Here is a 72089-nt window from a genome sequence, read left to right as displayed (position 1 = left end):
CGGGAATAGTTTGAAAATCTGAGCTTTGCATAAAAAGCGTTTTCCCATTTTCATTTTTATTTGATTTCTGGCTGAAAACCTTTCCTAATGCTATCTCGGGTTCTGTTTCTTTGGAAAGTATTTCTTTTCTTTAGGCAATTTGTACTTCAGGAGCACCTCGGCTGAACGCGCGAAAGTTGTGCGCTATCACCTTGAGTGGGGTATGGCTCAAGGTGTTCTCTTTCGGGGCCTTCGCTATATCACAGGTCGTGGAGTTTTTTTTTTTTTTTTATCTCCGCACCGTCGAGGGGTCTATTTCCCGTCTGCTGCCACAAAAAAGTAGGTATCGCTGCGTAGTCACAAGCGCGTGCTCAGTCTGGTAGGGTGTTTTCACAGTAATGAACGTTTGTTGTAGAGTGATCTCGTTGAACGGGGATATGTAGTCGGTCACACTCTTTGCGCACTAGAAACACAACAGAATCCCTAAAACTCTACGTACAGGTTCACTCTTACAAGAGGTTGGTACACAGCGCCGACGAAGAGGAAATGCAAGAAATAAGCCGCGAAGTTGGCCAGCGACAGCAAATGGGACAGCCATGGCCGTATTGACGTTGTTTAGGCCATGCCAGGGGTGCATAATGAGCAAAATTGAAGAGAGTGCGGGAAGTTTTTCCACGTCTTTCACAGTGATTTGCGCGCCCGCCGCTTCAAGTGCACGTGTAATATTTGGCTCAGGTATTCCTGGCCGTGTAATGTAAACGCCGTGCAGGTTTACTTTCACTGCTCCAAGAGTGTTTAGGGTCCCTTTAAAGCAAGATACATTGCACATTAGCAGTGTAAATATCTATAGGTACCTTGAACTGCCTTTCTTAGTTTGCTGACTGTGTGAGCTGTGCAGAGTTGTAACTTGTCCTTTTTTTCTTTTTGTTTTGTGCTGCAGGTGCTCCTGAGCATGGCAGCTGTGGTTTCCATCGGAACTCTGTCCATGATCACAGTAGCGGTTGCATCAAATGGAAGCAGCATCACTGTAGGAGTAGCAATTGAGAAAATAAACCTGCACCACATTTTGTGATCAACAGTCTTTGTCAGTAGCTGAATTTAATTGTTTACCTAAAAGCAGGAATGATTGCTGTTACGAGGGTATAAATTCTGCACTTGGCTGTAGAAACAGCTCGACTATACCAATTCTAGGGCTGGATAAAAGCTGCAGCACCACAATTATAATCCTCCTGCAGTGGAACGGCCGGACGAGTATGTTGCATGGCTAAAGTTCAACCATGGCTGAGCGTCTCTTGTTCAACAGCTGGCCCCCAAGCAAGAATGAATAGCCGTCGTCTGTAAAAGTTGAACGGCCGTGGGTTGTTAAAGGTTGAACGGCCGCCGGCCAATAAAAGGACGCCAAGACGACGGCAAAGTCGGACGGCCGAAGGGCGGTTGTAGGCCCCTTGGCGATGCTTTGGTCAAAGGTGAGCAGCTGTTCAGCTTACACCAGGGACTTTCAGCGCACGGCCAAGGCCCACTTTTGAGTACGGGCTTTGCACTCTGATGGAGCAACGGCCGAGCAGAAATTACCCGGCCAGAGATAGACAGCTCATGCTTAGCCGTACATGCTTGTGCTGATTGGGTAGGTCTTTCGATCTAATTATGCCTTCAATGAGTGCTCGACAGAGCTTGTGAGGGGGACTCCAAAATAAGCACAGGCCATCACGAAGAGACAAGCAAACGACATAACCTTCCCGTGGTGTCACGTCGAACATAAAGTGTTCAGCCCGCGACTTACTGGTTTGCTTTGCCTCCTAAAACAGGGTGCTAGAAGAACTGAGCCACTGCCGAGCGACATTCGTAGGGTACCTAGCCCTTCTTACGTAATATTGAAGTAGAAAGCCTAGTAATATCGAAGAGTTCGTTTGCTCTAAATTGTTGTTGCACATCTATTCGTGCTCTCATCTTTGTTTTTTCGCGCGAAATATTTCACGGAAACCGAATGGGCGTGGTCCAAGCCAGAGCTCATCCAGAATAACAGCCATGTGTCACGAGCGTAGTCTTCTCTATGTGCAGTCCCGTTACCATATCACTTGGAATGCCGTTTAATACTCCCGTTCCAACAGTCGCTGTAGTCCGTGGGAAAGTACTGCGGTACCCGGCTGGAGACTCGCGTTTTGTAACCGCAGGAAGACAGACTTGTTATTATGTTCTCTTTGCACACTGGTAAATTCGGCTACGGGCATGAATTATTCCTGCGAGGGTAGTCAAATGCCGCTCTACTGTAAAAAAAGACAGCACCGCAACATTTAATGCTTTCAGTGCTTTTGATTATATTGTAATGCATTCGCAGGTAGGGATCAATATCGCGCAGGTTCCTTATTATATCTGTCCACTATGAGCGATTGCAGACAGCAGAGCAAGGCTTGCGAGCTACCAAAGAAGAAGCGAGGAAGACAATTCGGAACAACAAGATAGTGGAGGAAGTGTGTTAGCGCCATGTAAGTCGCTCTCCACATCTGCAGAGCACCTACCGGTTGCCTGGAAACACAGACGAGCCCTTCTCTATCTTGCTTGCTGCACATCCCGTTACTGCAGAAGCTAATGGGTAGACGGTTTTGTCATCGCTTGGTTTTTAGACACCACACTTTGTGCTCGCCCACTGAGTAGAAGCCATTCCCCTCAAACACTGACGAAGAGACTTGCCAGGATTTACGGATCACTCTCATTGGAACAAAGGTGAAACAGAAAAACAAGATTTTTATTTGGCTCTTGCAAGAGTAGGTTACGCATATACACCGCTCCTCGGTTTTCACGGACGTCGCCGGTGCGGTGGACGCGCTAGAGATATTGAATGTTTGTACCCTACACATCGCATGGCGTTATGCCTAATGGCCATATCAATGTTAATAGCGGTAGTGTAGCCTTTGTTCATTGCCGTTAAGACGTAAGTTTCTCTGCTTATGATAGGTGAGCCTTCAGCGGCGCTTTAGTATTCTACTAATACCACAAATCAAGCCTTGCTGTCCTTCATTTAAACTTGGTGTGATAGAATTGATGTAGCCACAAAGGGCGACAAAAAAATCCTGGAAAAGAATTCCTAGATCTACATTAAATTTGAGTATGAAATAAACTCTAAGCCGTTTAGATGGCAAATAACCCCTCGAGTATCTAAGATGTCGTGATCTGTACATATGCAACAGCTAGTTTTATGGACGAAGCTATTTTTAGGTAGGCTATTTGTCACTGCCTCAACCGAAGAAACGCAATTTTCTATAGCGGTGTATAGACGTATTGTGAAAATTTGAGCCTTAAAGACACAATTTCCTACAAATCTAACCTTTATAAAAATAGACTGCAAGTAAAGCGCCCTTAGGATGAGGCTTGACCACTGCCTGAATTCTTTATCGTACCTGACCTCCTAGGCCGATTTGCTCAGTAACTACGCTTAATTTTTTTGTCATCACACGTGTTGGTGCAAAATCAATATATGCGAGCCTTACAATTTAGCAAAACTTCCCAAAAAAGAATCCTCAAAAGAGGATTTTGTGCTCCTGTTTTTTTGAAGCAGAAATTGAACCTCTGAACGTACTGCTTATATTATATTATAAGGCAAAGCATCAAATCTCTTAGAACCGAGTAATCTTGCAACCGCGAAATTGGAGTCAAAAACGCACTGGACATGCCCCGCGAAATTGGAGTCAAAAAACGCACTGGGCACGTCTCTCGTTATGCGGTACAGCCAAGCAAAAAACCTGATTTTAATAATTATTGCCATGATAAGAGAAAACTGTCGCTTTACACCCTCAAAGCGCAAGCCACATTTCAAAGCGTCATCGGCGGAAAGCTCAGCCAACAAATAACATACGAAAGACCTAACAGGCAATTTCTCACCTGCGCTTACTCCTTCAGACTTGGTAATCAGGAAGGTGTCATTCCCTTAGGAAAAAAGAAAAACAAAGCTCAAATTTGCAATCCCGTCCGCTTTTCAAACACGTTTGGACTGTCAAAGGCATTCTTTAATGCACAAGCCACAGCGAAGAACACAACCTTGCAGCAGAAACTTGTGTGTTGGGATCCGCCGTTGTCAATAAATTGATTCCAAGGTTATTTACCGCAAGCCATATCTCTGGAGGCACAAATCAAGCCACTCAAACGTTTCCAGTTTATTGTTGTTTTGCCCGTATGTACAGTGTCATACGTTCTAAATGGTGGTTTTAAGCCTACTTCAGCTAGTTAAACTTGTATTTTTCTACAGCGTTTTGCTTATGTGCAAAGTAGCCTGTGTGGTTATTTCTACATCCTAGGACCTCCTGAACACCACCCCCTTCAGGCCATATATACATGGCTTTAAGGCTTCGTATATTTCAATCATGGTGGAAATGTGCAATAAGTAGGATATATACTTGCGAAAGGTGCCTATGAGACGGTTTCTGATGGAGCTACCCACGCATGTGTTCTCCTAATTCTGTGCTCACTTTTATTTACGTGCTCCGGGAATATCTTTCACGGTGAAATGACAGTACTTTTGATAAAAAAGCGTACATCACCTAAAATACGATGTAAATGTATCGAACGTCGATTACGCTGTGATTACAATACTTCCAAGTAAGACCTTGATTCACCTATATCTTCGGACCTAATTCGACGATGAATGAATGCAAAACAGAGTTTCTGAGAGGGACTACAAAATAAGCACAGGCCATCATGAGGAGTGAAGCAAAGGACAACTTTCCAGACACGTCACGTCGAACATCAAGGTGTCAGCCAATCACTTAATTGTATGCGTTGCCTCTTAAAAGACGGTGGTGGAAGAACGGAGCAACTGCCGTGCGACATTCCTCGGGTACCTAGCCCTTCTTACGTAATTTTGAAGTAGAAAGGCTGGTGATATTTACCAGAAACTTACGTTGCAGCAAATCGTTGTTGCACCTGTGTTCATGTTCTCTTGTTTGTTTTTCGTGTGAAATATTTCAGCAAGCCGCTCGGGCATGGTCTAAGCCAGGGCTTATTCTAAATAACAGCTCTTTGCCGCTTTCGTGCCCTTGTTCAGTATGCGCTGTCACTTTAAGCTATCACTTGGAATGCCATTGAGTAACTCCCGTTCCAACTCTCGCAGTATATCCGTGGTAACGTACTGGGGTACCAGACTGTAAACTGAGTTTCTGTGACCACACAAAGACAGATTTGTTTTTATGTTCTTTTTCCGCACTGTCAGTGTTTAGCTAGGGGCGTAAATAATTTTGGGAGGGTAGCCTAATACCACTTCGCTGTAACAAAAACAAGAGCAGCTCAACTGCTAAGCACTTGCTGGTAAGAGCAATATCGCGCCGGCTCCATACAGCATCTGTCCAATACTAGCGATCGCAGACAGCAGTGCAAAGCGAAAGAGCTGCCGAAGAAGTGGGGAAGACAATAAGAAACAGCAAAATAGTGGAGGAAGTGTGTCAGCGCTGTGTGAGTCACTCCCCGCGTGAGTAGCGCGCCCACCAGTTGCCTGCGAACACCAACGAGCCCATCTGTTGGTTGCTTCCACCATTTTCTTTCACTCCAGATGCTAAGCGGGGGCGGTTTTATTAGCACCTGGTTTTCAAACAGGATACTTTGCACTTTCGCACTGAGTATCTGCTGTTCCCATCAAATACCGATGGCCAGAACCTTAAAAATTTATGGATCACTTAGTAGAACAAAACTTACAAAAAGAAATATTTTTTAGCACCTGCCAGGTTTCGTTTCAGATATACACCACTGTATGCTTATTACGGATGTGGTCCTTGCAGCAGACGCACTATAAATAATTGAAAGTTTGTGCCGTGCACATGGTTTGCCATTATGTCTAACGGTCATATTGTTCTTGATAGTGGTGGGTTTGTTGTTAATAGTGGTAGGCTAGCTTTTGGTCATTACGTTTATTGCGTAACCGTCCGTGCTTATTATTAGCGACCCTTAAGTTGCTGTTTAGTAATCTACTAATACCAAACTTAGCGTGATAGATTTATTATAGCCACAAAGGTCGACCGAAAGATTTCCTGGCAAGGAATTTCAATCTCTAGCAAAAATTTGTGTATGAAATAAAGCATAAGTAGTTAAGACGGTACATATCCCGTAGTGTGTACAGGATGTCCTGATGAGTACAATTGTATCAGCTAATTTTATCAACTTGAAAAATGGTTGAAGGTAGTCCGTATATCATTGCCTCCCCTGGAGCAATATACAGAAGCTCAAGTTTTTACAGTCGTTTATATAAGTACGATGAAAATCTAAGCCTTAAACCCACCCCTTCCTGCAAACGTAATGCTTACAAAATTTGCACTGACAATAAAGCACCCTTAGGATGAGGCTTGATTACTGGCTAAATTCTTCTTTCGGTCCAGCTTTTTACCTCTCCGGCTAGGCCAATTTGCTCAGTAACAACGCTTACTTTTTTATTGTCAGCACACGTGTTCGTGCAAAATGAATGTATGCGAGCTCTACGATTTAAAAAACACTTCAAGAAAAAGAATTCCTAAAACAGGATATTAAGCTCCACTTTTTTGATGCACAAAATAACATCAGAACTTAGTGCTGAAAAACTTCGGTAAGGCCAACCAGCAAATCTCTGAGAACCGATACATGCAGCCGTGAAATCGTAGTAAAAAACGCCACTTGGCATGTCTTTCGATAAACGGTACAAGCAAGAAAAAATCCTGCTGTTATTAATTATTCCCCTGGTGAAAGATAACTAGCGCTTTACAGCCACAAAGCGAAAACACATTTCGAACTGCCATAGATGGAAAACTCAGCAACAAATTCCATGCGAAATCCGTAACAGGCACTTTCTCACCTGTGCTTTCTTCTTCATACGGGATAAACATAGTCACGTAGTCTTCGCCGTACCCTTTGGGGAAGACAGGGGGGAAGACAATAAGGAACAGCAAAATAGTGGAGGAAGTGTTCCAGCGCCGTGTAAGTTGTTCTTTGCATGAGTATCGCGCCTACCCGTTGCATGGGAAAACCGACGAGCCCTTCGCTTTGTTGCTTGCTCCACCTTCTTTAAACGTGGAAGCTTAGAGGTGATGTTTTTTTCATCACTTGGTTTTTAGCCAGGACACTTTGTACTCTTCCACTGAATAGCGGCCATTCCCCACAAACACTGACGAAGAGAACTCCCCGGATTTATGGATCAGTGTTCTTACAAAAAGCTGTATAAGAAAAAAGGTGTTTATTTCGCTACTGTAAGATTATATTTCTGGTTTACACCACTCTTTGCTTATTACGGACGTGGTCGTTGGGGTGGACTTACTATGGATAATTGAAAGTTTGTACCATGCACATAGTTTGCCGTTAGGCCTAATGGTCATATCGTTTTTAATAGTGGTAGGGTAGCTTTCGTTCCATGCCTTAACCCACAAGCTTCCGTGATTATTTTAAACAAGCCTTCAGCGGCTGTGTAGTTACTTACTAATTCTAGACACCAATGCTTGCTATCCTTCATTTAAACTTCGTACGATATTGTTTAATGTAGCCACAAAGGGCGACTGAAAAATTTCATGGGAAAAATTCTGAGCTCTTGGTAAAATTGGAGTATGAAACTAAACATAACATACTGAAATCAGGTAACGCTGCATTTCTTTCTAATAACCGGCCTATTTCTATCACAAGTACTCGCAGCAAAATTCTCAAACATATCGTGTTGAAAATTTTTCATAGGTTTTATTGAGTCGAACAATATTCTGCACATGTATCAGCATAGCTTCAGATCAGGACTATCTACAGTTAGACAACTTGTCGAAACACTGCATGACCTGGCCTTTTGCATAAACGAGCGCATTCACACCGATGTCATTTTCCTCGAATTTTAAAGGCATTCGACCGGTTTTCCCATACTAAACTACTGCTAAACAGAAATACATATTAGTCTATTGCCTAATTTACCAATGGAATAACAATTACTTAACTGACCACTTCCAATTCGTGCAGTGCGGCTGTCACTCTTCCGACCTTGCCCCAGTGCTCTCAGGCGCTCCCCAGGGATCCGTATTAGCTCCAGTTTTGTTTGTAATCTTCATAAATGACATAAGTAACTATGCTGGCGTGTCACTTAGCCTCTTTCATGATCATTGCCTTCTTTATAATGAAGTACGGCACCGCTATGACCAGGTGAAATAAAGAATGCCTTAAATTTGCGCAGATTCGCAAATGATGATAAACATTGACAAAACCGTATTCATGTCATTTAATAATAAAGAGCCTAATCTAGATTTTCTATAGCGTTTTGTATTGCTTCGAAGTGCCAACCATTATAAATACTTAGGCCTCATAATATCTTCTGACCTCAGCTCGACAGAGCAGGTGCGTAATGTGTCAAATAAAGAAATGAACCAACTATTCTTTATTGAAAGGGCCTTGTCATATTCTGCGCATGAAAAGAAGCTTCTCGCATACGTCACTTTTGTCCGCCCAATTTTAGAATACGCCAATATTGTCTGGCTCCCGAACACCGCCAACAATATCACAATATTCATAATCATCATCATAATCATCATCATAATCTTTTTTTCTACGTGCCCGCCAACAGCCAATGGCCTTAAGCGGTGGTGCACTGGATGAAACACAAAACTTGATGCAAAAACAAACAACTAAATATGTAGCTTGAAACGAGGAAAAATAAATAGGAGAAAGAAAACAAAATACGATCAGTGCACTTCAGTCAAAGCAAGCTTAAACAAATGCAAATTGTTGTTAAAAATATCAAGGTGACCTGCCTTTTCATTGTACAGTCTAAGCAATCTTTGCATTGGAGAACAAGTAGAACTGATTCGAAATAAAAGAAATTCACGAAAAGATTTACAGGGAACTCTAATCTCAATTGATGACGTAAGGTCTTCACAATCAATGATGCTGTGTAAAGACTTATTGGAATGGGTACAGCGCCAAGCCGTCCACTTTATCTTTAATAGATAGGGACGCACTGACTCTCCTACCGCTCTTCTGCAGCGTGCTGGTCTAGCCACCCTCGAAAGACGCGCAAATCTTTTTCGGCTCACATTCTTATGCCAACTACTGCACAGATCGTTGCTCATAAACCCTCGCCATTAATTGACATATCGTGATACCAGATTGACTAGAAGAACGCATGCATGGGAACTTGTTGAATATGCATTTATTAATAATACTTCTCGCTATTCTTTTTTAGGGCGTAATTCCTGAATGGAATACACTGGATGCAGTCGTTACACAGCAACCAACACTAGTAACATTTATAGAATTTATTGAATATGATACATTAGCCTAGAATGACATATCATTATAAGTACATAACTTCTTTTCGCAATGCAATCCATGCGGTTCTGTTTGACCCCGGAAAGCATTCGCCTACACTTTTTCCGTGTGTTTTGAATCCAACTTGGTGCTGTCTACACCGCGTGTTTTTTTTTTAATTTATCGACGGAAATTGGTGTTGTGGAATGTATTATGTGCGAGTATACTACTGCTATGCTTTTATTGTTTACATTATGGGCTTTTTTCGTGAAGATTTTTAATATCGAATGTTGATGAGCTCCGACATGCGTCCTGCTCCTATAGTAATCCTAATGGGGTATTGACCGTATTCAGTAAATAAAACAAAAAAAGCACTTAAGATGGCAAATAACCCATAGACTGTCCAGGATGTCCTGATGTGTAAAAATGTACAGTTAGCTTTATGAACTTGAAGAATACTTGCAGGTAGTCTCTATATAACTGCCTCCCCGGGAGCAATATACAGAAGAGCAAGTTTCTACAGCATTTTTTTAAGTACTTTGCAAATTTAAGTCTTGAAGCCGCTACCTCCTACCAACCTTGTGCTTCTAAAAATTGAACTGACAATGAAGTGCCCTAAGCCCTAAGGAGGAGCCCTGTTCAGTGCCTGAATTGATTATTCGGTGAGCTTCGTACCTGACTTGCTAGGCCTATTTGCTCATTGACACTTACTTTTTTCGTTGTCAGCACACGTGTGGGTGCAGAATGAATCTATACGAGCTCTAACTGTTAACCAATACTTCCCAAAATAGAAACCTCAAAAAAGGATTTTGTGCTGGTCTATCTTGAATGCACAAATTTAACCCCAGAATGTACTGCTGATATTGTTAGGCAAGGCTAAGACGAAAATATCATCTGAGAACAGATACATGTTGCAGCAACAAAATGGTAGTCAAGAACGCCACTTGGCACGCCTTTTGGTACGCCTTTCGGTGAGGTGAGGTGACTGTGAGAGGGAAAGAGGTTCCCAGCCGTTCGGTATAGAAAAAATACCTTTCGCTATAAGAGAAATACCTGCCGTTTTAATCAATTATTTCCGTTATGAAAGAAACCTGGCGGTTTACAGCCGCAAAACAGAACGCACATTAGACACAGCCATAGATGGAAAACCAGACCAAAAGACGTGTGATACCCAAACAGGAAATTTCTTACGTGTGCCTATTTCTTCAGACTTGATAACCGGGAATGTCGCTGTCCCTTATGAGAAAATAAAACAACACTCAAATTCGCAATCCCGTCCGCTTTTTAAACACTTTCGCCTTCTCTATGGTGCTCTTTACTTTTTCCCTGTTATTTTTGTTTTGAACATATGTACAGCTGCATGCGTTCCAAATTACGACTTTAACCCAAATTCTGCTTCCGCAGCTTTTGTTTTTCTACAGCGTTCGGCTTTCCTGCAGGTAGCCTCTCCTGTTATTTCTCAAGGCACATCATCGGAATTCCTGAATATCAGGAATTCCGATCCGATCCTCTTCATCCCGTATTTACATTGGCTTTGATTTTCGTATTGTTAAGCCGTGATGTGAAATAAGTACTATGTAGGATGTTTTCTTTCAAATGTTGCCTACGAAACGTATTCCGAGGGACTTTCATACGCATGTGTTCTGTTAAGTCTCTACTCCCTTTTATTCCCCCAATCCAACAATATCTCGAACTATGAAACAGCCGTATTTGGGATAAATATATCAATCGTTTAGTGTACGCGAAAATATTTTGAACGTCGCTTATATTTATTTTTCTCTACCTTCGCGGGAACGTTAAGTATGACCTTGAATAAACTAGGTCTTCGGATATAATAATACCTTGAATGAGTGCTCGACAGAGCTTCTGAGGGGGACTCCAGAATGAGCAGAGCCCATCATGAAGAGACAAGCAAACGACATAACCTTTCTGTGGTGTCACATCGAACATGAAGTTGTCAGCCCGTAACTTACTGGTTTGCTTTGCCTCCTAAGACAGGGTGCTAGAATAAAGGAGCCACTGCGGCGCGAAATTCGCCGGGTAACTAGCCCTTCTTACGCAATTTTGAAGTAGAAAGCCTGCTGATATCAAAGACATCATATGCTGTAAATCATTGTTGCGCCTTGATTCGTGCTCTCATTATTCTTTTTTTCTTGCAAAAAAATTCTGGAACACGAAGGGGCATGGTCCCAGCCAGAGCTTATCCAGAATAACAGCTCCCTGTCGCTAGCGTCACCTTGTTCTATATATGCTGTCACGTTAAGGTATCACTTGAAATTCCAGTTAATATTCCCGTCCCAACTGTCGCAGTCGTCCGTGGTAACGTACTCGGGTAGTCGTCCGGAGACTCGCGTTTTGTGACCGCAGGAATACAGACTTCTTTTATGTTCTTTTTGCGCACTGTGATATTCGGCTAAGGGCATAAATCATTCCTGCAAGGGTAGCCAAATACCGCTCCTGTGTAAAAACAAGAGAGCAGCGCAACATATCATGCATTTGTTGGTAGGGAGCAGTATCGCGCAGTTTCCTTAGTACACCTGTCCTATGACAGCGATCGTGGACAGCAGAGCAAGGCGAAGGAGCTACTAAAGAAGAAGTGGGGAAGAAAATAAGGAACAGCAAGATAGGGGGGGAAGTTTGTCAGCGCCGTGTTTGTCGCTTCACACATGAGTATCGTGCCTACCAGTTGCCTGGGAACACCGACGAACCCCTTCGATTTGTTGCTGATTCCACATTCTTTAAATTTGGAAGCTTAGCGGTAATGGTTTTGTCTTCACTTGGCTTTTAGACAGGATACTTTGTACTCTCCCACTATGTAGCGGCCATTTCCCACAAACAGTGACGAAGAGAACTGCGGGATTTATGGATCAGTCTTCTTACACAAAAGCTGTATAAGAGAAGAGATTTTTATTCCGCTCCTGCAAGGTTAAGTTTCGGATTTACACCGCTCTTTGGTTATTACAGACGTGGTTGTTGGGGTAGACGCTAAATACATAATTGAAAGTAATATTCTCGCACACGTTTGCCGTTATGCCGAAGGGTCATATCGTTGTTAATAGCGGTAGGGTAGCTTTCGTTCCTTACCGTTAACCCGTAAGCTTCTGTGCTTATTTTAAACAAGCCTTCAGCGACTGTGTAGTTACGTACTAATTCCACACATCAATGCTTGCTATCCTTCATTAAAACTTCGTACGATATTCGTATTGTGCCACAAAAGTCGAGCGAACCATTTTATGGCAAGAATTCTAAGCTCTTGGTAAAAGTGGAGTATGAAACTAAACGTAAGCACTTAAGATGGCAAAGAACCCAGTGGAGAGTCCAGGATGTCCTGATGTGTAGAAATGATGAGATCACTTCATGGACTTGAAATTATTTGCGAGTAGACCAGATATCATTGCCTCTCCTGGAGCAATATAGAGAAGCACAAGGTTCTTTAGTGTTTTTTGAAGTACTGTGGAAATCCAAGTCTCTAAGCCGCTGCCTCCTACCAACCTATTGGTTATAAATATTGTACTGACACTTAATTGCCCTTAGGAGGAGGCTTGATCACTCCCTGAATTCTTTATTCGGTATAGCTTCGTTGCTAGGCCCGTTTGCTCAGTAACTCTTACTTTTTTCGTTGTCAGCACACGTGTTGGTGCAGAATGAATCTTTGCGAGCTCTATCATTTAAGCAATACTTCACAAAATTGAATCCTCAAAAAAGGATTCCGTGCTTCTCTATTTTGAATGCACAAATTTTACCCCAGAACGTACTAATGACGTTATTAGTAAAGGCCTATACGAAAATCTTTGTGAACAGATACACCTTGCAGCAACAAAATTGTTGTAAAGAACGTCTTTAACACGCTTTTCGGTATACGGTACGACCAACAAAAATACCTGCCGTTGTTCGTAATTAGCCTGTTATGAAAAAAGCCTACCGGTTCAAACCAGGAAAGCACGACACACATTACACACAGCCATTGACGGGAAACCCGGCCAACAAATACCAGGCGAGAGCCCTAACAGGCAATTTCTCACCTGTGCTTACTTCTTCAGACTTGAAAATCGGAAATCTGTGTGTCCCTTTATGAAAAAAAGAAAAACGAAGCTCAAATTCGCAATCCCGTCCGCTTTTCAAACAGATTCGGCTTGTCTACGGTGTTGTTTAGTTTTTTATTATTTGTTATTTGAAAGTACATCAGGCCAAAAATTTGGCCCAAGCAGGAGAGGGTACAACGCTGAATGCACGACACTATTCACATGAAGGTTACACAATGACAATTATGCAAATGTTTGTCAAAAAGTTTTTAAAGACAAATGTTTTTCTGCTGCGGTGATGAAATCAGACCAAAGAAATAATTGTTCAGGGAGTGAATTCTAATCTTCAATTGTTTGCGGGAAAAAACTGTACTTGTAGCTATTTGTTTTTGCGAAGATGGGAGCCAACGAATGTTGGTGATTGTGACGAGTCCTCCTTGTTGATAGAGGCTTTACATAAACGGGTAGGTTTAGTTTAATTTTTTCTGATAGATAGTTGTGCAAGAATACAATGTGACTGATCTTTCGGCGAGTTTGCGAGGTCTGAAATTGATTATCATTCATTAACTGGATAGCGGAGTCCTCCCTTTTGTAGTTCCCAAATATAAATCGCAAGGCTTTGCGGTTGAATCTTTCTGGTTGAATTGTATCTTTTTTCGTATGTGGCTCCCATATTACCGCTGCATATTCTAATTTACTCCTTAGAAAAGAGTTACAAGCTGAAATCTTAGTACCGGCCGGGGCGCTTCTGAGTTTTCTTTGAGTTTTCGTCTTCTTAGTTTTCCTCTTCCCTTTCATTATTCTTTTGCACCTGTGTACAGCTTCATGAGTTCTAACTTCTGATTTTAACCCAACTTCAGCTTGTGCAGCTTGTATTTTTCTAGAGCGTTCTGCTTTGCTGCAGGTAGCCTGTCCTGCTATTTCAGAACGCACATGCTCTGACCTCCTTAATATCAGGCCCTTCATGCCATATTTATATTACTTTGGATTTCGTATTGGTCAACCTTGATGAAAATATGCACTATGTTGGATGTTTTATTTTGCTGCCTGCAAACGTTGCCTACGAAACGTATTCTGAGGGACCTACATACGCATGTGTTCCGTTAGTTAAGTCTTCTCTCCCTTTCATTCACCCAATCCTACCATATCTCCAAATATGAAACAGCCGTATTTCGGATAAATATATAAACCGTGTAGTGTACGCGTTATATATTTCGAACATCACTTCAATTGTGTTTTGAATACCTTCGCGGCAACGTTAAGTAAGATCTCGAATCAACTGGGTCGTCGTGTCTATTATGCCTTGAATGAGTACTCGACAGAGCTATTAATGGGGACTCCAAAATAAGCAGAGGCCATCATGAAGAGACAAGCAAACGACATAACCTTCCCTCGGTGGTTTGATTTGCCACCTAAAACAGGGTGCTAGAAGAACGGAGCCACTGCCGTGCGACACTCATCGCGTACCTAGCCTTCGTACGTGATTTTGCAGTAGAATGACTGGCGATATCAAATACCTCATTCCCTGTAAATTATTGTAGCGCCTCGATTCGTGCTCTCATGTGTTATTTCGTGAGAAATATTTCACAGAATCCGAAGTGACATAGTCCAAGCCAGAGCTTATCCAGAATAACCGCTCTATGCTGCTAGCGTCGTCTTGTCCTCTATGTGCAGCCACACTAATCAATCACTTGGAATGCCATATAATACTCCCGTCCAAACTGTCGCAGTCATCCGTGTTAACGTACTCGGGTGCCCGGCTGGAGACTCGCGTTTTGTTACCGCAGGAAGACCGATTTCTTTTATGTTCTTATTGCGCGCTTGTAAAAATGGCTGCGGGCATAAATCATTCATGCGAGGGTAGCCAAATACCATTCCAATATAAAAACAAGAAAGCAGCGCAACATTTAATGCATTTGCCGGTAGTTAGCAATATCGCGGTGGTTTCTTAAAGCATGTGTCCATAATCAGCGACCACAGACCGCAGAGCAAGGCGAAAGAGCCACTAAAGAAGAAGTAGGGAAGACAATACGGAACAGCAAGATAGTGGAAGAAATGTTTCAGTGCCGTGTAAGTTGCTCTCCCCATGAATAGCCAGTGTACCGGTTACCTGGGTACACACACAAACCCTTCACTTTGTTGCTTGCTTCATATTTTTTAAATGTGGAAGCTTAGCGGTGATGGTTTTGTCATCACTAGGTTTTTAGACAGGACACTTTGTACTCTCCAACTAAGTACCATTCACGGCCCACAAACACCGACGAAGAGAACTGCCCGGACATATGGATCAGTCTTCTTAAAAAAAAGCTGTATAAAAAAGAGATTTTTTTCGCTCCTGCAAGATTGCGTTTCGGATTTACACCACTCTACGCTCATTACAGACGGGATCATTGCGGTGGACACTCTATACGTAATTGGAAGTTTGTACCCTCTACATCGTTTGCCGTAATGACGAATGGTCACATCGTTGTTTATTATGGTAGGGTAGCTTTCGTTCCTTACCTTTAACACATAAGCTTCCGTGCTTATTTTAAACAAGCCTTCAGCGGTTGTGTAGGTAGCTACTAGTTCTACACATCAATGCTTGCTATCCTTCATTTAAACTTCGCACGATATTTTTATTGTAGCCACAAAGGTCGACCGAAAACTTTCTTGCCAAGAATTCCAAGCTCTTGGCTAAAGTGGAGTATGAAACTAAAAATAAGCTACTGAAATCAGTAACGCGGCGTTTCCTTCTAATTACCGGCCTGTTTCTATCACCTGTACTTGCAGCGAAATTCTCGAACATATCATGTTAAAATTTTTAATAGGTTTTATTGAGTCGAACAATATTGTGCCCATTTATCAGCATAGCTTAATATCAGGACTATCTACAGTTACATAACTTGTCGGAACACTGCATGACCTGGCCCTCGGCGTAAATGAGCGAATTCAAACCGATGTCATTTTCCTCGATTTTTCGAAGGCATTCGACCGCGTTCCGCATACTAAAATACTGCTAAAACTGAAATACATATGAGGTGATGTTCCAATTTAAGAATGGATTAACTATTACTTAACTGACCGCTTGCAATAATGCAGTACGGCTGTCACTCTTCCGCCCTTTCCTAGTGCTCTCTGGCGCACCGCAGGAATTCATACTAACTCCATCTTTGTTCGTTATATTCATGAACGACATAAGTAACTATGCTGAAGTGAAACTTAGCCTCTTTGCTGATCATTGCATTCTTTATAATGAAGTACGGAACCGCTATGACTAGGTGAAATTAATAACGCCTTAAATAAAACGCCTCAATGGTGCGCAGATTGGAAATGACAATAAACATTGACAAATCCGTATTCATGTCCGTTAGAAATAAAGCGCCTAATCTAGATTTCCCATATCATTTCGTGTCGCTTCGAAGTGTCAACCATTATAAATACTTAAGCCTCATATTATCTTCTGACCTAAGCTCCACAGAGCACATGCCTTAAGTGTCAAATAAAGAAATGAACAAACAATTCTTTATTAAATGGGCCTTGTCATATTCTAAACATGAAACGAAGCTTCTCGCATACATCACTTTGGTCCGCCCTGTTTTAGAATACGCCAATATTGTGTGGGTTCCACACACCCCGAACAATATCCAAATATTGAAAACGGTACAGCGCAAAGCCGTTCACTTTAAGTTCAATAGATACTTACGCACTGACTCCCCTACCACACTGCTACAGGGTCCTTGTCTAGCTACCCTCGAAAGTCGCGTAAAGCTTTTCCTGCTCCCATTTTTATACCAACTACTGCACAGATCGTTGCTCATAACCCTGACCATTATTTGACATTTCGTGATACCATATTGACTAGAAGAATGCATGCATGAGCACTTGTTGAATATGCATTTATTAATAATACTTTTTGCTATTCTTTCTTCCCGCGCGCAATTCTTGAATGGAATACACTGGAGGCAGTCATAACACATCAGCCAACACTAGTAAAAGTTACAGAAATTATTGAACACGGTACATTAGCCTAGAATGAGTTATCTTTATAAGTAATTAAATTTTTTTCGCCTTGCAATTCATGTGGTTCTGTTTGTTCCTGGAAAGCATTTGCCTAAACTTTTTCATTGTGTTTTCAATCCGAGTTGATGCTGTCTACACCGAGTGTTGTTTTTCTTATCTTGAGTTTCCTGCTGGTTGACGTACATTGGTGGTGTTGTATGTATTATTTTAAAATGTATATTTACTTTTTTAATGATACTGATAGCCCCAGTGGGCCCGTAACTGGGTTGTAGACAACAAAAGAACTAACACTAACAAAGCTTCTCAACCCGACACACGTATACTACTGCTATGCTTGTATTGTTAACATTATGTGCTCTTTTTGTGTAGATTCTTGTTATTATCGGATGTTGATGAGCTGTCACTCGAGATGGCCAATCACCCGCAGAGTGCCCTGGACACCCTGACGCGTAGAAATGTACAGCTAGCTTTATAAACTTGAAAATATTTGCAGGTAGTCTATATATCAGTGCCTCCCCTGGAGCAATATACAAAAAGCGCAAGTTTCTACAGCGGTTTTTGAAGTACTGTGAAAATCTAGGTCTTAAAGGTACTACCTCCGACCAATCTAATGTTAGTAAAATTGAACTGACAATAAAGTGCTGTTAGGATGAGGCTTGATTTCTGCCTGAGTTCTTTATTCGTTGTAGCTTCGTGACTAACCTTGAGGGCTCATTTGCTCAGTAACACTTACTTTTTTGTTGTTAGCACACGTGTTCGTGCACAATGAATCTATGCGAGCTCTGCCATTTAAGCAGTACATCCCAAAATAGAATCCTCAAAAAGTAGTTTGTTCTGCTCTATTTTGAATGCACAAATTTAACCCCAGAACGTACTGCTGATGTTATTAGGTACCGCCAGCCATAAAATCTCTGAGAACAGAGACATGTTGCAGCAACAAAATTGTTGTCAAGAACCCCACTTGGCCCGCCATTCGCTATGCGGTACAACCAAGAAAAATACGTGCCGTTGTTAATAATTATTTTTGTTATGACAGAAACCTAGCGGTTTACATCAAGAGCACAACACACATTAGACACAGCCATAGACGGAAAACCCGCCAAACAAATAACATCCGAAAGCCCTAACAATCATTTACTCACCTGAGCTTACTTCTTCAGACTTGATGATCGGGAATCTTGCGGTCCCTTATGAAAAAAGAAAAACGAAGCTCAAATTCGCAATCCCGTCCGCTTTTTAAACACGTTCGATTTGTCTGTGGTGGTCTTTAGTTTTTCACTTTTATGGTTGTGCACATATGTACAGCTTCATAGATTCTAAATTCCGATTTTAACCCAACTCCAGCTTTTGAAGTTTGTGTTTTTCTACCGCGTTCTCTTTGCTGCGGGTACCCTGTCCTGTTATTTCTCAAGGCACATCCTCGGAACTCCTGCATATCACCGCCTTCATTCCATATATACATTGGCTTTGTTTTTTGTATTGTTCAACCGTGATTGAAATATGCACTTTGGTTTTTGTATTGTTCAACCGTGATGGAAATATGCACTGTGTACGATATTTTCTTTCAAATGTTGCCTACGAAACCTATACTGAGGGACATACATACGCACGTGTTCTGTTAGGTAAGTCTCTACTCACTTTTATTCCCCCAATCCGACAATATCTCCAACTATGAGACAGCCGTATTTGGGAAAATATATAAATCGTTTAGGGTACGCGTTACATATTTCGAAAGTCACTTACATTCACTTTTGAATATCTTCGCGGGAATGTAAAGTAAGACCCTGAATCAAATAGGTCTTTGGATCTACTTATGCCTTCAATGAGTGCTCGACAGACTTGTGAGGGGGACTCCAAAATAAGCACAGGACATCATGAAGAGACAAGCAAACGACGTAACCTTCCCGTGGTGTCACGTCGAACATAAAGTGTTCAGCCCGCGACTTACTGGTTTGCTTCGCCTCCTAAAACAGGGTGCTAGAAGAACTGAGCCACTGCCGAGCGACAGTCGTAGGGTACCTAGCCCTTCTTACGTAATATTGAAGTAGAAAGCCTAGTAATATCAAAAAGTTCGTTTGCTCTAAATTGTTGTTGCGCCTCTATTCGTGCTCTCATCTTTGTTTTTTCGCGCGAAATATTTCACGGAAACCGAATGGGCGTGGTCCAAGCCAGAGCTCATCCAGAATAACAGCCCTGTGTCACGAGCGTAGTCTTCTCTATGTGCAGTCACGTTACCCTATCACTTGGAATGTCGTTTAATACTCCCGTTCCAACAGTCGCTGTAGTCCGTGGGAAAGTACTGCGGTACCTGGCTGGAGACACGCGTTTTGTAACCGCAGGAAGACAGACTTGTTATTATGTTCTCTTTGCGCACTGGTAAATTCGGCTACGGGCATGAATTATACCTGCGAGGGTAGTCAAATGCCGCTTTACTGTAAAAAAAACAGCACCGCAACATCTAATGCATTCGCAGGTAGGGATCAATATCGCGCAGGTTCCTTATTATATCTGTCCACTATCAGCGATTGCAGACAGCAGAGCAAGGCTTGCGAGCTACCAAAGAAGAAGCGAGGAAGACAATTCGGAACAACAAGATAGTGGAGGAAGTGTGTCAGCACCATGTAAGTCGCTGTCCACATCTGCAGCGCACCTACCGAATGCCTGGAAACACAGACGAGCCCTTCTCTATTGCTCCACATCCCCTTCCTGCAGAAGCTAATGGGGTGACGCTTTTGTCATCACTTGGTTTTTAGACACCACACTTTGTACTCGCCCACTGAGTACCGTCCATTCCCTTCAAACACTCACGAAGAGACTTGCCAGGATTTATGGACCACTCTTATTGGAACAAAGGTGAAACAGAAAAACAATCTTTTGATTTGGTTCCTGCACGAGTAGGTTCCGCATTTACACCGCTCTTCGCTTATCACGTATGCGGCAGGTGCGGTGGGCGCGCTAGAGATATTGAATGTTTGTACCCTACACATCGCTTGCCGTTATGCCTAATGGTCATATCGTTGTTAATAGCGGTAGTGTAGCCTTCGTTCATTGCCGTTAAGACGTAAGTTTCCGTGCTTATTATAGGTGAGCCTTCAGCGGCGGTTTAGTATTCTACTAATACCACACATCAAGCCTTGCTTCCTTCATTTAAACTTAGTGTGATAGAATTGATGTAGCGACATAGGCCGACCGAAAAAATTCCTGGAAAGGAATTCCTAGCTCTACATTAATTTGAGTATGAAATAAACTCTAAGCTGTTTAGATGGCAAATAACCCCTAGAGTGTCTAAGATGTCGTGATGTGTACATATGTAAGAGTTAGTTTTATGGACTTGAAGCTACTTTCAGGTAGTGTATTTATCACTGCCTCGCCCGAAGAAACGCAATTGTCTACACCGGTGTATAGAAGTATTGTGAAAAGTTGAGCCTCAAAGCCATAATTTCCTACATACGTATTCCTTATAAAAATAGACTGACAGTAAAGCGCCCTTAGAATGAGGCTTGATCACTGCCTGTATTGTTTATTTTGTGTAGCTTTGTACCTGACCTTCTAGGCCCATTTGCTCAGTAACAACGCTTCAATTTTTCTTTGTCAGCCCAGTCTCGGTGCAAAATCAATGTATGCGAGCGCTACAATTTAGCAATACTTCCCATAAAAGAATCCTCAAAAGAGGATATCGTGCTCCTCTTTTTTGAAGCAGAAATGTGACCTCAGAACGTACTTCTTATACTGTAAGGCAAACCATCAAATCTCATAGAACCGACTAATGTTGCCACCACAAAATTGGAGTCAAAAACGCCATTGGGCAGGTGTATCGTTATGCGGTACAACCTAGCAAAAAACCTGATGTTATTAATTATTGCCGTGATGAGAGAACACTATCGCTTTACACCCTCAAACCGCAAGCCACATTTCAAAGCGTCATCGGCACAAAGCTCAGCCAACGCATAACATATGAAAGACCTAACAGGCAATTTCTCACCTGCGCTTACTTCTTCAGACTTGGTAATCAGGAAGCTGTCACTTCCTTAGGAAAAAAGAAAAACGAAGCTCAAATTCACAACCCCGCCCGGTTTTCAAACACGTTTGGCTTCTCAAAGGCGTTCTTTAATGCACAAGTCGCAGCGAAGAACACAACCTTGAAGCATAAACTTGTGTGATGGGATATGCAGCTGTCAATAAATTGAGGTCAAAGTTATTTACCAGAATTCATATCTCTGGAGCCACAAACAAACCACTCGAAGGTTTCCCTTCACTGTTCTTTAGCACATATGTACAGCTTCATACGTTCTGAATTCCCTTTTTAAGCATACTTCAGTTAGTTGTATTTTTGTATTTTTGTATTTTTTGTATTTGTATGTATAAAAACTTGTATTTTTCTACAGCGTTTTGCTTATATGCAAAGTAGCCTGTCCTGTTATTTCTACCTCCTCCTGAACACCACTCCCTTCATGCCATATTTATACGGGTTTAAGGTTTCGTATTTGTCAATCATGGTAGAAATGGGCAATAAATAGGATATTTTGTTGCTAAAGGTGCCTATGAGATGGTATCTGAGGGAGCATGTCTTCTCTAAATTATGTGATCACTTTTATAAACGTGCTGGTGGAATATCTTTACGGGGAAACGGCAGTACTTTTGATAAAAAAGCGTAAATCACCCTAGAACACCAAGTAAATGTTTCGAACGTCGATCACGCTGTGATTACAATACTTCCAAGTAAGACCTTGAATCACCTAGGTCTTCGGACCTAACTAGACGTTGAATAAATGCCAAGCGGAGTTTCTAAGGGGACTCCAAAATAAGCAGAGGCCAACATGAGAGTCAAGCAAACGACAACTTTCCTGAAACGTCACGTCGGACATCAAGGTGCCAGCCAATGACTTAATTGTTTGCTTTACCAATTAAAAGACGGTGGTAAAATAACGGAGCAACTGCCGTGCTACATTCCTCGGATACCTAGCCCTTCTTACGTAATTTTGAAGTAGAAAGGCTGGTGATATCTACCAGAGACTTGCGTTGCAGCAAATCGTTGTTGCACCTGTGTTCATGTTCTCTTGTTTGTTTTTCGTGTGAAATATTTAGGCAAACCGAATGAGCGTGATTTAAGCCAGAGCTTATCCAGAATAACAGCTGTTTGCCGCGTGCGCGCTTGTTCAGTATGCGCTGTCACGTTAAGCTATAACTTGGAATTCCATTGAGTAACTCCCGTTCCAACTCTCGCAGTAGTTCCGTGGTAACGTACTGTGGTACCAGACTGTAAACTGAGTTTCTGTGACCTCACAAAGACAGATTTCTTTTTATGTTCTTTTTGCGCACTGTTAGTGTTTAGCTACGGGCGTAAATAATTTTGGGAGGGTAGCCTAATACCGCTCCGCTATAAAAAAAAACAAGAGCAGCACAACTGCTAAGCACTTGCTGGTAAGAGCAATATCGCGCCGGCTCCATACAGCATCTGTCCAATACTAGCGATCGCAGACAGCAGAGCAAAGCGAAAGAGCTGCCGAAGAAGTGGGGAAGACAATAAGCAACAGCAAAATAGTGGAGGAAGTGTGTCAGCACCGTGTAAGTCGCACCCCGCATGCGTAGCGCGCCCATGAGTTGCCTGGCAACACCAACGAGCCCTTCTCTTTCTTGCTTCCACTATTTTCTTTCACTGCAGATGATAAGAGGTAGCGGTTTTATTATCACTTCATTTTCAAACAGGACACTTTGCACTTTCGCACTTAGTATCCACTATTCCCATAAATACCGATGGCCAGAACCTTACAAATTTATGGGTCACTTAGTAGAACAAAACCTAACAAAAGAGAAATATTTTTTTAGCACCTGTGAGGTTTCGTTTCAGATATACACCACTGTATGATTATTACGAATGTGGTCTTTGCGCGGGACGCACTATAAATAATGGGAAGTTTGTACTCTGCGCATGGTTTGCCATTATGTCTAATGGTCATATTGTTCTTGATAGTGGTGGGTTTGTTGTTAATAGTGGTAGGCTAGCTTTTGGTGATTACGTTTATTGCGTAAGCGTCCGTGCTTATTATTAGCGACCCTTCAGTGGCTGTTTAGTAATCTACTAATACCAAAATTAACGTGATAGATTTATTGTAGCCACAAAAGTCGACCGAAAGATTTCCTGGCAAGGAATTTCAATCTCTAGCAAAACTTTGTGTGCCAAATTAAGCATTAGTAGTTCAGACGATACAAATCCCGTAGTGTGTACAGGATGTCCTGATGAGTACAATTGTATCAGCTAATTTTATCAACTTGAAAAATGGTTGAAGGTAGTCTGTATATCATTGCCTCCCCTGGAGCAATATAAAGAAGCGCAAGTTTATACAGTCGTTTATATAAGTACCATGAAAATCTGAGCCTTAAACCCTCCCCTTCCTGCAAACGTAATGCTTACAAAATTTGGACTGACAATAAAGCACTCTTAGGATGAGGCTTGATCACTGGCTAAATTCTTCTTTCGCTGGAGCTTCGTACATGACCTGCTAGGCTAATTTGCTCTGTAACAACGCTTACTTTTTTATTGCCAGCACACGTGTTCGTGCAAAATGAATGTATGCGAGCTCTACGATTTAAACAACACTTCCCAAAAAAGAATTCTTAAAACAGGATATTAAGCTTCACTGTTTTTGATGCACCAAATAACATCAAAACGTAGTGCTGAAAAAATTAGGTAAGACCAACCAACGAATCTCTGAGAACCGACACATGCAGCCGTTAAATCGTAGTAAAAAACGCCACTTGGAATGTCTTTCGATATGCGGTACAAGCAAGAAAAAATCCTGCTGTTATTAATTATTCCTCTGATAATAGAAAACTAGCGCTTTACACCCACAAAGCGAAGACACATTTCGAACTGCCATAGATGGAAAACTCAGCAACAAATTTCATGCGAAATCCGTAACAGGCACCTGTGCTTTCTTCTTTATACGGGGTAAACATAGTCACGTAGTCGTTGTAGTCGTACCCTTTTAAAAAGAAACAAAAAACGAAACTGAATTTCGCAATCCGGTTACACTAGAAACAGGTTTGGCCTGTCTAGGGCTATCTTTACTGCAAAAGTGTCGGCGAAGAACACAATATTGCAGAATACACTTGTGTGAAGGGATACGAGGCTGTCAATAAATTGAGGTCAAAGTTATTTAGTGCAATTGATATCTCTGAGGCCATCAACCAAACCACTCAAACGTTTTATTTTTATTGTTGTTTGGACATACGTATAGCTTCGTACATTGTAAATTCCGACTTTATTTACCTTCAGCTTGTGCAACCTGTCGTGTTCTACAGCGTTCTAGTTAGCGGCTAGTTCACACGACATGACGACGAGAAACATATCTCTGAGAACACTGCTGTTTTCGGCATATCAGAGCATTCAACGGTGCTGTGGGTTGAAGGAAGTATTGCAAGCATTGAGAAGGTACCAGAAATTGTACTGCCGGTATCCCTCGTTGGCGTGACCTCTCCCAGCGTTGGCGGAGAGGCATCAGAGGACCCAGAAGTTAACGGTGGCGGTGTCGGTTCTGGCTTATCTTTGGGTACCCGCTCGATGGTCGTTGTAACTCTCGGCGACGCGCCCTTTGTTTTTTTCTTGTTGTATTCGCGCCATGTAGGCCAGGAGGGTGAGACCGTAAGGACAACCCCGGTGCTTGGGGGCGTTATTGTCGTCTCAGTTGATTGCCCGTGTTTTCCAAACACTGCAAGAACAATGGCGACATCCTCTTTGATCGCCTTCCATTCATAACAGTGACGTTTCCTAGTCGCGAGCAAGAATGCGTCCCCGCAGGAGCGCGTTCGATCATATCGTCAACGTCATCACTTTTACATGCGCCCAATTAACGTGGTGAGCTATCCGGTGATCTCAGGGACAGCGGCGTATAAAACGCATCTCTAATTGTTAAAGACAGAAAATTTCGGCTTGAACATAGATATGTCACTTGGGAGAAATGTAAAGTACGGACACAACGCCCTTCGGACAGCGGGTATTTGACGAAGTCGACATTCTTCGGCAGGAACAAATCGCCGCGGACGTAAAGTAATCCGTGTGGTAGTTCTCAATCACAGCATGATGAGTACCGCCTGCATCAGCGTAGCTTTAGTGACAATAACAAGATGAAATGACTAATCTGGGATCGCCCCGTGACCTGATCTCGCAGGACGAGGGAATGTGCCGCCTTTCTTTACGTTGTCCTTTTCATATTACCTATGTTGAAGTTGAAGTTGATCTTTATTCGCATCAAGTAAATACATGACGCTGGAGGTCCGCAGAAAAAGCCGACTAGATGTCAGTTTGACGGAGCCGCAGACGTCCTCCCGCCCCCCCCCCCCTTTCCCCACTGGCCGCTTGAACAGCATTTGGAAACGTTGTCCGAAAATCAAACAATACTGTTCGTTACAGCAATCGGGTTTGTAGGAAATCACTAAAATATAGTTACGCAGGAACATCATTGAAATACATTATAAATGTCATTAAAATACAGCAAAAAATCACTAAAATACAATGACACGGGGAAAACAACCACAGAAAGTGTGGGCTCGACGATTGTAATAAAAAGAGCATTAAACACAACGGAAAGACATATATTTGCCGCTTTTGTCAGTGGCAACCTAAGAACATAAAACGCAAGGAACCTCTACACAGAGAAAAAAAAACAATCAAGCGCACATCAAAATTAACCACCAAACAACATTCTCAGGAGGAGATGAAGAAATGGCGCAGATTCCTAAAGCTGATACCTTCTAATGCTATGTTTCTAGAAAGAAATGTGTTGAGCAGTCTCGGTAGTCCGTTTTCGAGCATTTGTTGTCCGTAATATGTCCTCTATGTCAAAACGCCCCAATGTTCTGTGTCGCGTGTTGTACACAATATCATTTGGTTTTAGTTTTGCCAGGCGTTTAAGGAAAGATCTGCCCATTTTTACTTCGTGTTTATAAACCTTACACAGACGGTAGTCGAATGTTGTGTTTACCGGCAAAACATTGTATTTTTCAAATAAAGGTTGTGTGTGGGGATGGAAAGAAATGTTTTCGAACATTCTAATGACCTTTTTCTGTAGCCTGTGAATTTTTTGCAAGTTTTTCTGAGTTGTTCGCCAAACCAAATGGCAATAGTTTAACCTTGAAGAAAACAATGTGTTATATATATGAGCAATATAATTTTAGGCGGTAGAATATGTTTATGGTGGTATAGAAGGCCAACTATTTGAGACAATGTTTTTGCGAGTAATGTTACGTGCTCATCCCAGGATAAATTTTCATGAAATATGACTCCGAGTGTTTTTACTGACGGTACTATTTCCACTTTGGCAGAGTTAGAGAAATAACATTCTCAATTATTACTGGCTTATTTTTGGCGCGGAACAATATTGCTTTTGCCTTTGCACCGCTAATTTTTCAACTATTTTGCTTTGTCCATGATTCTAGTTTCCGCAAAGTTGAGTTTGCATTTACAATTAATTCGTGCGCCGATTTACCATGGAAGAATATACTTGTGTCATCGGCATAGATGATAAACTTAGGGCATGTTGATACGCCAATAATATCGTTTACGTAGATATTAAAACGAAAGGGTCCCAGAATGCTGCCCTGCGGCACCCCTCTTTTTAGTCGACAAGGTACTGACGAAAAGCCATCCAAGGCTACGATTTGATTACGACTTTGAGGTAAGATTTAATGAAGGAGGCTGCCACACCACGTATACCATAGCGCTCGAGCTTCCGAACTAGCAAATTGTGGTTGATATGGCCGAATTCTTTTGTTAAGTCAATAAATAGACCGAGTACCATGTTTCCTCGGTCTAATTGAGACAAGATATATTCTTTTTGATCTATAAGCCCAAGCTCTGTTCCAAGGCCCTGACAAAAGCCATATTGGCAATCGACTAATATGGTATGTTTTTGGTCGAATCTAGTCAAGCGTTTTAGAAAACGTTTTTCACGTGATTTTGAGAGTACTAGAAGTATAGAAGCTGGTCGGTAATTTTTCATATTATTTTTGTCTCCCTTTTTATGAAGCACTGTCACCCGAGCGGTCTGCATTTTTGAAGGAAAAACACCTTGGCTTATATACAAATTAAATATGTCAGCAATGTATGGTGTCAAAAAAGGGATAACGCATTTTAAGGTTTTTACTTGTATGTCATCAATATCAAGCGCGCTGCTATTGTTGAGCCCTAACACTGCATCACTTACTTCACGGTAGCTTACAGGATCAAGAAATATGGAGTTATCTATGTACCGAAAGTTTTCAAGGTCGTTTTGTACATTCCCACTTTGTACAACGTCAAAAAAATAACGGTTGAAGGCAACGGCAAGCGGCTTTCCTGAATGTTCGATGCCGTTTTACTAAATGATGTGAGTAGTGTCTTGGGGAATATTCCGTTTTAATAGAGAATTTAATTTTTTCCACATTGTTGCCGTATTTCCAAGCGCTCGTGTGAACATGTTACTGTAAAGTCACGTCGAGCTTTTTTTATGTCCTTATCTAAATGGTTCCGGAAAACTTTGCATTGCTTTAACGAAACTGGATTTCTTGTTCTAATAAATTCGCTGTACAAGACATTTTTCTTTCGTATTCTCGCGCCAAGCTCAGAATTATTCCAGGGCTTCCGAATCTTTCGTTTCTGTTTCGGGGGCACAAAAGGAAAACACGCGGAGTAAATAGGCTGGAGGATTTACATGAATTCGTCGTGCGCCCTGTTTGCATCACTTTTTCTAAGTACACTCTCCCAAACTGGACTCGAAATTTTTTCGCTGAATATAGAAAGGTTTTTTCAATTATGCTATAAAATAGTTGTGTTCGTTGATAATTTTTGAGTGGCATATTTTTTAAGCAGCATACAAATATTGGCAAGTGATCACATATTTCCGCTGCAATTACCCCACTTCCTAATTTGTCGGAACTTATGTTTGTTATGAAAAGATCGATCAATGACGATGAAGTTGGCGTTATTCTAGTAGGAAGGTTGATCACATTTGAAAGACCACTAGAGGTTAACAGCACATCTAATTTGGTTTGTGTCTAATTGTGCCCGATCATATTTATATTCAAATCGCCACCTAAGATGACATCAAACCCATTTCTACCTACAAAATTCAGGAATAACTCAAGAATATATAGAAAAAGTGGTATCATCCCGCTCGGGGGCCGATAGCTGATAGTACGTCCTATGCGTGAATCGTGTGGTTTATCTGCATTCCCCTGAAAAAATGTGGGTCTGTGTACGTTGGTCAAACTGGCAGATGCGCTAAGGACCGATTGAGCGAGCACGACAACAATTTCAAAAAAGGAAACGATAGGTTTTTGGCCATGCATTGCAAATAATGCGGATGCAAACCTCAGTTGGAAATGAGCGAGGTGATAGGAAAAAGCGGTAATCGAACTACTCGAGAAATTATTGAAGCCCACGAAATTTTAGGGCATGGTAATAAATGTGTAAGCCGGGCGTCTATTGCGTTGTCAAAAAAAGATAGATTTCCTTTAGAACACGTGCTGCACTTTGGGCATGACGTGATTTGTTGTTTGTATAGACTGTGCCAAGTGCGTTGAATGCGTGCTGATATGGTGGTGTAACACTAGCGATTATAATTTTTTGTAGTTATATTAACATGAAGAATGTGTATAAAAGGTACAAGGTTTATCGTATTAAATTTAGCTGGAAGTCAGCGCTCTCCCCGTCGTCTTTTTGTGTCCGTGTTTTATTTCGCGCTGCAGCATTTTTATATCGCTCTGCGTTCAAGTTTACGGCATACCCGTGCTCACGTGGCGAGATAGATCAGGACATCGTTCATGAAAGTGCGGCAAGCACCATGCCACCCCTCTATTTGGTGTACTCAATCCCAACTCTTTGTACCGATGCGCAATATACCCTCCATATTTACGGCTGCAACCGAAAGTGACTGCGCTGTCTGTCACGAGGAAGAGTAATCTCTTGTGATATGCGTACCTCGCGACTGCGAGAAGGTAAAAATGGTTGCGCCGCTTGCGATTGCAACAGCGTGAATTTTGTGACGGAAGGTACGGGCTAACACAATTTTACAATTTTACGATATACATGAATTATGCTACTTGTCGCTGTTTGTTCAGAGCCGTTCACTTTTTGCCTCCTCCTGTCTCAACACCTAGGCAGCCAGAAAAACCAAACACGGATACTTACATTGGTATGACATAAACATGCTGACCATGGCGAACACGGCGAGAATCAAGATACTCAACACCACGTAAAAGAACAGCTCGAGGTTCCTGGAGTATCTGTGGGAGATATTGTTGCCGCAATCAGAATTATTGGTTCCGCGGGGTAACCGCGCTATGCAAAAGCGTCAGAGCGAATTTCACCCTCTTCGTGGGAAAATTTAAACAAAATAAAAGCTTAAACACATTTAGGACTCTTTTTAAATTGTTCTGGAGCAAAAGCCCTACTACGACTTGTCTTGCAAGGTTAGTCATCAGTTTACAATGACCCTGAGCCACTGAACAGCAACCGGGACAGGTGTGACGTCACGTGACGTATTCCGCTGGAAAGTCTTCGGAGCTGCGCTTCCAAAGAGCCTCCTCATTGAGGTACCTCATTACTAGGCAGCGTTGAACAGGTGTCCCTACCGCGCTTGGCCGCTCAGTTGCACCATAAATGGAGCGACGGCTTCCCAGCGAATAGGTGAGCTTCATAAGATTTGCAAAAGCAAGCCACACCAGTTCTTCCGCCCATCATAACTAGATTTACAAGGGTCAAATTTGGTCCATTTTTAAAGCGAAAGTTTTCTTAGTTGGAAATATGGCGTCCTGTCAAAACACAAACGCACTGCCCCATAGACAGGTTGGTGGATCTAAAAGCTCTGGTAAGATCTCTGGACACGATCGGACAAGTAACCATGATTTTATTGTGTTCAAACAGTTACTTGAAAATCGTCAGAAGGGAACGGTTCTAGAGGAGGAGAGGCCACCAGGCGCAGTCTATCATCTGCTAAATGAAGTATAGGTATATATGTAGATCGTTCGTAGGTGAGTTTGCTTGGTGTGCAAAACATCGTCGCATGGGTTCGTTCATAATTGGAGATTTGGGTCTTTGAAAGTTTGAAGTTTGGGCGAACCGGTATTTTGTATTTTTTCAAAAGAACCTGGATCGTTCCAAGTGAGCCATAAAAAATTATTTTTGCAGCTCAATAATTTTACAGAACACTGGGAGTTGACGTAAATGTTGCAAAGTCGGGGACGTAAAAAATATTAAAGAAGTGAAGAACGAACTTCGGAACCAGCAATTTTGATGTGCTCCCAAAGAACTAGCGGCTGGGCATCTTTTTAACAATACAATTGCATGGTGATTAGCTCAAATAAACGCCACACGACAAAAAAGACGCGGTCAGTGTTTTCTTGTTCGTGTATGCGTTGTTTGCACTAGCTGCCATAATCATGATGGGCTCCGTCTTCTTTTATACGGCCGGTCTCAGGGAAATACAAGTTCCATTACCAAATGAAAAACAACTGTGAGGGTCTGAAACACTTTCGGTTTACGACAGTGACTTACATAACTAGCACCTGATGACGTGTTTTTCCGGCCGAGCACAGCGCCAACCGCGGCAGACCCGAGCCACTCTGGGTCGGTCCCGCCTCCCCGACCACCTTCAGCACCCGCGAACGCCTTTTGTAGCGTAAGCTACACTGGGCGAACTTGAGCAGAATCGCGTGGAACTTGAAGGGCCGTGCAGCGCAAGCGCGAGGAGCATTTGATTGGGTTGGATTGGATTAGATTTAGATTAGATTTGGATTGAATTTGGATTGGATTGAATTAGCTTGTAAATAAATTCCAATTGGAGTAAGAGTGTGTAGAGAATGGGGTCTGCACATTCGCCGCTTTGCGCACTCCAGAGGAGTGACGTCATAGCAATGGCAGACGCACTGGTTCCGGCGCGTCTCCAGCTGTGCGCCTCCGTTGCGCAGTAGCCAAGTCTGACGCTCCGCCGGAGCCGCTTGATAGCCGTTTCGCGTGGCTCCTGGAGAGCCGTGTTCCGCATGCGCGAGGAGCAGTGACTGGTCTGGACTGGATTGGGCTGGATTGGATTAGAATAAACTGGGATGGACTAGATTGTATTGGATTTGAGTGGATGGTACATCGTTTTAGCAGCAGTAAGCATTATAATCAGCCAATCCTAGACAACCAGGAAACTTATGAATAACAAGCTGAACCTTACCTCACGCTTCGTATATCCTGGCATAGCCGAGCTAAGCCACTGCTAATGTTTTGCGAAAACGCGTGCTATAACGTTATTTGCCCGTATATCTACTACATACTGCAAAGAAGTAATGCAGAAATGTTATATACAAGGCGAAAGCCGCCAAATGAAACGGGGCGCTGATAGCATGCTGTCGCCCTCCTACCGAGCCGTAGGTTGACACAACTAGGGAGCGCTTGTTCAAAGCCAAGGCCAAGGTTTGTTCCAGAGAGCACAGACTAAAAATTTACAGTCAAGTCTCATTGATCAAGATTCCGAACGTTTCCTTTGCTTTCCTGTTTTCGGTTATGAGAACACTATAGAAACCGTTTGCTGCATTTTCCAAATCACACATATCAAATGACTGCACTGATGTACCGTAAGACTTTGTTGTACTTTACCCTTTTCTAGAGAGTGTCTCTGATGTGGTTGCATTTGGCACCCACAGTAAATGTTCTCTACATAGCTAAAGTAATGTCCCAGAATCAAGAACAATAACCCATGGATGGCGCTATTACCAAAACAGAAAGTATTAGGATGCATTAGACATTAGACTAGAGCAACGATAACGCCTTCATTGACCACAGTTGTCGTTCAGAGCGTCACCAGCAAAAAGTTTCGCGTTTTACCATCACAATTGGATGCTTTATGTCGTGTTATCGCTCACTGATAACATTCTATTATTCACTACCTCTTTGGACCGTTATTGAATCATTCTTTGTGCATCTTTGGAACCGGCTAAAACATTGGTGGCGATTGTGTCTACAGCCGTTAGCGGTGCGGTTCGAACACTTAAGCAAAATTCTTAACGTTTCATTTTGGTTTTGCTACAGGAGAGCAAGCACCGTCTACTTGCTAGCAATACTGACGAACTAAGTCTTAATATTTCTGTCCCTAATTACAAGTAGTGGCCAAATAAATTTTTAGCCTAGCGAGATTACCGAAAACAGCACCGCAAAAATGTCTAAATTTCCGTGCAGCCATTGGTGGCTTCTCCTCCAGGTAGTACTCACTTTTTTGTAGCCGCGTTCCAAACAAAACGTTTGGGTACTTTGAGCAAAGCATGCTACGCGACTTCATCATATTAAAACTTGGGCAGTGGAACAATCATGAGCTCGTTTTATCACGTACGCGAGACACTTTACGACTCACACCTTCCCGTCCGAACACCGAATGCTGTACATTCGTCTGTCACATCAACGAACGCCTTCCAGAAATGATAAAAACAACCCGCTAATGAACGCGTACTTACAGGGTATCGTACTGGTCTTCTTTACCTGCAAAAGAATTGCTTCAACTGCGTCATCAAGTCGGCCACACAATAGTTCATACGCGCGTGTAGGTCTGTCTCGTGTGTTTTCTAAACGCCCAGGGCCTTACCTGTCTACTGCTCACTGCGCAGCAGTTGACAAAACACACTAGAATTCTGTTTGAGGCACTCTTGGAAGCACACTTCGCGCACATCACGAGGGAAATGTAACAAAACAAAGAGTGTATATCAAATGAAACGTATTCGCAGCATTTGTTTTTGTCGAACAGTTGCGTTCTTAGAGCGCCCTAAGGCAACGAGCAAACGATTTCGAACTCACTCCGCGGTCTTATAGCTACGCTGTTTATGATTTGTTGGCGAATAATTTTTGCGTCAAAAATCATTAAACATAACACAAATTACCAACAACCAGCAAAACCTCTCCTTACATCTCCCGAAGGTAGGTGAACCCGGTGCTCTCTCCTACTTTTTCTTCTCCCTCCGAATAAATGCCACTTTGTAATACGGGGTCCTTTGCAATAAGGGGTCTGTAGTAAGGGGTACTTTGGAACCCGCTTTCCGTACATAGAATAGGTGCCGGTAAATGTATACAACATCTAATGCTTGTCAGTAATGCTGGGCTTGCCAAAATTAGCCCAGCAAAGCTCTCCGTAGAGTAATGACGTTGAAATCTCTGCCAGTGGGAATCCCTGAATCATTTGCAGGCCAGTGTCATCATCGCCGCCGGATCCACTGAGTTTGTACGTGACTTTTTGGAGGTCATCTTCCGGTGTCGGCCAAACGAATTGGTAACTGCGCCCTGAGCTTCTCCGCCTACCGAGAATCGTCGTCGACATTCGCAACCCCTGCAACTAGGTATCTGAGTGTTGTGGGCCGGTATTTTGGTATTTATTTATTTATTTATTTATTTATTTATTTATTTATTTATTTATTTATTTATTTATTTTTATTTATTTATTTATTTATTTATTTATTTTTATTTATTTATTTATTTATTTATTTATTTATTTATTTATTTATTTTTTATTTATTTATTTATTTATTTCGCTTACTCTCAATGGCCGAAGCATTGTAGAGAGGAGTGGTTTTTCAGAGTACACACACACAAAAAAGAACATGCCGCAAATTACAAAATTTTTTAAAAATATCTTACATTGGCTAACTATACGTGGTAGCGACATAAATAACATAACAAAGAACAATTAGTAAAATCAAATATATTCACATCAAAAAGGCATAAAGCAAAATATATGCGCATCGCAAAGGAAGGAAAAGAAAATAGGAACGGAAGGTGGCCATGTTGCATGTCACAGAGAGAAGCATTGACACCGAGTGGTATGTGCTGACAAAGCATACAAAATAACAGACAAATGCAGATACAAGGGCAACTGTACGCCAAAACTACAAGAAACAAACAAATTATAATTGGTCATCTGGAACCAAATACGCATCTAACGAGCGTCGAAAGAGTGCATGATCTGTTATGGACGCCAGATTTGCAGGAAGGCGGTTCCAATCATTTGATGCGCGGGGTAGGACCGAGTGAAAAAATGTGTTTGACAATAAGTGATTCTAACTTTATGCATGGGATCAACACGGGACGAGCGATAGTATAGTGGCGGTGTAAGCAAACTGCGCAGCAGGGTATGATTGCATACTTTGTGGAACAGGCAAAGATGAAGATATCTTCTGCGCAGGGTCAGAAGAGGCAATGATAAACTGGACTTCATTGATGTAACACTGGCTGCTCGTTGATAGTTGGACCAACGCCGCCTGTATAAACAGTGCCTAACGCGTGAGCAAAAAATGGCCAAACAGCCACTCTCCTGTTGCTCTCTCCTACCCTTCCCCGCTCCGTAGCCTTCCAGCGTGCTTTCGTGTCCGCCAGCCAGCGCCGCTTCTCGGAAACTATGCAAAATAGTGGAAAGTTTGTTTAGCGTTCCCGAGGCGGCGCTCCTACGCCTTCTTGTTTTTCACCATGCCTGTCTGTCTTGGTCTGTCACTGATAAAACTTCCTTTGTCACGAAGCAAAATCCCTTGCGCTGCCGCAGGCTGATGCCGGCTTTGCGCGCTTATCTACTCGGATCACAGGCCCTGAAATTTTCTGAGTGGGGCATCCCCCCTCTATCCCCTCCGCATTTAGGTATTGTTTTGACCCCCCTGTTCGCACTCCGCATCGGTACGCACTTGTAAAATTGAGGACTGTACTGTAGAAGCGCCCGGACAGCGTGGCAGGATCGGAGCTGCTTATCCTTTTGTTTCCTATAATTTTCTGAAGTTTAAAAGCACGTGATATTATTGGAAAGTAATCGTAGAAGTGAGCGCCTGAACAAAAAACGTGCACGCAATTTTTTCTTCTCCAAATACTCCAGAAAGAAATAATATCAGTAAAATAATGGCTGCCCCATCCGAAAATATCGTTTTCTGTTAGCTATATGTCTACCCGACAATCAGTATGTTCTTAGACTATTTCAGTCCGCCTCCGTCTTTATCTTTGGAAAAATGCAGCAAGTATGAAGCGAGCGACCCGTTGAACGAGATCCCCAGTGCGCCACAGAACTAGCGCCCCGTCACGGCTAAGATGTAAGCGAAACGCCCCTTGAAGCCCAACAGGCAAGCTGACAGACACACGTCGTAGAAGTGGGTGCAGCGTTCGCGACTCGCGAGCAGTGACGTAAGGCGAGATGACCGCCGGCACGCGCCACATAGCGGATCAGTGCCTGAACTAAGCGTCCCTACCCTTCCCATTGAAAAGCGCGCGACGCGTCAGGCAATGTTAATACAGGCGGCGTTGGTTGGACAATATAAAACGCACTGCGTTGTTTTGCAATAGCTCTACAGGCTGAATTAAGTTAGCTTGGTCGGGTCCCAAATAGATGCACAGTGTTACAGTTTCGAGCGTATTAAAGTTCGGTAGAGTGTTTATTTATTTATTTACTCTTGTACCCACAGCGCCTTTCAGGCATTACAGCGGGAGAGACAGGAGCTTGGCTTCTTTAGGGAGACAGGAGCTTGGCTGAAATTTCGTCGTAAATAGCCCAGCATGCGATTATTGTTTGATGCGACGGAGTTCATGTGCAATTTCCAGGTTAGGTCTGATGATAAGGTGACGCCGAGATAACGATAGGATGACACGTTTTCTAGTGGAACATCAGTTAGTGTGCAAAATGCTGAACATACGTCACGCCGAGAAATACGCATAGCCTTGCATTTTAGGGGGTTAAGCTCCATTTCCCATGTTTCGCACAATGCCACAATGTTATTCAAGTCAGACTGCAGTTCACAATCGTCGTCGTCACTCCTGATTTTGCGATAAATGACGCAATCGTCTGCGTACAGATGCATTGAAGAAGACACATGGTTTGATATATCATTATTAAAGGGCAAGTGAAAATTGGTGACACAGCCCACAGCTTCTGACAAAAGCTGTCATTGGTACTAGCCGGACCACTTGAGTTAAGGTGTTGAATGCATGTATTAGGATCTATGTTGTGAACAAACGTTCTGTTGGCCTTAAAGCCAACCATGGTTAAACCGATTATACGAGAGGTACGTGTAACGGCTGCTGAAGTTTCGTAATTCGAAGGCCAGAAGGCATTTGCTAGGTCAGAGTTCACTCAGCTACAGCCACGAAGCTGTATTTGGGTCAGGTATTCAGGTGCGGCGGCTCACAATCAAGGGAACCTGGGTTCGATTGGCATCAATTCTCAAAATTTCGAATTTTTTACAGCTCATTTCATCACCACCAGTTTATGTTTACTGCAAGATTAAAGCCTCCCCATGTTAGTTCCGGATGCCGTTTTCCTGACCTGCCGGAGTTCATTCATTCGCCTTACTTTACTATATTAGTTATTTAATATATTTAATAGGTTTAATATATTAGCTCCTCCAGTTATTTCTCGTCGCCTAGGTCAAGTCTCATCTCTCTGAAGCCCCTGTGTTACTTAAGGGTAGCCACATCACTACGACACGCGCCTAGGCCTCACAGCGGCTTTCTTGCTGAAGGGACTTCGCAAATTCGGTCAACGAAATTGTCCGCATATCTCGTTCCTTCTCGGGAGATGACGTTGACAAAGGAGCAACTTCTTACGCGCGTGCCTTGAAACTTGTCCTCTCTTTTAAATCGCGAATCTCCATGCTTCACTCATCCCGCTTCGCACCATAAATGTGCGAAGCGGAGTAACTTGCGCTAGGCTAGGCTAGTGCGTCTCCTCTTTGCTCAACAAGTGTTGTGGGCTTTTGCTAGACATCCAAGGTGCGTTTAAAAACAGGGTGAACGTTTCGCAAGGTGCGTGTCGTTGCCACCATGGTTGTAAGGGTGTTCTTTTTTGCATGGATTAGTTTATTTCGGAGTTTGCAAACTGTGAACGTTTAGTCCCATCTCTCATGTGGGGGTTTTGAAGTACCAAATGTGAAACGTTCAATACAAGAATCTAAAGTTCTTTCTTGGAAGCGGTTTTGATGACTAAAGTGTCGTTTGTTGGGCAGTATATCACGGTTGAAGTGCCATTATAACATTTTCGCGCAACATTAAAGGCGAAGGAGAGCCCCCGAAGATTTAGGCACCATCATGCAATAAGTTTTATGTACTATACAAAGTAAATGGTTAAGGTAAAAAGCATTTTACGCGTGTTTTCACGTGGTCGAAAGGGGAGTATTGGTGTTAGCAAAATATGCAGCAAGGCTGGGTGAAGTTATGCTATTAGATCCGTCCAGAGAATCAGATGGATGAAACTGCAGCATTTTCACTCAGTGCGAGTTTTTTCTTTGACAGAGGCGCGGTGACATGCAGCCGATTTGAGTGACACGCACACAGACCAGTACACGTCCGTTTGGCTATCACCGGAAAGTCTGTACGTGAATCCAGGGAGAGATTTGGACTTCAAGAGCTAAGAAACATGAATCGTCATGGCCGTCAGTTCGGCCACTTTCTCTGTAATTGGTCCAAAATCTTCTCAGTAACGCGTTTATTTGCATGATTTAAGGCAATGAGATACTTGAGGCGACATGCTCAATCTAATCCTTGCTAACAAGGACCAAATGATGGGCGAAAGGCTGTTTGGCTATCACCGGCCCACTATTACCAAAAGAGCAGCTTAACTCCTGATTTGCATAGCGTAATTGCCAGGACGGTGTCCAAATTGCCACGCCAGACAACACCGCAGAAGCAGACACATGCCCAGCAATCTTTAATGCGTTGCCATACCGCTTTATAACATAAAAGGTCTTTCATTCTCATTCTGTGACCGCACCATCATTCAGAAAACAAAGGTACGCAACATTTTTAACTAATGTTCATTGCGGTCGATACCAACAAATTTTGCCCTTTAAGTGCAACAAATTTCAGCTAATTGATGATCCTGGTGATATGGTTGCTGGCGTGTTTTTGTTTGTTTGAATTTCCTTCGGCCACGAAAGTTCTATTCAGGGGTTGGCTCAGGCGTTTTGGTTATATCTAGCCGAAAAGAAATTTCCAGTGAAGTTACGCACTTGAAAGTTGACTCCGTTGACTCCAATCTTTGGGGGTGCTCGATTCGCTTCCTCGGGAGGTGTGCGACATGGAACCTGTGAAAAGTTATAATGTGGTAAAAGGCGAAGTTTAACGCTGTTAAAAATGGCAGAGTCAATGAGTTAAAAATACAGAGTGAAACTAAATGATCCGTGACCATCTCCACTAACCTGAAACCTGGAGAGGGGTGAAGCATGCAATGTGTAAGGGCATTTAAAGTTTGCAAAAGGGCATTTAAAGTTTGCAAATCTTTATCTTGCCACACGTTGTGCGCTAATTGGGCGCGGGAGAAGCGCCGGTAGCAGGAGCAATCAGGCGCTTGCTAAAGCAGTGGCGGCCTGTTTGCGTTGAACTAGATATAAGATAGACAGACGGGCCGTAATGTTTACAACGGAAGTGAAACCGTTAGGTAGTAGAGGTGCACAGCTTTCCTGTAAAAGTCTTGTGTCTTTGAAGCAAGAAGCGTTCTAGCTCGACCTGAGTGAAAAAGATTGTCCCTGTGTATTCTTTTAGTACGCGGTTTTGCCCACGGAGGTGAAACGTTCTAGCCCGACGTGTTGAAAAACATTCTCCCGGTTTGTTCTTCTAGTACGTTTGCTTGCCAACGGAGGTGAAACGTTCTAGCACGAGGCGCGGCAAAACGACTGTCCCGGTGTTTTCGTACTGAGACTATAAGAGACGACAGGAGACGCCGACAGCCCGACTCCCTAAGGTGCTTCGCCACTAAAAGGTTGACTTCACAAAAAACTCAGAGCAAACGATAACCACACAACTGACTCTACTGGAACCTAGGCGCGGTTCTATGCAAAAAGCGGAAAACAAACTGCAAGGAGGTTGTGCTCCATAGGCGTAATGCTCCGACTTTTTATTCCATCACCTAACCAGAGCCATACTTCTAATGTATGAACAAGGGCTACTGCCAGTCAACTGTAGGTTATTCAACTGCAATTGCTATTTTTCAAAAACAAGAATTTCAGCAAATATCTGCCTACGCTCGTCACTCAATCTCCGTCTTTCGGACTAGCGTATTTCTCCCTCTCCCCGTTCGCACAATGTTAGGGGCGAAGCACCTTAGGACCTTGCTTTGTTCGGGGCTTGGCGTCCGTGTACATAGTGTTGCTCATGCGCGATGAGCATTGGACTGGATTGGATTGATTTAGATTGGATTGGAATAAATTGAATTGTATGGGATTGGATGGGATTGAAATTTTATATACTGTACACATGCGTTGTCACTCATTCACATGCGCGAGTGGGCAATGTTACTGGTGATTTACGGTAAGACGATCTCCAGTGCTTCGTCCACTCATCATGATTCGCTTCAGATGAATTTTTGACTCCATTTCCTCAATACCAGTCACATCCTGGCTCTCTCCCCTCCTCCAAGTTTTCTTGTTTTAAAAATACTTGGCTGATGTCAACCAGGCTGCTCGGGAGGCATTGCGTTCACCATAACTACAGTGCAAAAATAGAGAAGATTGATTACCGGCATGCAGCGCCTGCGAAACAGTTTGAGGCCCCCGACAGGGATCCACGAGACGGCGTGCGGGGTCCTTTACATGTCGCCCGGCGAGCGCGAACAAAATCGTTCACTATGCTATGCGGTCTGCTATGTGGTCACCGCTTCGACCAGTGAGAAGTAGCGCTTTTTTCGTGTAGTGTAGCAACTTCAAATGTGCTGTAATGCCACGAAAGCAGAGCCCCTTTTTTGTGCCGGGCTGCATTGCGGGGAACAAGTCCTGCAAAAAGAAACCTTCGGTGTTTGGCGTTTCCAAGGACCCGTCCATACTGGCACAGTGGCGACGAATAATACCTCGCGCTGACAAGCAGTTCCAGGAAAACTGCGCTGTGTGCGAGCTTCACTTTGACGAACGGTAGATCTCCCGGCACTTTGAACACACTCTGAATTGAGAAGCTGTATTAATCGACAGAGCCTGGCCTATGTTGTTCCCAGAGGCTGTGCCCACACAGTTCCCCAGTCTTCCAAAGTACCTGTCGAAACAACTTCCCCCGAACAGGAAGCGTCCAGAAGAAGCGCACCCGCAGCCCCACCCAGCCAGCAGTGCGCCAGGGATGGTGACCCACCCGAGAGAGGAGTCTGAAGAACCCTCGCCTTCATTTTCGATCAAGAACTTGGCCGTACCTTCGGCTGCATGGGGAAAGCACACGCTGAGTGTTTCACCCCTATATCTGTGGCTCGCAGATTGTGTGGCGCGGCGCACAATAAGCATGTACTGCTCGCTGGCCAGTCAGCTCTGCTTTCTTTGGGATGCGTCACATGAAGTATTCGTCAAAGGAATGAGGTAACATGATGTCGCGTGTGATGACCCTGCGTTGCTACTCGGGAGAGTTGATGCCATGAGCATCTCTTTCGTTGCTGGCACTGTCCCCGAAGTTTCATTTGCAATCGGTAGTAGCAAGCTTCATCTCACCGACATGGCCACATCGAGCAGGAAATGCCAGCTAGTCTCCCCCGAAGGCAAGCCATCCGCTGCGTAACAGCATTTGGGGAAAGCTCTTCTGAACTAAGGATCCAGAAAACGTCGCAGCCAGAACGAAGCAGCGCGCATTTCAAAGCGGAGAAGAATGCTAGCACAAACCACTCGTCCGTTCAAAGCTAAGCTCTCCCTTAACACGCACAATATTGAGAAACTCAAGCAACCGAGCAGAGAACTTGGACAGCGCCCTTGCAAACCAGTTATAATCCCTGCCACCGAAGCAAAGGCTTGCTGTAATGCAATGCTTTATAGCAGTGCAATGCTTTATAGCAGCTTGCCGCAAATCAGTCAAAGGAATGCGCTACAATCAGAATTGGTGGTGGGGATGCTTGATAATGCGAATGAAAAGTCCAAGACTGTACCCGCATGTTGGACGGAAAAGCATACTGATGCTTCCAGGCCGAAGCTGTTTGAAGGTGTACATGCGGAGGTACGATAGTTTTTTTTGGATTCAACTCTACTATCCTCGCAGGCATTGCAAGGAAAGCAAAATTCATGGATGAATTGAAACGTCACAGCGGTTTGATTTTACACGAAATTAAGCTTTTTGAGTGTCTAAATGTTGGCGCAGGACGGATATTGAACGGACTGGTCGATTTGGGAAAATTCACACCGGAAAGCGACAAGCACGTTATTTGCGACCACGGTCTCGGGATCGTGCTTCAGTCTGTTGCTGGTTCTTGGCATCAAATACTTGGAATTTTCGTTTCTAGAGGAAATTTGATGGCAGCGCTTCTGTCGAAGACATTGCTAGATGCCGTGTTGTTTGCAGAGAAATCTGGGCTGAAGGTGGACTACATCAGGCCGATGGGGCTCCCTGGAATCGCTCTATGCGGCACGTTTTCGGCATATCTGACTCCTAATTCATAAAGCCATCTGTACAACACCACCCCGTCGAACAGGGAAAGAGCCTCTTCGTCATCTTTGATTTCCCGCACTTTGTAAAATGTGTTCCAAATGCTTTATTCAGCGGAACATGCGACACGCTGAAAGGCGTTGTTGATTTCGAGCATATAAGAACGGCGTACAACGAGGATAAAAGTGCTTAAAGTGACGCCTAAAGTGGTGCAAAAAATTACTGCGGCTCACGTGAATCCGAACAGCATCGAAAAAATGAAGGTAAATCTGGCTTTTCACTTTTTCAGTCCGCAGGTGCTTCATGATCTGTTCTTCCAAAAGAACGGAATAATGAAGTGTGGTGGGGACACTGCACCAACCGAAGCGTTCGTACTACTCATATGGAAGCTAATACAAGCCATGACAGCAGGGGTAGTGTGTCATCGGAAAGGCTTAAACCTGGTTCCACACAAGAGAGTCACAGTAAGAATGTGCTGGAGTATCTTAGCCAGTGGGAGGCTCATGCGGAAACTTCAAAAGCGCGATTTCTTTCAGCAAGCACTGCCGAGGGATTAAGAGTCACCACTCAAGGTACACTCGACCTCTTGAAGTGCCTTCATGACAAGTACGGATTTACATACATCCTCACATGCCGGCTCTGCGAGGACTACGTGGAGAAACTGCTTGGCATGATCAGGCAATTTTCTGGGTCTTAACAGCAGAGTTAACATACCAGTCATAAAATTAGAGGTGAAAAATAGGTGAAAATTAAAGTGAACGCTGAGTATTTGGTGGTAGTTAGGGCTTTTATACAATCATAACAAAATTGATTATAGGGTAGAAGCACTATTTCTTATTTGGTGGTCTATGCATAACCGGTGTGGGTGGTCTACAAGGTAGTGTGGTCTTTTTTTTATTCGCGATGGGCGTGCTGTGGTGAGGGCCAGCAGCGTATAACAAGGTACCACTCCAGGCCACGTACCAGGCGTATTCTGAGCGCAAGCTAGTTAGCAATGATGATAGTGAAGCTGATGAAGGCGATGATGGTGGTATCGCTATGGGATCCCTCTTCTCAGCGCGCAGCGCGTTAGAAAGAAATCTAGACAAGTGATTTACACTGCATGGTAAACTAAAGCGAAAGTTTGGCAAGATACAAAAGCGCTGAAAGTACAAGGCGGTAGGTGAATGTGAGGAGGGAGGACATATAGTAATCACTGAGAAACATATACACTAATTCAGAGTGCTTGACGGTAGTCAGGAAACGTCCGGTGGGCAGACTGAGGTCAAATGGTTGGGGCTGCTCAAACGGTGCAGGCCAGGCTGGCAGTGAAGTACCGTCCGGGACGGGGGGGCATCATGGTGGTCGAGGCAGGGCGTGCGTCAGAGGGACGCCTCGAGGGATATAGACAGACTGTTGCACTATATGGTTGGGAAAAGAGCAGGCCTAACCTCAATGTCAGAGGCCGCAGAAGCCTCTGTGCCACGCCAGGGGAATTGAAGTGCCTGCTAGATAAGGCTTTGTCGTGAGTATGATGGAGGGATCGTGGTCTGGGAACCTTAACACCCACTCTGGGAGGTGGCGTTAGAGACTTCAAATAATTACCGTAAAGTTCCGAGACAACACCCTCCCCCGAAACACCGACCACCCTTAGTAAATATTCAATTTACTAAGCGACCGCAAAGATCGACCAACACTAAAAATCGAAAGGCTTTAGCGCGAATGAGTGAGCAAAATAAACGGGAATCCTCTATTTGTTGATGATGTCACTTATTTGTGCTTTCCGCAATTTTCCAGAACGTTCGCTCATCACGTATTTTTCGCTTGATATCTTTGAACATCACTTCGGAACTTCACGGTACCTGCGTCAACACCGCAGTAGCGTCGGATTCTCATTCTGCGCTCAGGTTTTGTCGGCCTTGATCGCCATCGGACAGCTGAGCTCCTGTGGTAGTGTTTACAGTACGCTGCCTGGTAGCGGGGTGTTTTTCGAGATTTGGTCACAGGTTTTCGATGCGTGCCATGATATCATGAGAACAAGTGCTGCGTTTTTAACAGCGGCGCTGTTTAATCCGGTCATAAGTGGGCCTACGCTAACAGAAAAGCTCCAATAGAAAAAAAACATCTTTTCGTGAGAATCGAACCTCGTCCCTCTAGTTCCGAAAACGCCCTTTATCCGATTTAGCTATGATAGCACTCCGGGCTCACGGCATTATTTCCTTTTGGTTATTCGGACCGTTGGCATCGGACTTCATATGAGCGTTATGTAGGCCGCTCGCTCGTTCCTTGGCTCACTCGTTCGTGCGTACGTGCGTTCATGCGTCCGTGCGTTCATGCGTCCGTGCGGTCGCTCGCATAGGCCTCAGTGGCGCAACTGAGCCGCTCTTAACAGCAGAGATGCTTAGGCTTGGGCTCGGTCTGGTGGCGTGGTGTCGTCCAGGCTTGCGAGTGGGCTTGGGCCAGGTGAGAAAAACAAGAAAACAAGAAAAAAACAAAAACAAGAAAACAGTTCATGTGCTTCCGCGCCTCAAATAGGGAGCACCGGACAGTTCGCGCTATGGGCGCAGAGTTCGCCAAACCGACTACCTAGGTTTCTAGCCAGTGCTAACGCGCTCCACTCTGGGATAGCTTTGAAATCCTACGGTCAAAATGATCCGGGCCTGGAGTCATGGAGAACTTTTCAGCGGCAAGTTCAGAAATCCATGTGAGGCGCAACAGCCGGGTCGCAGACGGACGAAGGCAGAAGGGCCACCTGCAGCTCTGCGGTTTCTACAGCCTTGCACCACTAAGGGAAGCTCCGACAATTTTTGGGGGGTGACGCTTCTTGGTAGGCTTGACGTCTGCGAGGATACGGAGGTAGAGTCTGCCAAATTCTGCCAAACAGGGGTAGAGAAGGCTGTAGAGACTGACGTGCAAGATTTGTGCTTAAATTCTTCTTTGGGATCGGCCTTTCCAGCCAACGTACGACTTCATACAGGGCAGACATATCAGCTCTGGAGATACGTTGGATGCCTTAGTTATTCCAGCAGTCTGTGGCAAGGCTGCTGGCCGCTGTACCATCCTAGTTGGAGAAGAGGGCTGTCATATGCCAGAAGTGGAGAAGTTCGCTCTCACCCGTGCCTAGCGTTGAAGACGGTTTGTCGCCAGGAGTGGCAGCGCAATTGACACTTGCGTAGGTGTGTGCAGCGGAAGCGGCAACCTGCGGTAGTTCGTCATGAGGTTGCGTCGATTATACGAAGTGAAAGGTCGACTTTCTCGTGCTGCACGTGGTTTTCGGGGCTCGCGTTTCTTGCTGAGGCGAGGCTAAACACTCCGGCGAAGTTGCATCTGCAGGTGCCGTTAGAAGGCTTGGTGGTGTAAAAATGGCACTGGCGTATTCATCACAATGATGAGTGGGCCACGACAGCAGGCGCTTTCAGATTGAAAGAGACTGTCTGGGAGGGCTTAGGACTCGAGAACAGCAACTTCAAGACGTCGCAGATCCGTGGCCCGGATTTTGGTAGCCAGAGATGTGGGAGGAGCCCGTCTGGTAGCCGCGTCGCTACAATATGGTACCGCCGCGACTGCTTCAACATGTCGCTGACAAAGAAGCAGTTTTATTGCTGAAGGAGCCAGATGTCGCAGCGACGGACATGAAGTTATGGCAGACATTAGAGCTCCGGAAGCTCTCGATGTCGGTTCAGCATGAGGAGCCATTACCTTAGGGGGCAAGGGGGCAGTCCTACCGGAACCGCCGGAAGCAATGAAGGAAGACCTTCGGGGGTAACGGCAGTACGTTCTGTTACCGTAATCGACTGCTGTACTTCTATACCGTAATGGTCGAGAATGATGTCCCTTAGATCGCCGTATGGGATGGAGCCAGGGATCAGAAACTGGATCTGCTTATTGAGGCCATCTGGTAGTTTGTGTCGCATAACACAGTACTCGATTTCCGGTAACGATTTGTCATTGACATAAAAGGGACTCTTGGGGTCGAAACTCCATGCAGAAAGCTTGGTGATTGAGTGAAATATAAAAAATTTCAGGTAGATCTCGTGGGGCCATTGATGCTGTTCACGTGCTGTAGGCCGCCTTGTGGCTGCGGGAGCCCCCGGGCGCTGCCATGGGGAAGCATATCACGTTCTAGTCATGAATTATTGGCGATGAGATGCTTGAGTGGCGCCTCCTGGCTCCTGATAACAGCTTTGTGACTCGGGACGCTGTCGGCTGCTACACTCCGCCTGGGGGGAGGCAGGAGGGGCGGGTGCAGCTGTACGTAGGCTAGAAATAGCCCGTTTTGATGCTTCAGTGTGTTAAATAGGGTATTTACAATAATTCAGGTATTTTCGCTGGTTCTCATACCTCAAAAATTTTAAGATGTATCTCACACAGGTTATACACACGAAAAGAGAGTGAATAACTTTCTTAAAAGCATCGGTCAGAAGGTTGTGAGTAACGCATCCTTTCTAGCTTATTTGCCAGGTTTAGTGCTCAAAGCTCTTCGATAAATATTCAAAAAGCGTAGGCTTCCTTAAACTACTTTTTAAATGGTCTTAAGCAGACTCAGGAGTCTCGAATACTCCCTACCAGGGAGCAGGCTCCTAAACGCGCTTCGCAGCGCAGGAAATAAAATGGCTGTCTAATTTTATGGCGGAAGGCTTAGGCGCTTTTACTTTCGGCGCCTCGTGTCGTCGTAGTCATTTGATGTAGTCACGGTACTAACACAGCGGCACACTCGTTTTTCAGCGCCTCGCGCTAGAGCGTGTCACTTCCGTGGGAAAAAACGTGTACTTGACGAATACACGACAGCACTCGTTATCCAGCGCCCTGCGCTAGAACGCTTCATGCTTCAAAGACTCGAGACGCTTAGAGCAAAGCTGCATGCCTCTAGCCTCAACGGTTTTATCTCCGTGGAAAACGAGCTAAGGCGCCAAGAATGCACTTATACACTGCATGCTTCCACCCTTCCCAGGTATAACGTTACGGGAGTTGGCCAGGAATATTAGGGGTGAAGCCCCTTAGTGGTTCGGGCTGTCGGCGTCTCCTGCCGGCATCGTAGCAGTTGTCGTCTCATGTAGTCACAGTACTAAAACACCGGAATAGTCATTTACGCTTCCTGCTGAAACTCTTCGTAACGCGTATTAAAAGCACCGAAACATTCGTTTACAACTCGCGCTAGGACGCATAGTGCTTCCAAGACACAAGACTTGTGGGGCAACGCTGTATACCTCTACATCCACTCCATCTCCGTTGGCAAAAGCGCCAAGGTACCATGATATGCACCCATAGAGTGCACGCTTCGCCCCTCCCCAGGTTTCCTGTTAAAGAAGATGGCCGGGGATTTTTTTCAAATAAAGCTAAGTAGCTTTTTTGTTGTTGGCTTGTATCAGCCGATTGTTTTTTCTGAGCCCAACGCTTAAAATTCCTGCACAATCACAAACGTGTTTTTATGAGGTTTGCGGATGTTTAGGAGGCTCACAATGTTCGTGTGAATATTGACTTCAGATTGTATGGCATAAATTTCCTTCTTCCCAAATTGGCTAATGTTATGGCTGTGGGAAAGAAGGTGCATATCGGCACCGTGTATTATTCATTCCCATGCAAATACAGTGAGAAGGTTTGTGCTACACCACGGTGAAACGTTGTCCAGAGCACTCGAAGGCAGATTTTGTGCCCCGAATTTCTGTCGTAACCGTCGTTATCATAACGAAGTGAATCTTAACTCGAATAGTGACATGATTGCGTGGTTGAAGGCTTGGCGTGGTCGCTAAAAAACGCAATAAATAGTTTACGTGCCGGTTTTCAATAGAACAAGAATCTAAACGGATGAATATATCGAGTGAGCTCTTTATTATGTCTGCCCTTCAGGCGTAAAGCACAAACTTTGTAATGCCCGGATGACGTTCCATGAGTTGAAAAAAAAAACTTATTCGTGCTCTCTTGAAAGCAGTTTGATTATAACGCATTTCTGAATATGGGGAAGCATGGGTTTGGGAAATCTACCGTTATTATCCGTATAAGTCTGAACGAACCTGCTTTTAATGCATTTTTACCGTATATGTTATCAGCATACGTGCATGCGTGTGCGTGTCCGTCCGTGCGTGTACCCGTGTGTGCGTGTGTGCGTTCGCGCGCGTGTGTGTGTGCATACATGCGTACTTGAGTGCGCGTGCGCGCCCGTGTGTGTTGTGGCGGAAACATTTTATGGCGGCCGTGGCCTCCGCGATCGGCTAGCGGCGGCGCGCCGCCGGCAGCAAATCGCGGAGGCCACGTGGTGGCGCACCTAGCCGCCAAATCAACTAGCATTAACTCCTCTCTGTACTGACTGTTTACACTGCGTACTGACTATTTATAAGGACAGAACAGCACTAATACCAAATTGGTGCGTCATTCCTAAGTCCCTTTGGTTTGGTTTAGAACGACAAATAACAGACCATATTTAAACCACGATTGCTTTGTGGAGGAAGCACTATGCCCTTTATACGGGCACAGCGTCTGAGCTTGAACCGACCACGTTATTGGTATCGTTCTCGATTGCCAACGCTTTGTTCAATAAACCTCCATACCGGTTAGAAGCCTCGTAGAAAACCAGCAGACGCCTATACCCAAAGTAGGTTATCTGTAACTCAAGCTAAATTTCTTGCACTACATAGAGCATGTAGGCATACTCTCATGCCAAGGCTACGTAAATGATGTGATACAACACTCTTGAGCGTTGGGCAACGTTGCAAAAACTGTTTTACCATCTTTTCCGTACGATTACCGATAACCGTAACGCCTCCTGCCAACGTCAATAACTCCGAAGGATTGGAATAAGTTTCCGTCTTTCATTTTCGGTGTTTGCGGCTGTTCGAATCTGGCGGTTCCCTGTGTTTGAAAGATGGGTCGATACAGAAGGTAGCGTTTAGCTTTGTGTCTTTCCGTTAGCACAGAACGGGCTTCGCAAGGAATGGGGCGAAGCCGGCAATGTTGCATCCGGGGCGGTATCAGAAACTGGATTTCAAATCACGCTTTGGCTAGCGTATACAATTTTAAATCTGTTAGTATGATAAAAAGTCACGCACACGTAGAATCTGGTGCGGACAGGCATCAAAAGTCAACCGAGCGCAACAAAACAACGGGGAAAGCGAGCCGGAGGGAAGCAGAGCACAAATACAAGAATCTCTAAGGCGAAGTCACGAAGACGGGCTTCGAAGCGCCGCCCGTGGTCGCCCTCACCGCCAATAGGCGACCGCAAAGTACTAGAGCAGAGGTGTACTGGGATGTGACGGCTGTTTCATGGTGAGGTGCGGTAGCATAGAACCAGGTGTCGCTCCAGGCCAGGTGACAAGAGTTTATTGAGGGCGAGCTAGTTGGTAATGATTATAGTGAGGCTCATGAAGGCCATGATAATGGCTTCGCCATACTGCCAATACCGCCATTAAATTCGTTGCATAACAGGCCACGTGTGTACCTTATTAAGAGCTTGAGTCAAACTTCGTTAGTTTCATGATGCCGGTAGAAGAAGCGGAGGGGAATAGTAATAAAATATCCGCGTCACTGAATGCATGTATGGCATAAACAGACCCATTTTAAGTATTATTCATATACCAGTTGAAGAAACTGAGGTTGAACACGCTGCCAAAAAATTTGCTACTCCTCGCAGGACATATATGTGGTGCCTTCACCGTAGAGGAGGATTGATTTTTTTGTCGCGTTTCGAAATTCGTTGGTAGTTTTATTTCTACGCAAATATCACCAGCCGCAATTACAAAAAACTTCAACTAACCACTAGAACAGCCTCTGTGAATAGAATTGGGCTTCAAGCTAGATCTAAACGCTAATAGTTGCCCTGAGGCAAAATGGCGCAAAAAAAAAAGAACCTGATGAGGAGGAGCTAGAACTTTTGAGCCCTAGAAAAGTCTTCGGTACGTCGTTAGAACTAATCCAGTGGCAGAGCGTATTGAGTAAGGAAGGAACGCAAACGCCGGGATTTTCGAAAGCAGTTGTGTGCGGTTATAAAGGCATTGTCATCTACCGGTTACGCGAAGGTCACATCATCGGCTGCTGTAAGGTCACAGCTCTTCGTCGCCCGTCTCTGGGCCGAGCCGCGTCGTCGTCGTCGTCATTACCGAGTGAACGATGGCAAGACCGACGAGTGAATAAAAAAAGCATCCCACCTCCCCTCGCGGGAACTCCTGTGTAGATGCGACGCATAGGGGGTTCACGTCGCAGCGTTGGACAGCGGAGGAACGGCGCTGGAACGATGGAGCGGAGCGAGCGGCGCAGGCACCGCGTTTTATAGCACGCATAACGGTGAGGGGACGCGCCGGCGCCAGTGCGCCTGCCGCGGCTATTACGCAACACAATCCAACATGATCCACTGTAATCCAATCCAATCCAAGCCAAGCCAAGCCAAGCCAAGCCAAGCCAAACCAAGCTAATCGAATCCAATCCAATGCCCTTCGCGAGAGAGTGTTCGCTATCGGAGAGGAGGGGGGTGAGTGGCGGAGAGCGCAGCTGGCGCGGCGAGGAGAATGGGGGAGGGGCGGACGCCGACGACGCCGGATGCAGGGACAAGGCGAGTGAATGAGACGCAGTCGCATCTAAAACGAACGCGAAATTGGGAGAAGAGGTTGATTCGATGTGGCGGCGCGATGTGACGAGCCAGCACTCTCCAAAATTGTGCGGTAGCGGAGAGGGCAGCATACCGGGCCCGCACGAGGCGCTAAACGGCGAGACACTCGGGAAACACTTGGGGGGAAGGGGGGAGGGAGGCTCTACGTGACGATGGCGAGCGTTCCCTGCCTAAGACGCGGGTCGCGGTCCCTTCCTGAGACGCACTTCGCGCCGCCGAAGCAGATGCTCATCATCGCTGCCGTAGAAAGAACCCACGAGTGAGTGCTGCCTCAGCGCACTGCTGCCGCGCTTAAATATCGAATTGGGGAGTGTTGTAATAGCCGGCCAATATTTTAAAGCACAGCCTTAATACTTTCCTCCAGCGATTACATGGAGGATGCGCAAATGACCTTTTGACCGGAGACACACCCCCAGCTATACACCCCTCGGAGCGCATGGCGCGATTCGCCGGACCGCTGTTGGCGCCTGCGGGAGCCGACAGCGGTCGCCACCGCCGTTGCGGCCGAGGCAGCCAACCAGCCCCGCAGCCTCCCATGCATGCGGCGCTGGGTCGTTTCGGGCAACGTGTCTCGTCTCGCGCTCAGCGAAGAGGAACGGCACGTTCATCATGAATGAACGCCGCGTTTGCCCCGGTGAACGCCGCGTTCTCCCGGCCTCCTCCTGTGAGCGTTGAATGGACCGTACAGCTGTGAGACGTGGTCGGCAATACAGCTAATCAAAGGTTAACCAAGCGAAACCAAGACTAAACCAGACTAAGCCGAGCTTTTGCTTTGCATATCTAAGGTTAGCGGATCTAAGCCGCAGCCATTTTTACATCAGTGCGAAAAAAATTGCTTGTCTGCTTGCTTGCTTTGAAGACGAAAGACAGCCTGGGGATACGTATTATACACTTGTTTACTGCTACATCGCATGTGAATATTGTTCTTCGCCTTGGTTTGTCTTTCAGTGCGGTTAATCCGACCAGCTTCTTTTCTCCTACACCGTGTACGCGTTTCTTTCTTGATTTTATTGCTTCGTCGTACGACGCCAATTACGTCAGCGAGCAGGCGGAAATCGTCTACGGCTTGCCTATATTCCTGGTTCTGCATGGATAAAATGCACCTGTTGTTCTCAGGTACCATATCGTTCAGGGGCCACGCTGGAAGCGCTATTATGATACCTTTGCGTCGCAAGTTTATTGTTTTGTGAATTTTGTAAAGCGGACAGATTGCCCCTCAGAGTTCTCGATTCCTGGCCGATCCCCCAAGGGCGTGCGTATTACGACGAAACAAAAATGACAACGTTTGTTCTACGCTAACAACGTGCCGAGATAGCGAATGTTTCACTTGCGACAATACTTTTGTTTTCATGGCTTTCTTTCGAGTATTTCGCTATTCTGCACCGAAAAAAAGAAAGCCGTATTGGTACCTTGAATCAACTTTCCGATTTCTTTGTATAGATCCATGTACACTGCAGTGCCAGGGTAAGGTGTATGTCGGCATGTGAAAAAAAAAAGGATTGCCACCTATGTCAAATATTTGTTTTGAGTTTTGAGTTACACGCGGGAATATTACCCGTAAAAACGAATGATCAAAAAGTGTTTGTTCTCTGGGGTCCCTATTGTCTTCTGTGTAAGAAGCCAGTGGCAGCACATCGCGCGTTTATAACTAGTATTCGGATGGCGTGATTTTTTGGGACATTCTTTAGAGAATCGCAAAAAATGATTTCCCGTTCAATAACCACGGTATGAAATTCCTGGTCGCTCAAAATGACGGCGGATTTCCGTATGATCTTTTGATGTTGCTGGCCTAGCATAGCATTAGAAATTTCGAATGGAATTCCGCCATAATGATGTTGCTGTGAGGCCAAGTAGACAGTTGTCCTGCCGAAGTGTGCGGGACGTATTAGAAGTGTATGACCTTGCCCACCTGACTGGTTGAGCGAGTTGAAAAGAGTGCCAAGTCTTCAACCTTTTTGACACACCAGCAAGTGACGCGGTGGTGTCCTCTCGCACTTTGTAATCGTTTTTTAATGTTTTCTGACTTGTATGCCAAAGACAAGTGATAAAGAAAAAAGAGCGGAGATAGCACAGTTGGTAAAGCCCTGAGCTTCTAATCTGCAGTCCCGGGTTCAAAATTCATTCGAGAGGAGACGCGCTTTTCTTGTTTACTTTGTGCAGCAGCGCCCATTTTCATGAAGATAAAAATAAGCAACAAAAATACGACTGTTTTTTGTCGAATAAGACACTTCAGGATTTCGCCTTCAAAATGAACACGTGTGAGTTCCTCTTTCCATTTTGAGAAGCCAATTGCGTTAGTTTTTCTGCCGCCCGGTAATAGGGGCCGTTAACCACCAACTTCTGCTGAAAACATTTAGTTTATTCTTGAATATTGGGACATTCTGTCACGTAGAATAAATCAATATTGTCGCGTGGTTAACTAAAGGGGAACTGGAGCCTCTAGCAGCTCCTCTCTATCCGCTGCCCGGTACCACTTCTGGGTGGCTCATATTTTAGCTCACTTACTTGTTTGAGTCTGCACTGCGGGCGTGGGCTGTGAGTTTACGGAGTGGAATTCTGGAAGAGAGAAAAAGTTGACAGAAATGCAATTTTCCGAACTATAAATCATGCCCTAATAAACCAGAAATTAGTCTCTCCTCCTGGAAGGAAAGAATACAAACTTCAATATTTTTCCCACATTTACAATCAACCCAACATATGTGTACCGCTATGAGATTATTTTATGGAAGGTTTCCGTGAGTCTGAGCCATTTAGGCATGTGAAAGTATTTTGAAATGCATCAGCCACTCTATGAATTGGGCTAGCCAAACACTGGAAGAATATTCAGCTTCCACTCATCTTCAGCTTTTCAGGCAGCACTATGTTTAAGTTTGAGAAACTACCAACAGGGCCTTTTGTCACCTTGTCGACATTATTCTGAGTGATGAACTTCGGCTTTAACCTCACTTTCGTTGCACTAGGACAGGGGTAGCGTGCGTTTTTGCTGACTGCACGTTACTATCATAAAAAAGGACCTTGACGAAGAAGAAGCACACAGGAAGCTTGCTAAACTTTCCCTTAAGTCTTACCTAACATTCGTGAAAGATACATTGATAAAAAATCACCTTCCTCCCATCACAGCTACTAACCCCTCCACTCCTAACACACACACGCACACGCCAAAATATATGTATAGCGCATGCACTCTGGTAAAAACCAAACTCCTTTTCAGTGAGAGTAATCGAAGGCGTGCCCTTACGATTAAGTACTTTACTGCACATGTGGTAGGCCTGGTTAATATAATAATACACGTGCGGCATCGAACTCTGCGACGCATACATGGCACCGCTTAGAATGGTTGGCCAGGTGGACCCCTCCCGCTACCTGGTCGACCTTTTACTTAACCTTCAAACATGACGCAACAATGATAAAAGCACATTTGTCGCTAATCAGGTTATGGGGACGTGAGAGTGGTCCTAGATTTTCAGACGAAGCTAATTATACGATACAGACTATGGTGAGTGTTTAACGGAGAACACGAGCTTCCTGGCGCAGCTGCAATCGAAAAATGCACTGTTTCTGTTTGTCAAGCAGCCTATGGCCAGTGTGCAGGGACCCGCCGTCCGCCGTTCCTTTGGCAAAAAACATTCTAAGAGCACCCAGCAAAAGAAGTAAAAAGAAAATATTGGACTTGAGAAGTAACACATTTGAAACAGGATGAAATTGAACCCAGAACCTACAGAGTGCGAGTGCACCATGAATCCCCGAAGCGACGATGGTTCCTTTGGTATGGATGACCAACGTGGACCTGCTATCTCTTGTACGTAAGAACGTTGGCTACCGGTAAAAACAGTTCGGTGTACATTGAGTTTGTCGTTGCTGCCCTCGTCCTTAGTTTCTACGTGAGGGTGACCTCACGTTAATGCTGAATGTACAGATAGATATCGGACTGCGATCACGATACTCCCTAATGGGATATTTGGGCTCAGCATCAGTGTGCTGTACCAGCCCTCATTAGTGAGTTCCCTCGACGGCAGCGAAATGTGTCAGGAAGGGACCGCGAAGTGCGTCTTAAGCGAACGCACATCATAGTAACGCGCACGCCCCCCTCACTTTTTCGCCAAGTAGGCCGCCATCGAGCGCCTCGTGCGGGCACAGCATACTGCCCCCTCCCCACCCCCACCGCACACTTCGGAGAGCCCTCGCTCGCGCCGCCACGGCCAACAGCCCTCCCCTCCCAATTTCGCGGCACTCTCCTGGCTTGCTTTCTTCCATCGTTCGCTTTTTCTTTCACTCTTCGGTCGAGGCTATCGTTTCCTCTATTACGCCGACAACCGGCTCAGCCCAGGGACGGCCACCAAAGGGCTGCGACCTAAAGCGCACCCACGTAGGTGAACCGGTTACGGACCATGAACGACATTCGGTGAAGCGGTTGTGAGTGTGTGACCGTACCGTTAACACACTCACGCGCGCTTCGCCAAATTTCCTGGGCTGTGTACTCAAGATACTCACTCAAAAGAGCGTTCTTGTGCGTTAATTCGGATATCGCGCTTTTTATCTTCGGGAACTTTTGTTTCTACTAACGATAATATATCGGCCTCCGCCTTTATGGCTCACTGACGATTCATGGTGATTATATTGCGGGAAGACGAAAACGCGCCAGAATAGGAAGGACACCTACAAGCCTACATTCTCAATTGAATACTTTACTCGTACACAAGACAATGTATATAGGTCTTAAATGGGAGAGGAAGTCCCAACATTAAAAAAATCGCACCAGGAAGATCAGCGATATGCAGACTATTCCTAAATCTTTCAATCGATTCCCAGATTAGCCATTTCTTATTCGTGGAAGGTGACAGACCTGCATACATTACTGCGCATATACATGTTTCAGTGTTGCCTATATCCAAATATCTTCTCCACCCTTTGCTTGTTCATGTGCCATCTTTTTATCTGTTTAGAACCCTTTCCTGCGAAGGACCTTGTATTAGTGGTCGGCAGTATACCTTCTCATCAAATAATAATCAATAAATATACTATGCATGCTACAAAAGGTATATGGTTTTAGTCACCATGCGACCATGCGCCAGCGCGTGACAAGATTTCTTGTTTCTCATAAGCCTACACATGAGCCTAAATTTGGTATAGCACAAACATTCAGACCGAATCCGAAGTCCTTAGACGTCGCAAGTATATTTATTTTTGCACACTTTTATTTCTCCTATAGTTGATGACAGGGTAAGAGTGCAGCTCCGCCCACAAGCGTTGTTTGGCCGCTAGCTGAATCTCCGCGGTTAGAAAAAAATAGTTCGTTATATTGCAGCTGTTTCTACCTATGATTACTAATATGAGCGGCTGACAGTACAACCATCTGATTATGATGTCGTTTATATATGTTTCATTCCGAAGAATGAATGATTTTCACAGGAAAAAGAAAAAGTCGTCCTCATTGAAAACTGGCTCAGGAGAAAAAAAAGTTACTCACTAAAACAAAAGTTATTCTTGATATAAACTATTCCCGGTGTATTTTATACTTAAATCAAAACTGTCTGTGATTGTTTTACTGTTAGACAACAGAAATAAACATATAAACAACGCGCACACGATTTTTTGGGTCTAAATAGTTCGAATTTCGACCACTGCACGTCGCTTAGCCGTCGTCTGCTTGGAAAAACATAATCAACATAATGGTCGTCGTTATATTTTGTCGGGTTCGTCGCAGTTCGACTATTTTTTCACTTCGCGTGTGCAGTCATTGTCAAGAAATGTAGTCGGTACAATATCTTCCACAGCCATCATCACCGCTAAATCAAGCGTCGTAAACGCAGGGTGGAAGAAAGGGGCGGTTCGTCGCCGCAATGGCTGGATGCAGTGCACGGACTGTGTAAGCCCAGGGTGAAAAGGAAACCAGTGGCGAAAATTCATCGGTGTCTTTCAGAAATCGGCCACGATATCAACGGGCCACGCATTGTTCTATGCGACTGTTTCGAACGTAGTGACGCACTGCAAACACCTATCGCGGTGACGCACGCAACCGTTGAGGTCGCGATGCCGCATAAGGTGTCCTGCCTTGCTAAATCAGCTGTAGGTGCGAAGAAACAAGCGTTATTTTATTCCGCTTAAACGAGACGACAACACCGTATGGCGCGAGCAGAGAACTGCGGGATGTGAAACGTTACAAGACTAATCATTTCTACTTCACGAGACACGCGAGTGGCAAGACGCTCTACGTCAGTTGGTTAGATTGACAGTATACAGTGTCATGCTTTTAGTCCAGGCGACCATTTCCGGGGTGTTTCCCGGCGATGTAATAAAAGAGCTGCCGGCGTTTCTTTAGTGTGATATCACCACCGCACAGTTTACAGTCGAATGATAACGCAGAGAACCCCAACTGACGGTGAAAATTGATAGAAAAACACCCTTAAGCACTAGTAGCCGCCTAAAAAAATTACTGTTGCGAGTTTTAATGGAAAAAAAACGAATAGTGACCTACAAATGCATCCGTCCGAAGTTCGTTTCCAAGTTGTGCTACATTCAACTTTCATTGGCTTTACACTTATGTGCAGCAGCCTACCGTGGAGATATTTTTATTGTTGATGAGGCTTTTGAAATAGCATACATAAAGAAAATATTCGGTTCAACATGTAGTTCCTTTGCAGCCATGTCATGTCAAGCTTTTGTGGAAGCATTTTAATATCTGATAATCTTCCCGAAGCCAATAATCTTCCCCTATGTACACCAAACAGTGACGTCGAACACTGACTGCCCCATACGAAACTTGAATGAACAGCTATACAAGTGCGCTCAATTCTTACTGCACCTACTTAGACAATCACACTCAATAGGTCCAATAACAAGAGTATGAACGTGAGATCTAAGTGAAATATTTAAAAATGTGCCGACATCTCCATGCAAGCATTTCCATTTTATCCACTTCTGCAACCAATCAGAGCACCAAAGTGGAACAGGGAGAACAAATATTTAATTCTCACTGCCCCTTGTCAAGGTGTCATGGGCTACTGCACAAGCATTTTCTATTCTTACCGCACTTTCCAGCCAGCAGCAGCAAAGTGGCACCCTGAAAGCCTGACAGTGGATCCATTTTGATTTGGTGCACCAGTGTTTTCAATGCCTAATGCAGCTTTAAAGCCAAAAGCAACCGTGTGTACGTGAAAAGCAGTGACTTCACAGCGTGAAGGTGTGGCATGAATTCATTCTAACGTACTACATAAGCATCTTCAACTCTCACCACAACTTCATGGCCACAAACTACAATGTGTGTGCGAGAGAAGCAGCAATTTCACAGCCTGAAAGTGTGGCGTGAATTTATTCTAACGTACTATGTTAGTGTCTTCAACCCTCACCACAACTTCATGGCTAGAAGCTACAATATGTGCATAAAAAGCAGCGACATCACAGGTTGAAGGCCTGGCATAAACACATTCCAACGTATTTTATTAGAGCTTTCACTTCTTACCATAGCTTTCTAGTCAGAAGGAACAGTTTAACCTTGCAAAGGAGTTACATAGCATCTTGAAGAAGTGACGTAAAATCGTTGCGACCTGCTGAGTAAGTTTTTCCAATTTTTACTGCGTCTGAACTAGCCGGAAGCAACAGTGCGCACAGAAAGCAGCGACATGACACTCTGGAGGCCTGAAGTTGAACCATTTTGATATGCCGCATCACTGCTATCTATTATTCTTGCAGCTGTATAACCAGAATCAACAGTGCATGCTTGAAAAGTATGAACATAGCATTCTGAAGGGGTGACATACCTCATTTCTACCTGATACACAAGTGTTAGTAATTATTACTGCACCTCTTCAACCTGAACCACCTTCAGTCACTGTTTGAAGGCTCTCCACAGCTGCTGGAACAATAAAAACATCTAAAAGTGGGAAGCGATGTTGAATCTAAATTACAGTATGCTCCATGATAAGACGCTCAAACATACAGTCTATCATGATTGACAATCCAGCGCGCGAAAACACGGCACAAAAAGAACGAGAGTTAGACAGGACAGCGCTGCACTCACAACTGATTTATTTCGAAGAAAACATTGGTCATATATACAGATCAGTCTCCCACGTGGCGGTAACTTATTGCACCCGATAACCACAAACAAAAAAACGCAATCATTATTCGGTCTGCACATGTGTAGTCTTTGGTTTACTTGGTCATGCAAAGGCGTCACTCAGATACGCGTATTCCCGGTCATGCAGCACTATTGAGGGCATACATTGAGTCTATCATGATAGAGACACTGGAAATCTGAATGTCTGCCAATACACTGTAACCTCTTTGTTGAAACTTAAACTGCACAAGCACCAAAATGCAATCGTTAAACTACAGCCATCACTATGAAACACAGCTGGAATAGACAAATTTTTAAAACTCAAAGCCAATCACACAAACTGCATGAAAATAAAGGGAAGATAAACTATTGGTTCATTCCTACTAAACGCATTCAGCTATTTAAAAACAACTTTAACAGCTCACGACACTTATGAGAAATTCCACACTGCACACGAAATACGCAGCCTCAGTACATGCATAGTCAGTTTCTCTGATGCCACTTATTGTAGCGATGGGTACATACGCACCATAAGCTTAGCAAGCATAATAAAAAGCTGCGCGCGTGTGTATTTTTGGCAATGTATAAAAAACTACGTGCTCACGTTGCGGGGCCACACACACATTTCCGGCTTCCGTCAACGGCGTGGTTCAAAATCCACCAATCATGCAGTTTAGATGTTCATTTAGCCCTCTTATACGTTTCAAAAATGCTACTGATGATTACGACCAACCAATGGCAGTCAAGAAACGAAACGCAACCACATTTGATTACCTTAACAATACTCGCACTCGTTCATACTTTTGTATGTTCGATAATGTGCCCATTGGCACAAACAGAACGCCATAGGCACCCGTCTCTCGCAGGAAGGCAGGTTCATACCGATTTTCTTAAAGCTACCCAACCCAGGCTCGGATAATTGTGCACGAACGTTTACTTCTTCGCGAGTCTCTGCAATAATGGTTTAATCATACCTGTTTACGCCAGGGGGGAAAAACGCTACACCGCTGCTCCGTTCGTACCCCGGCAGGCTAAAGCAATGCGCGAATCGGCAAGGAAATAAACCTTACATTGTAAGATTTGGCAATCGTCTTAATAACGTGTTCGGCTGTACGAGCGGTCGTATCCGGCCAAAAAACACGCCGCACACGTTTGCACGATCCGCGTCGGGCCGGACGGACACCAGGTAGGCCTGCGCTCAACATCGGGCGCAGCCTACGCTCTCAGCAACAAACGATAACGCTTGCAACTTGTCACCGCTACTGCCGTAGACGAAAGCAAATCGCATTATTTCTTCACAAAGGTTGCTTTACACCGACACAATTTCCACAATCACACCAGCAACAGATGCAGCTTCGACGCTTTGCCGTTCTCAGATCGAGGTCTTTGACGACGGTCTGAGTACGTAAAACAGCCCACCAGTGCCACCACGATTTCTTCACGTACGTACAAACCACGACGCGGCAAGACACACACGGGACAGGTAACGATAAGCGGCTTTCTGATGCACTACAGCACATTCGTAACACAAATCGCCTACAGAGCTGTTGGTTCTCGACAACCTCGTTGTCGCTCGGCAGCGCAGCAGCGGTGGGGACGCGAGCGCGGCCATATTGGAAGTAGTTCTCCTTTCAAACGTACGTCGCTGGCGTCACACAAACGGCGAGACGCCATTGGTTGCGGATGAACACAAAATCCCTTTGATCTTGAAAAGCCGCTGCAGAGTTAAGCTGTCACCAACTATAGTGGTACTTTATTAGGTGACACGGGCCTGACTAATTTGTCGTACTTGCCATTGTTTAACTTTTAGGAAGCACCGAGAAGCTCCCGTGTAAATTTTGCACTAGCTTTAAATATGGAAGTGGCGCAAGTACGGGCGCAAAAAAAGATTACTGACGATGTGTTGACCAGTAGGAACTTTCTGGCACTTTCAGGATTCTTTCCACTCATTTATATATTTCTTATATATACAATTCGTTGCTGAATATCTACAAAAAAAAACGGATGCAGCGTGTCAAGTTACCAGCATGACACAAAAAGTTTCGCTATTGCTGTGTCCCACTCATCCTCATTTTGGGATTGTAAGAAAATAAAATTACCTGCCCCTCAAGTATTGATCGCTCCATTTTTCTGCACAAAGACCAACACGGATTTTAAACACATCCTAGCTCACGCGTACGCACACGATCTTCCGTCCTGTTACATACTTCCAGCAGTTTTTGGGATCCTCGCGGGACTTTTGCTTCTGAGTGGAGAATTTCAATTATTCACCGAATAAAATGAAACGGCCGACGTGCGATAGGAGCAGATAAATTTCGTCTCCACTCATTGAAAGTCAGCGACTGTTATCATCTTCATGAATGTTCGCTCAATTATAAAACAGATGAATTCCCAGCGTCTCGTACATGAACACTCCGAGCCCGGATGAGAACCCAACTATGTCCACGCCGTATAAGAGCGCAAAGAAAAAAAGAGAAAGATGGCTACGGATTAGCTCAGATAACCCTGAATATGCGAATCAAAAGCTCGGCTTAGCATAGTTAAGTCTTGGTTTCAATTCGTGAACTTTCGATTTAGCTATAATTTCGTTTCATTTCATTTCATTTCATTTCTTCCACCTTGGGGCGTACAAGGTATAATAAACAACAAACTCAAAGGGTTCCAGGAGTAAACATTAAGAGAGCAATGATAATACCGAAGGTACAATATGCAAAGTACAAAGTAAACAATATCAAATGCAAATTAAATTACAGGTACAAAGGTTAAGCTTCCAGAGAAAAATGACAACAGTTTATACAGTAGTTAAAAAGTATTTAAACATGGGGGGGGGGGGAAACAGCACAGTCAGACTGCGACATGTGGCTTTTTAGTTTATTGCGGAAAATGTGGCGCTTATTTCACGTGACTATATTATCAGGTAGTTAGTTCCACAGTGTTATCCCATTGAGAAAGAAGGAGGTAATCATTGCAGAGGTGTGTCCATTTATTGGTGCGTTAGGGTGGCTGTGGTTTATGCGGGATGATGTTCTGTGTTATGGTTGTAGGAGGACGTGCCGTGATTGTTACACTAATCTTCCAAGGCATGCCTTTGGCTACGGTTGTGGTCCCGTTTCCGGAGTTTTTCGAGTAGACGGCACGCTGGGCATAATCCGCGGGGTGCTCGGGCGCCGCCTTCCAACGACCGCTCAAAGGCTCCAGCCCTCGAGAAACGCTGAGAGAAGACGACCCGCCCTCGCTTTCATTCATGCCCAAGCTCACATGCACGCCGGAGTAAAGTGGTCAGGCGCGAACCATGTGTGGAGAGCGCATGCGCCGAGCTGGCAGGGGAGGTGGTTTCGGCGATCGCGGCCGTCTTTTTTTTGTGTGAAGCGAACGCAGCCGCCGACGGAGCTCGGAAGGCGGAGCTCGGCCTGGCGAGTCACGTATGAATGATACGTGACTATGAATCGTGACTATGAATCACGTATGAATGCGAATGATACGGTGCAACTGCGGTCACATGACGTCTACCGCGACAGCGAAACTACTCGACGAGATCAGTAAAGCTTTGCTTTAGAATTTTTCGGGCACTTTACTGTGGCTAAGTTATTTGAAGTCGACAGACTTGTGTTGTACTCTGACAAGTTCCTTTTGTATAAACATCCACGCGATCCCACAGAAGCCACTGTTTTTTACTGTTCCTAAGCAAATTTAATTCTTGTTTCTTACTCCAATTCCTGTTCTTGTACAGCAATACATATCCCACAACATTCATCTATTCCAATTGACCTTTATGCTATGTCAACGTGTAAAAATTCACTTTAATCCATTTTAATCCCATTATGGGTTATTCAACCTGAATTCCTTCTTTAATTCCTACTTTACTTTGTCGTAGTTAAAACTTAATCCGTATAAATTTATTCTTATCTACCGTATCTACCTTAATACGACCTCACTAACCATAATTGTCGACACTCATCGCTGATTAATAAAAGATTACCTCATTTCATCCAATCAACCTTAACCTTAATCCAATTTACTACACACTAAGTTCACATAGCTACACATATCATACTCTAATTAATCATTATTAGGCCTGCCATGATATCTATTGTGGTTACATTACCTGGCAATAATTGCTCCCGAACACTTGTTCATCCATTCGCATGCACCAGGCTATGCCTTGTTGCCCGTGTGGATGGCTGTCAAGTTATCGCAGTGCTAGCACAACCATCTACTGCTTGTTTACCTGCGTTCAAATGTGACACGACTTTGGTGGTTCCTTGTCTTTTAAGTAGCTCCCATTTTGGTTTTACTCGTGTGGACGAAAAAATCTTTTTGTGTTTGAGGCGACATTTATGCTCTCTCATTCACAACACCGCAATAAAAGCTTTCCCGCCTAACAAGGTTCCCGATAGAACTGGGACACCCGTGGCACATCACAAAACAAGAATTCCCTCGCAGATCTACTGAACTACCCCGTCCTTAAACGCCTTCCTTGGGTGAAAAAGTGGGAATCCTTTGCAGCTGTTGACTCCGCTCCGCTCTACCCCACCAGCTAATCACTGCGCACGCCTCGTGGTCTCGACGACGTGCATCGACCATGAAAAAAATTTCCGAGGTCTGCGAAGCCGTTCTAGGGTTATGAATGCGAAAACATAAATGTCCACCTGAACATTTGTCACGATTTCCTCATGCCACCCGTTATCGAAGGGCTTCGTCGTCTTGCGCCTTGAGCTTCGCCGTTAGCACGTACACTTTGAACGGCGTTAATCTGTGTCACCAACTGTCACTGGTTCTCCTGGTTCGAGCTGGACAGCACGTCCTCCCACTGCTAGAATGTTGGGGTACGAATAATGGGGGTGCTGGTGCGCTTGAGCAAGCCGAGGCGGCGTACTACAAGGTGGAGATGCGGTGTAGTGGGGCGGGTTGGTGGATATCTGGTGGAGTGTATGATATGCAGGAAGCCTCTTCCATCATCAGCTTCTCCCATCGACAAACAAAACAATTGTCCATGAGTGTAAGATGCAAAAATTGTTACACTAACTACAAGTAAACTACGGGGAATAAATATTCCTTCGGCTTATATATCGTGACCTCACATATACAGCCTAATGTGATTTTATTTCCATTGCCTGGCAGTTCAGCGTTTCATTGTTTCTGAGTTGAAACTTGAAAAGGTGACTGTTATTTCCAGATCAAGATTGTCTAACTATATCGAAACGTAGATTTATCATCCACGTCGGCCTAACCACCACCGAAGTCGGTATCCAAACAAGAACCATGAGGAGGAAATAAACGACGCAGGCATTTTAATTATCATAAGTATACGGAAGCAGCCGCAGTGGTCCTACGGATACTGAGGCGTCGACGTTGCTTTCTGTGAACCCTCCCAGCCCTCACCTGCTCACGCCATTATATTGCGGTATATCGGTTTCATGAACATGGTGCTGCAGTAGCCATGACTAAAGCCCCTCCATACTGCTTCCGTCCACAGCCTGCGTTAAGTAGCACAAACCAGCCCTCCACTTTTCGTTTTTTCCGAGCTACGGAAACGCATGTGCTACCATGTTTTGTTGCCAGTGCTTTCGACACCGACTTCCCGACCGCTCTATCACGGCCCATTGGTGTACGCATTGAATGCAGCTTCTTTGTTACTGCGCTTCCCAAGCTATGTGTAAGCCCCTCCCCTAGTGCTTTTGTCCGCCGTATAGTAAACATAGGATAGAGGAGCTTCACTCTCTCCCTCATTTTGTTTCGGCGACTGAAGCAGAAGTAGCGCTAAGAGACTATTGTGGGCGAGTGGTCAGCCGCCACTGTTTGCTTCCGCAACCGCGTTATTACGGCGCTCCGATACACTCATTGTTAGTTTGCAACGCAGACAGTCGACGTCGACAGACAAAGATCGTTCGGAAAGCGCGCATAAGCGTACGCGCATTTACCGCCCGTGACTGTTCTTACCCATGCCGACCGACGCAAACGAAAGAGAACAGGCTTTCCGAATCCGTCGTAAGTGGATCTAGGCGGCGGTGCTCTTCAAAGGAAGGGGCTACTTGAAAAAAGTAAAGCCATTCCACTCAATGGAAAAGCTGTCGGAAGTGCAGAGCAGTGATTCGTCATAATGGGCTGCAGCGCCATTATTCGCTCACTGCTGCATTTCAAATTTCCCGTCTTCCACTGCTCGCGCGCTCCCTGCCTGAAACTGCGGCAGCGGGAGTTCTGTTATTTTTGCGCTTGCTTTAATTTAGTATGCTGGAGATTTTCTGCGGCATTTGAACGCGCCATTTTTTTCTTGCGCGGCTGGAGCCTTTCTGCGGCATTTGGAACGCACCATTTTTTTCTTCCGCGGCTGGAGCCTTTCTGCGGAATTTCAAACGCGCCATTCTTTTCTTGTGCGGCTGGAGCTTTTCTGCGGCATTTCGAACGCGCCATTTTTTCCTCGAACGGCTGGAGCCTTTCTGCGTCATTCGGAACGCGACATTTCTTTCTTGCGCGGCCGCTTATTTCGCTTACTATCATAAAAACTATCCGAACGAGGGTCCCTAACTAAATGAACGCAGGGGCTCCCGGTTATATACACAGATTTTACCTGCACAAATGTACCTGCAGTTTTCTTTGCCCTAAGTAACAGGGAGATGTATGACAAGCGCCAGCGGTGCGCGAGGTTTGAACGGTTATTTTATTTAAAACGCGCGGTTTCCGAAGCCTCATCGTGACTCTGTGACTCCGGTACGGAAGGCTGTACTTGTGTCCGTTATCTCGCTGCGACGCCTGATTCCGGCAGTCGCATCGACAGTTAGCGATCTCATAAAGGGCTCTACACTTAAAAAGCTGCCGTGGGCGTGATGGAGGGATCTAGGCACGAGGAGATTACGGAAAAGGTGGGCTTCGTGGGCGGCTAGCGGAACCACAACGTGCGCTCAGTACTTTTGTCTTGTCATGAAGCTCCGCTGCGGTCGTCTCTTCCCGAAAATTTTAAGAGTAGCGCATTTGTACAAACTGGATAGGTATTCCAGGTACGGTGAAGTCGTCACTTCTATCAACCCCTACCCTTCGGGTACAGCCTTACCAGTTTCACAATATATTAACGATTCCGCCAAATTTCCTAGGGTAGTTAACACTCGGAAGTGGTATTTTTGTAGCAGTAGGATATTGCTTGATGTCATTTACGGAGCAAAACGAAGGAGTGACAGGTAGAATATCACAAGAACCTATTCAAAACCATACTGCAGAAAACTATCACACCTTCCGAACTTATTTTGATTTTGAACATGCAGTAGGCACCGCCAATTTAACAAGGCCATGACTGGAAGCCGAGTGAAACACCTGCAGGCTAATCCAGCAATATCTGTTTTCTATAAAACGGCTATGAAATAACCTACATAACACGCCAGTTTTTACTAGCTGATCAGGTTTAAACTGGCTTGTAATGTAGGTTAAACGTATTGGCTAGCATTTAACCCATGTTCAACGCTTACACATCAAGCGTTTAACATAGCTTTGAAGCACATGACGCTACACCTGCTGGTGGAGAGTATAAAAGGCGTTTAAGTAGAATCGATACTTCTTCCAGGCTGGCCCGGTACTACCAGCAAGTCATGCGGCCAGACAATTGATCGTGCTCGGTTATGCGTATTTCCTCCGGTGGGGTGCACGCCGGAACGCCCACGATTTATTTGAGAAGCCAAGTGCCAGCGGCTCTCTTGTCGCGTGCAACGGCATTCACGTACCTCTAACATCCGCGTTTTTGGCGACCTTCATTCCAAAATCGCAGATTTTCGGAAATCGCTACTGCGTGAATGTGCATTTGCACTGTGACGTTTTGTACCTTCCGTTTTTTTACTCAGATTAAACCGACATAGAGGCTTCCATATGTAAAAATATAAATAGCGGGGGTGCCATAAGAAGGCTCGTTTAGGATGAGTCCACTGAATTTTTGCCAACATCTTTTTAGTGCATGATGAGCTTTGTAAATATTATATAGGTGGCGTTTAATTCCCCACCTCAAGCCGTAATAAATCGAGAAGGCACCGCGGCTGCTGCGAGCGGCGGTATTTATCATATACCGTTGGTTTAAAGCTTTTATAAGCTTTTATAAACTCCCTTATAAGCTTTTCAACCAAGAACACCAAGCACACGTGAAGCTAACGCAATAAGAGTAAGGTTACTTACCATCAGAATCGAAAACCTGATAGCTGTAGGCTGCAATAAAAAAGAAGAAATGAGTGGTATTATGGACCAAAATATTATTCCCATTTGCTTTCTTGTGAAAGCCACAGCTGCAATGCTTGCAAGCCGAAAAATGTAGTCAGGCGTTCCAATTTCTCGGTCTCCAATTATGGTATTCGTAGCGATGCATATTAAACACAGACTCTAGCTAAAGCAATATTGTATGCCCTATTCTTGTTCTATTTCAACTTCTGAGGTCAAAGCCTAAAATCTCTTATTCACGCATGCACGTCGTGAGGCAGAGCTGTGGTCTAAAAACCTTCGAGCACTTGTACTCAACGTGAATTTGGTCGGAAGTGCAGAGCAGTGATTAATACGCCAGAAGTGCTGCGGGGCCGTTATCCGCTCATTACCACTACTTTTCATGCTCTACCCCTCCCTGTCTCACTCCTGCCTTCGATGAATTGAACAGATGTTTTGTCCAATGCAATTCAAATTTCGCGCCTTTGCAGGGCTAGCGCGCCCTCTGCCAGGAACAACGCGCGCGAGAGTACTGTTTTTTTTTTGTTATTTTTGCGCTTGCATTCATGTCACACGTACCGTAGCCATGCTGCGCAGCTGTGAACGCTTCGATTTTTGTTTTTCGCGGCCACTTTTTTCGCTTACTATTGTAAAACCAAACTAAACGCGCCTTCCTAAGTGGACGTGGGGGCTGCCGGTTGATTGCTCAGATTGTGCTTTAATTGTGCCTCCAGGTTTCTTTGGGCTAAATAACGGGAAGACATATGACAATTGCCAGCGGTTGAGGAGTTCTGAAAGGTTAGGACTATATAAACCACTTGTGCAAGAGCGCCGTTAACTCTTGGTCGGAAGGCTGAATCTAGAGAAAAGCGGGGATCTGTTCGAAGCCTGTCTCGGGGTGCGTGACGGCGCGGGGCTGCGTTTGGGTCCGTTACGCCGCTACGCCTTGTGAGTGCGGTGGCTACATACTATGACCGCAAACGAGCTACTACGGCACGCCGGTCTCCTAAAGTGCTCTCCCCTTAAAATAGTGTAAGTTGCACGAACTGAAGATCAGGCGCCAGGAACAGGAGGGATCCAAAGTGTGAGCACTCGTTTGGACGCCAGGAAAGGAATACAGCGCTGCGGGAGGAAGGCTCGAAGAGGGCTCTGAGAAAGGGCGACACCCCGCGGGCTGTGACAGGCACAGAGCTACGCCAAAGGAGGGGAGGCCGCGGCTGCACATGCAATTGAAGCAGCCTTGAGAGGTGGATGCACCGAGTAGGGCGAATCCCTTGGCGATGGCCCTGGCGATGGCCAGCCAGCGGAACGAGCTGTGGAGGAAGCTTTAGAGGGGGGCGGCCGCGAAGTTCGACAGAAGGTTCAAGAGCCGAGCAACGAATTGTCGATACAGCTTTTCGCCTGCACATCCTCAAGAATTGTCATCTTCCCTTGCAACTTCTTTTCTCTTTTCGACGACGATCTCAGTTCAGATTGGGACGTCCTGAATGCACTAAAGACGTAAACTTTTGCGCTGACAAAACGCGTGGGTGGTTTAAACACAAAGCATTTGACTGACATCATAATTTGTTGTAGCAGTTGTGCCCTTCAGAGTCAAAGGTTTTGACTGCCGCACAACTACAACATTTAGTTTAAATATTGTAGAAAATAGACCATGTTACGCAGCTGCGAAAACAAAAACGGGAATAAATGAAATAACTGAGCGCCCATGCCCTGGAGACGATATTGGAGGGGGCGGGATAAACGCCACCATGCGACAACTTAGAAAAATGTGTATTTTTACAGTTATTTAGGCAAGAAAAATGGCAACTATCCCTGTGCTTCAATGTAGGAACATGGCTGCCAAACCAAAGCACTGGCTACGCGGCGAGATCAGTTCCAATTCACACTAAGTAGCCATTAGCAAGAAGTAACAGACGTAATATATTGTTTTATTGCAGGCACACATAAAACAGGCCGAAAATGCAAGCGTCCTCAAAAGTGGAGCGCCGAGGAATGTGCAATTATTCGGACAAAATAACTGAACGAGCCTAGAGAGCGGCAATAAAGCACATCCTTGCTTAGCTTCTAGCGCGTACATTTTTGAGGAACGCGATAGCTACACGCGAGATACAAACACCAAGCGACAGAGCTTCAGCCACTCACCCATTGCTTCTTGAAGATGACTGAATCGCGTGGGCAGCAAATTCGTCACTCAAGTAAACAAGACACCGCTAGCCACAGCTGATCTCCGCTTCGACGCCTATGGAATGCTAAAGGTGCTGGGATCCTCTTCTACGTCGGTAAGCACCAAAGGAGCATGTGCCCGTCATGTTCAGCGGCAGATGGGTGCTGCAAAGATCACCGGTGGAGAAAGATTGACACGTACAAAAATTCGCATCAAAAACATTTTGCCGGCATTGGTACACAAAGAAATAAACGACGGAATTACAGAAGCAATTGAACAGCACACATTTTAAAATAAAAAGAAAAATTTCCATTTCGGGGGGGGGGGGGGGGGAGATGGCGGAATATAGCACGACTTTGCCGAGCGTTTGGGCAAACTCAAAATTGTGTGGTGTTTTCTTGTTCAGTGCTTACCTCTAGTAGTACACGTCGCATTGAGGACGCAATTCATGAGGGTTTTACGGACAGTTTCCGACAATGACGATGATAGTAATGAATGTAAGGTATGCGATATAATGACAGTGCAAGTAGGTGGGGAGAAACACTGTTGTGTTTTCAGATACAGGGCAGAGCATTTTTCCTCTTTATGCTCAGTCCGTTAATAAAGAAGTGATTTTTACGCGTCAGTGATTGCGTACGATGTCGTCCCACAACGCACCGTGGGAAAGCCAACTATACACGATGTGTTTCACAAAACGATGATGATAATAAGCGAGGGCACAAAAAGCTCCCCAAAAAAAAAACGCTTCCCTTGCTAGGAATCGCACCTGGGTCCGCCGCGTTATGATGTCGACGTTAATCCGTCTGTTCCATTCCGACAAGGGCGAAGTTTTGTTTTTAAACCATGTTTCTCTTTAGAAATGGGCATTGATAGGGCTACCTTGATTGCACGGTTATTGATGAGCTGGAGTTGCCCTTACAAAAACGTGTGGAGGCAGGTAATGTTGTCGAAGAGTTTATTACATCAATCTTCTCTAGAGGACAAGTTAGGCAATAAGAGTTTGTTCTATACAGTCAAAAAATAAAGAGACCCAAACCCTGCAATATTGACAAGGAGAATTTCTCCGTCGCATCCAAAGCAGATTGAACAATGATGATGATTATGATTATGATGATGATGATGATGGTGGTGGTGGTGGTGATGATGGTGATTATTATTATTATTATTATTATTATTCTTTTTTTTCTGCCGTTTTTATCATTAAAAGTTGCCATATTCACTTCATGCGTCCATTTGAAACTGAAAATGTACGCTTCCAGAATCTTGTAAAAACTTTCTTCTTTTCACTCACCCTTCCGTATAGTTACGCTTATTGTAAGATGTCTTCTTGCAGTTGACCAGACATTACAGCTTCTATTGATTGTGTAATGTTGCCTAAAATTACACTATGGCATTTTTACTCTTCTGTGAAGTTGTAGTTTCTTCTTATTTTTTGCTCACTCACTGTTCTTTTACCAGCTGTTGATGCATTTCATTGCTGTCTTATACCTTTTCTGTGCGCCAGCACGACTTGATTGTGTAAAGTCGGTTGGATTGCACTATTTTATTTCTAATCATCTTTGCCGTTTTTTGTAGGTATTTCTTTCTTTTCTTTTTTTTTGCTCACTGAGTGTTTATTAGCAAATTGTTGATGCACTACAGTGCTGCATTTTCCCCTCTGAGTGCTCCAGCACGAAGGCCTCCGCTGTTCCTGGGCACTATAATAAACATTGATTGATTGATTGATTGATTGATTGATTATTATTATTATTATTATTATTATTATGATGATGATGATGATGCTATTCCCCGTCGAATTTCACGTGCCTAATCAGAAAATTATGTTAATAACTGCGGTAGTTACCTTTGTCGACGCAGGTTCCAGCCAAATGATAATGAGCATGCCCTTCATTAGTTACAACACATTTATCGCCGTCTTGTGCGCGTGTTCGCTACTCAATTAAATGTCTGTCATATGGAGTTGGCCCCTATTATGAAGTTACGCTTGTCGCATCGTCGTTCGCATCTCGACAAAACAATACGATGCATGGAGAGTTCGAGTCCTTCCTTCTGATAATCGGGGAGCATCGGGGGCTTTGGGTAATACGAAGCGTCAAAAAGATATTGGATGAGTACCAACCAGCCAAGAAATAAAGGTGGCAGGTGGGATACTATCTTGCATAAATTATCGCATAAATTATCGTATAAATTATCGTATAAATTATCGCACGACAAGTGACACTCGAGACAGTACATTTATTGACCTCAGGCGTGAAAGGGTGAGACTATAAGAGGGTAGGGATGGGTGGGAATAAATGAATGTTTTTCTACAGTGGACGAGTAATAGGCTGCTACACCGTCCTTATGCATTCGTCAGCCCAGAAAAACCGCTTCGTACCCCCATCCTTTAAGCACTCCCTCTCCCTTCGGCGTCTCTCGTCACATCTGCGCCTTAAATGTACGTGCACCTTCACTGTGACGTCATACATAGCCTAGCTACGGTATCTATCGCAGCTGCCTTCATTCCGGGCAATGGCTGGGACGCGTGTTGGGCTCGGCGAAGAAAAACCGTGCGGCTTCGAAGAGCAGCGGCCTCAGCAGACGCTGCAATGGCCGTGAAGGCGGCGGAAGACCACCGACGGCGATCGAGCTGTGCGCCATGCACAAGCGTATTACCTGCCGTGACCCTTTAATACCGCGGGGCAAAAAACGGATTACGTCTGCGTGGATACAAACATGCTAAAGCTTCGGCGCCGCAATGCCGCGATTTGAGCGGAAGTGCGAAAGAAACACGACAGCTACAACCCAGTCGAAAAACACAACAGGAATTTCTGTCGCACAACAGAAATTTCTGTCGCACGACAGGGATTTCTGTTGGGACTACAGGATGGTCTGTCGTGCGACAGAAATTTCTGTAGTACAACTACAGAAAATCTGTCGTACGACAGGCATTTCTGTCGCACGACAGGGATTTCTGTTGGGACTACAGGATGGTCAGTCGTGCGACAGGAATTTCTGTAGTACAACTACAGAAAATCTGTCGTACGACAGGCATTTCTGTCGCACAACAGGAATTTCTGTTGGGAATGCAGGATGGTCTGTTGTGAGACAGGAATCTCTGTAGTAGGACGACAGAATGCCTGTCGTACGACAGAAATTTATGTAGTACAACACACGTATATATCATGCGACAGACAATGTGTAGCCCCGCTACAAAAAAGACATCCCCCTCGCGAGGGGCACGATCAAATGCACAGCATTTCCGAGGGGGTGCGCCGGCAAGTCGTATCTCTCGATCGCGGGACCCGTGTCGCCATCTTTTGGAGGCGCGGGACAACTTGTGGCGCTTTCGAAACAAACGAGAAATGAGTGAATTATATAAGGCGCGTTCGGTGTATCGAAATCTGTGTCGGTTTCGTGGCTCGGTCGGTAGTGCGCCGGGCACCTTGCGTTCCGCCAGCGGCGTCATGGGTTCGAAACCGGGCGCCGGAAACTGTTTTAACAGTTCTTCCTGACTGCGGACTACGACAAGGCGCGCATGCGGACTACGACAAGGCGCGCATGCGGAC

This window comes from Haemaphysalis longicornis, unplaced genomic scaffold, assembly GCF_048455015.1.
Source record: "Haemaphysalis longicornis isolate Haplotype H1 unplaced genomic scaffold, Haemaphysalis longicornis Haplotype H1 scaffold_10, whole genome shotgun sequence".
Lineage (NCBI taxonomy): Eukaryota > Metazoa > Arthropoda > Arachnida > Ixodida > Ixodidae > Haemaphysalis > Haemaphysalis longicornis.
Note: the sequence above shows the minus strand (reverse complement) of the source record.